The sequence below is a fragment of the Anolis carolinensis genome, chromosome 2 (genome assembly GCF_035594765.1).
Source record: "Anolis carolinensis isolate JA03-04 chromosome 2, rAnoCar3.1.pri, whole genome shotgun sequence".
Taxonomy (NCBI): domain Eukaryota; kingdom Metazoa; phylum Chordata; class Lepidosauria; order Squamata; family Dactyloidae; genus Anolis; species Anolis carolinensis.
This window is the reverse complement of record NC_085842.1, coordinates 300413139-300481077: the sequence shown is the minus strand read 5'-3', so window position 1 is coordinate 300481077 and position 67939 is coordinate 300413139. Positions and strand designations below refer to the sequence as shown.

The 67939-nt window shown below is 39.4% G+C and overlaps 1 protein-coding gene across 3 annotated transcripts; it reads left to right on the top strand.

Moving 5' to 3' along the window:
* The first annotated feature begins 7754 nt into the window (after positions 1–7754).
* On the top strand, positions 7755–65863 carry nnt (nicotinamide nucleotide transhydrogenase). 3 transcript variants are annotated; one of them, XM_008102818.3, is made up of 23 exons: positions 7757–7914; positions 13462–13592; positions 14574–14776; positions 24381–24610; positions 26318–26535; positions 27466–27553; positions 29126–29214; positions 29911–30098; positions 31707–31840; positions 32287–32478; positions 32765–32918; positions 35331–35492; positions 37114–37224; positions 38090–38235; positions 39680–39875; positions 42590–42823; positions 44018–44178; positions 45337–45516; positions 47531–47690; positions 50854–50935; positions 62537–62655; positions 63069–63184; positions 63841–65863. In XM_008102818.3, exons 3-23 carry the CDS (start codon positions 14626–14628, stop codon positions 63985–63987), a joined length of 3258 nt encoding a protein of 1085 aa, XP_008101025.1. In that variant the 5' UTR covers positions 7757–7914; positions 13462–13592; positions 14574–14625; the 3' UTR covers positions 63988–65863. The 3 variants fall into 3 exon arrangements, with proteins under 3 accessions (XP_003216272.1, XP_008101025.1, XP_062828498.1); XM_003216224.4 differs by lacking the exon at positions 13462–13592 and having other exon boundaries at positions 7755–7914; XM_062972428.1 differs by lacking the exon at positions 7757–7914 and having other exon boundaries at positions 13448–13592.
* The last annotated feature ends 2076 nt before the right edge of the window (positions 65864–67939 follow it).

Genomic DNA, 67939 nt, shown 5'->3' with positions numbered 1-67939 from the left:
GCTGAACGGTACTAACAGAAATAGGCATAGTTACTTTCTTTATCCATATATGGTACTCCTCTGGAGTGAGGCATTATGGCCCCATCTACACTGCCATATAATGCAGCTTGAAACTGCATTATATGGTCAGTGTAGACTCATATGATGCAGTTTAACTGCAATGAACTGCATTATATGCATTAATTGCATTAACTTCATTGAACTGCATTATGAGTCTACACTGACCATATAATTCCAAACTGCATTATGTGGCATTATATGGCAATGTACTATACTGCATTATATGGCAATGTAGATGGGGTTTATGATTTTGAGGTAGATGTGCATGTGATTCAGCTCTTTTTGAGGGTGTTCCATCTGTGAGTGATGGTATTTAACTGAAACCATATGTTTATTTAATTTGTGTATTCTTAAATTTTATATAAAGGTTTTTTAAAATGTTGGGGCTCAGAACATTTACCTCCTGGCACCAAATCCCTTTATATCACAATAATACCCTCAATCTGGATTGAATTGTCTGGGGAGTGTCTGAAAACACTCTTTCCTAGCAATGAAAGAGCTTTACTGGTGTGCATAATGTATGGTTCTTGGAACCAATAAATTGTTTACCCCCTGCTTTATAGAAACTGCATCTGATGTTGCTCTTTTATGCACCGCGACCTCTAGAAGATCATGTTTTATTAATAGCCTTTCTTGGGTCTTGTAGACTCGGGGCTGTTGCTTGCTTTATTGAGTCAAACCATCTGTATTGATTTTAGTGAGTCAATCCATCTGCACTTAATACTGAATTAGTTTACTATGAAACATGATGTGATCCCAATAATATGCAAGATAAAGTAAATAATTTTCAAAATCTAAGACAAATATAGATTTTGAGCACATTTGATGGTGTTGCCTATAGACTTCCTGGAGCAACAGATATGCCAGTTGCAGGTATTACATTTATCTTTTGGTCTTTTGATCATTCTGACACCTTACTTTATTTAAGCAATTTTGTCATACTGTTTGGCTGAAAGCACTTCCAGAAAGGCTCACAATAAGATCAGTACAGAAGCTGCAAGTTTGTATTCTAGATTGAAGGTACAGCTACACTATAGAATTCATGCAGTTTGACACCACTTCAACTGCCATGTCTCAGTGCTATGGAATCCTGGGACTTGTAGTTTGGTGAGGCACCAGCACTATCTGACAGAGAAGGCTAAAAGTTTTTGAAACTACCATTCCAAGGATTTCATAGCATCAAGCCATGGCAGTTCAAGTGTTGTCAAACTGCATGAATTCTACAGTATAGATGCACCCTGGATAGCTACTTGGTGTACTACAACTCCCATCAGCCTCAGCTCTCACCAATGTAAACAGCAGAGAATGCTAGACTTGGAGTCCAGCAACAGTTCCCAAATCCATGATCAAGATATTAAACTCTGAAAGATAGGAAGCAAAAAGGAATAAAAAATTAGAGAAGCAAACCTGGATACAAGTTGTTAAGGTTGCAGATTTCTTGGCATTTTCAGCCAGGATGGAAACAGCTGCAGATGAGAAGGACTTTTCTTTCCAGATCACGCGTTTTTAGAATGACATCCCACTGATATTGGCAAGATTCAATCTCCCTGTCGCTTTCTGTGATAACATAGCATTATTTGCTGATTTGAGGCAAACAGCAGGTCTAGTTAGAAAACTTTGGCTCACTCTTTTAGGACCAACCATTATTAGTCTCTGTAATAATAACCTATCTTGGATAAAATCAGAACAGCATAAAAGGATGCTCAGTTCCTTTCTGTATTTAGTTATTTGATAAATCCAAATACTGGCCGATGGTGTTTGTTTTGGAACACAGCTTTAACTGAGGAATATACACAAGATAAACTACAATGAGAGTACACAGACGTGATTTAGCTCAGTTTTGCAGAAGGTAGAGAGCAACCATAGCCTTTCTATAGCACAGGATGTACTTGGCTCTTAAAGTTTGTCATCTATTCTGTGTAATTAACACAGTCTGACACTGTGACATTCCATAGCCCAATACTGTGGAACAGATAGAATAATTTTATAGTCATTGTACATTGTACAACAAAATTAAATGCTTTCCCCAGCAGACACCACAAAACTACACACCCATCCTTCCATACTCACGCCGCCACCACCAGGCAGCCCCCAATGCCACATCAACATGGGAATTTGAGTTTAACAAGGTATTTAACTTTCTTTGCCAAAGAATACTAGTGCCTCACCAAACCACAAATTCCAGAATTTCATAGCATCAAATTGTTAACGAGAAATCAGACCCCCCCCCCAAGCAATATTAATTACGGTATATCAAATATATGAATTGTAAGATGTAACTCCATTGGAAAATATAGCCAGCCACATGCCATTTCATCACATTTATCAAATACTACTGAGCCACCTACTTAAAAAATGGCAACCTATTGTGTTCATCACATGACATAGGCTTCAAGTGTAGGGTAGAGATATCCTTGGGTTAAAAAAGTGTTGCAAAGGGTTATGTTTTCAGACGCTTTGTGAACTGGTTAAGTGACTTTTTTTTGCAAATTATCCAAACAGAGATGGGCAAAACGGTCAATTCTGTCATGTGATGGTATTCATCATTCTCAGATTTAAAATGATATGGCTTTGAAATTTGTGGGAGGCGCCGAAATGCCCCTTTGAGAAAAAGCTCATTACCTTTTGCTCACAGAGGGAAGATTGGCAGTATGTTGTGTTCCTTTCTGTCTCATGCACTTTCTGGGGGCCTTCCTTCCTTCTTTCTATGTGTTGTGTGTGCCATGTGTACCTCCTCCTCCTTTTTTCCCCTCCCTTCCTTCCGTCCTTCCTTCCTTCCTTCCTTCCTTCCTTCCTTCCTTCCTTCCTTCCTTCTTCCAACACGGGGAAGGAGAGAAACAGAGAGGAGAAGGATTGCTGGAATGGCGGCAAAGGGAGAGCCTCCAGATGCCTCCTTTCCTCCTCCACTTTCGGTTGACCTCAAGGGCCATCTAGTCCAACTCCCTTCTTTCTGCAATGTAGCAAAAGCACAACCAAAGCACCCCCGACAGATGGCCAACCTGCCTCTGAATAATAATAAGAATAAAGAAAATATGTTCCTAGTTTGCAAGGGTTATTTCCTGTTTAATTGTGTAGTCTTTACTTTGAAACTTGTTGTTAGGCTCCAGAAACTTCGTTTTTGTGCCCACAAACTATATTAAATTGGTCAAGACTCTACAAGATATTCAGTCATTGAGAAACTAGACCAAAATGTGCTATAGTAGGATGTCCCTCCTGCAAAGACAAAGTTTTTGCTGTTTAATCAACCTTTCCCATGTGTTTATGATAGAAGCAATTAGGAAATTACATTTATAATCCAGGAACAAAAATCATAGTCCAGGAGAGGAAGTGTTTCTTTTCACAAATAAAACAGGGGAGGGACAGTGGGTAGGAACAACTCTCTACAACAGTGGTTCCCAACTTTTTTTTTAAAACCAGGGACCACTTTAACCAGGGACCACTCTCCAACATTAGTACCAAAAGGGTTACAAATCAGTTTTTGATCAACTTTAGATTTGTTTTGGTTATTTGGGCAGGACCATAGCCAGAAAAAAAATGGGGGGGGGGGGGTGTTGAATTTTTTTTAGCGAATCATGAAGAGTAGTTCCATAACGCAAAATAATTTAGAAATCAGGCTCCATTGATAAACTTCAGTGGACACTCATGGGGATTTGGTTAATCAGTTAAAATTCACGAGTAAACCAATTAAAAAAAAACCTGAAAAATTTCGGGGGGGGGGGGGTTGAACCCTTAACCCCCACCCTTGGCTACAGCCTTGTATTTGGGGTGCTGATTCAGAAAATTGCATTGGATAGACCACATAAGCTCTAGTTTCTGATATGCTACCCAGTAGTTGCCATCTGCTTGCCCACAGAAAATCATATTTAATCATCTAGAGCTGATGTGGTCTATCCAATTCAGTTCTCTGAATCAGCACCCCAAATAACCTCAGGAACAAGCCTAAAATGAAGATGCCATGGCACCCCTGCTTCCACGTGCCACATGGAATGGCTTTACTCAGGGAGGGAGGAGGAGAAGCAGCAGTCAGGAGGCTTGTTGTTACACCTTTTGTGGGTAGTCAGCCTCCTGATATCCCTGTTGCCTTGGCACTATAAGAGGGTTTTGCAAGACCAATTGCTCTCGTTGCAATGGTGTAGCAACGGTAGGGCCGCGGACCATATTTTAGTTCTTGGGGACCACTGGTGTATAAGCCTGTATAAGCCAATCATTAATGAATTTCCCACCCTTCATGAACTTTTCATGTCCACTTCTCATATCCTTGCTTTCATTCACACATTCCAGAAATTCATTCATAAATTTATTTTAAATATTTTCCCTGCAGTCTCGCAATACCACAGACTGTCTTTCCATGTTTCACAATTCCAATAACGTCCTCCCAAGACCCTGGAATGTCTATTTATTTATCTATATCTATCTATCTATTTATAGTAATTATATTCCACCCTTCTCGTCTTGAAGGGGACTCAGGGCGCATTACAAAACATACATATACAGAAAAAATTGTGTCAGAAGAGACAAGAACATACTGCAAGCTGCTTCTGGTGTGAGAGAATTGGCCGTCTACAGAGATGTTGCCCAGGGGACGCCTGGATGTCTTACCATCCTGCTGGGAGGCTTCTCTCATGTCCCCCCAAGCTAGAGCTTGACAGATGGGAGCTTGCTCCATCTCGCAGATTCAAACTGGCAACCTTCAGGTCAGCAACCCAACGCTTAGGTCAGCAGTCCAGCTGGCACAAGCGCCACCACGGCTCCTCCCTATATGCTGTTTTTATACACAGACAAGACAGACGCTTGTACATAAGAGGTATATCTATATATATAAAAGAGTGATGGCATCACAGCAATTCACAAAACAACAAAAGTACAGGCCCCCCAACCTCAAAATTTGACAACACAACCCATCATCCACGCCTCAAGGTTGATACAACAAAAAGAAAAGAAAAATAAAGTCCTAATTAGAGGGAGAGCAATAATTTTTTTTATCCAATTGCTGCCAGTTTAGAGGGCTAATCTCTGCCCACTTGGTTGCCTAGCAACCAAGGGACAGCCAGGTTTCAGTTAGGGGACAGGCAGATTTAGGCCTCACTTAGACTTCTTCCACAGATTATCAGATTTGCACTGGATTATATGGCAGTGTAGACTCAAGGCCCTTCCACACAGCTATATAACCCATTTATAATCTTATATTATCTGCTTTGCACTGGATTATCTTGACTCCACACGGCCATATAATCCACTTCAGTGTGCATTTTATACAGCTGTGAAGAAGGGGCCTCAGATAATCCAGTTCTGAGCAGATAATATAAGATTAGAAATATACAGTAGAGTCTCACTTATCCAACGTAAACAGGCCGGCAGGATAAGTGAATATGTTGGATAATAAGAAGGGATTCAGGAAAAGCCAATTAAACATCAAATTAGGTAATCGTTATACAAATTAAGTACCAAAACATCATATTATACAACAAATTTGACAGAAAAAGTAGTTCCATGAGCAGTAATGCTATGTAGTATTTACAGTAGAGTCTCACTTATCCAACACTCGCTTATCCAACGTTCTGGATTATCCAACGCATTTTTGTAGTCAATGCTTTCAATATATCGTGATATTTTGGTGCTAAATTCATAAATACAGTAATTACTATATAGCATTACTGTGTACTGAACTACTTTTTCTGACAAATTTGTTGTCTAACATGATGTTTTGGTGCTTAATTTGTAAAATCATAACTTAATTTGATGTTTAATAGGGTTATCCTTAATTCCTCATTATCCAACATATTCGCTTATCCAACGTTCTGCCGGCCCGTTTATGTTGGATAAGTGAGACTCTGCTGTACTGTATTTACAAATTTACCACTAAAATATCACAATGAATTTAAAACACTGACTACAAAAGCATTGATTATGAAAAGGCAGACTGCGTTGGATAATCCAGAACATTGTATAAGCGAATGTTGGATAAGTGAGATTCTTCTTTAATATGAAATAATTACTGGGATAGAATAACGCAGAATATAATCTCTAAAACCAGGACAGTAAATAAACAGGGGAATTCCACACAGGAAACAATCAGGGCCAGCTAACACCTCCCAACAAAGTATTCCCATCATCAAAGTCTGGCAAATCCTGTTTTCTCAGGGCCACAGACAGTAGAAGCACATAAAATATCGCAAACAACACCACTCTGAAAACAAGGGAATTCCAGACAGGAAACAATCAGGGCCAGCTAACACCTCCCAACAAAAAATTCACTCAGGGAGGAAGCAGCCAGGCTTTAAAGCTGCAAGGCCATTACATCCTAATCATTTTTCCTAATTGCAGCATTCATACTTGCCTCCAACAAACAAAAAAAACCAATCAGAAATATTGTATATTCACAACCTTTAGGAAATAATATCCCCTGATGGCGCAGCGTGTTAAAGCGCTGAGCTGCTGAACTTCTGGACTGAAAGGCCACAGGTTTGAATTGGGGGAGCGGAGAGAGCCCCCACTGTTAGCTCCAGCTTCTGCCAACCCAGAAGTTCAAAAACATGCAAATGTGAGTGCATCAATAGGTACTGCTCCGGCGGGAAGGTAACGCCGCTCCATGTAGTCATCCCACATGACCTTGGAGGAGTCTACAGACAACGCCGGCTCTTCGGCTTAGAAATGGAGATGAGCACCAACCTCCAGAGTAAGACACTACTGGACTTAATGTCAGGGGAAAACCTTTACCCTTGACCTTAACTACCACCATTTCCTCAATACTTTATTTCCCATACCACCACAGCTAGTATACTATATATAGGCTTTTCCCCATCTTCGGCATATTGGAGGCTTGTGCTTGGTTCCGGCCATGGGGGTGCTGTCGCTCCATCTCCCTGCCGAAATGCTGTTCATAACCTTCCTCCTTTTTTGGTCCAATTGTCCGGCATTTTTATGGCATCTTTATGGCATTTTTCTTTATGGGTGCCTTTAAAATACCTCCCCTGCTTTTAAGCGGTACTTATTTATCTATTCACATATTTTGCTTTCGAACCGCTAGGTTAGTGGAAGCTGGACTAAAGACTAGGAGCTCACCCTGACTCTGGCTTCGAACTGTCAACCATGGACTGACAAGATTTACTGCAGCTGGTGGTTAATTTGCTATGTTAAAGCCCGGGCTGTCTAGACAGCCACACCTTGATGCGATCTCTTATCTGCATAATCTCTTCACAATAAACCAGCGAGGGGAGGAAGAGCTGCTTTATGTATGAGCTCAAAGTGCTCCCCATTCTCATAGATTGGACTACAACTCCCAGAAATCCCAGCCAGTTTACCTTACCTAGGATTTCTGGAAGTTGAAGGCCAAAACATCTGGTTGAGAACCACTGCCATAGATGAAATCCTTGACTGAAACGTTTCCATCTAGGCTTCTGAAGCTGTGAATATCAGGCCTGGGCCAACTTGGGTCCTCCAAGGGGGTTTTGGACTTCAACTCCCACAATTCCTCACAGCCTCAGGCCCCTGCCTTTGCCCCCTCAGCCGCTTAAGTGGGAGTTGAAGTCCAAAACCCCCTGGAGGGCCCAAGTTGGCCCAAGCCTGATCTGCCTCAACAGGCCCATGAAGCCGAGTGGCGCATGCGCACTCCAGGGACTGCAGCGCTATGGAGCCGCCAAAGGGGCCGTCACGTGGGCGGCTCGAGATTTGCCCTCCCTCCGTCTCTCTCTCTCTTGGTCTGCGTTGCCAGAGGGCTCAAGCCCCGCCCCTTTTGGCCGGGGCCTCGCGCTGGCTTTTTTTTTTTTTGCCCCCTTTTTCCCCTTCCGTCTCGCGCCGGCTTCGGCGAGCCGGGAACAAGGTCAAGCTGCAGCAGCATTGCAAAGGCGGCAAGAGGTAGGGCGCTTGCTATTTTCTCCCTAAGACTTTTTTTGCACCCATCAAGGCTTTCCATTCAGACGCCTTTGGGTTCTGCACCCAGCAATGTGCCTTTCTTTGGGTCTCTCTCTCTGCGTCCATCCCAGGAGGGTTGATTGGGGAATCCACGGCCTGGGAAAACAAAGCCCCCGCCTCCTCCTCCTCTTCCCTTTGAACTGGAACCGGATTCAATACCATCCCCATTTTTCAAGCCCCTGCAACATTTACTCCAAATGGATACAGATCCTATGCGTTTTCCAAGTTGGGTTGGAGAAAGGGCGGGCCCTGTGTCCTCTATTCGAATCTGAACGTGTGAACGCGCGCCGTGGCGCGTGTCAGCGAGCCTCTTCTCCCCGGAGAGTCAAGAACTCCATAGTGATTTGGCCTTCGCTGCTACAAAACGAGTGGGAAGTGTTGTCATGCTTTCCCTTAGAGAAAAGGGAAGTTTTTTTTTTAGTAAAGATGACATCCCGATGGCCTTTGAGCGTTTCCTATTGTGTGGCAAAAATAATTGGGATCAGAGACAATAATTAATAAATAGTAATGCTATTGTGTGCCAGTGGGAACTATTTTTCCTCTCTCATTTCTTTCCGTTGGAATAAGACAGGCAGCAGTTGCTAAAGTCAACATTGCTGCGTGGAGGTCAAAAGAACAGTATTCGGGAAAAGGAGGATGTGACCTTGTTTGAGCCCTTCGGGATTTAAAGAGGCCCTTTTGGCATGTTTGAAAGGGTGGGATTGAGTATGAGATAGAGGCATTTGCTTATTATGGTTTCACATAATCATTGGGTGCATCAACACTAGGATGGTGGCAAAGTGTGTTAAAGCGCTGAGCTGCTGAACTTGCAGACCGAAAGATCGCAGGTTCAAATCCTAGGAGCGGAGTAAACACCCATTGTTAGCTCCAGCTCCTGCCAACCTAGCAGTTCGAAAACATGCCAATGTGAGTAGATCAATAGGTACCGCTCCGGCGGGAAGGTAATGGCGCTCCATGCAGTCATGCCAGCCACATGTCCTTGGAGGTGTCTACGGACAACACCGGCTCTTCGGCTTAGAAATGGAGATGAGCACCAACCCCTAGAGTCAGACATGACTGGACTTAACGTCAGGGGAAACCTTTACCTTATCTTTTTACCCTAGGATGCATCTACACCATTGGTTCTCAACCTGTGGGTCCCTAGGTGTTTTGACCTACAACTCCCAGAAATCCCAGCCAGTTTACCAGCTGTTAGAATTTCTGGGAGTTGAAGGCCAAAACATCTGGGGGCCCACAGGTTGAAAACCACTGACCTACACTGCAAGTAGTGTCACACAATATGACACTACTTGAACTGCCTTGACTCAATGTTATGGAAGCCTGGGTGTTGTAGCTTTTTAAGGAATTTTGCCCGCAGGTGCCTCAGCGAACTACACATTCTGGGAGGCCATAGCATTGAGCCACAGCAGTTCAAGTGATGTCAGACTGTCTCAGTTCTATAAAAAGTAGGGGAACAAGCATGAAATAAACTTGCATTAAGGTTGTGTTGTCGGAATCCCTTGGTTGCTGTGAGTTTTCCAGGCTGTATGGCCATGTTTCAGAAGCATTCTCTTCTGACGTTTCACCCACATCTATGACAGGCATCCCCAGGTCTGTTGGAAACTAGGCAAGTGTGGTTTATATATCTGTGGATTGTCCAGGGTGGGAGAAAGAAGTATCTGTTTGAGGGAAGTGTGAATGTTGGTCTACTAGAGGTCTACTCTAGCTATTAGATCTCCACTAGCTGTATCAAGAAGTCTATTCTAACTGTGTCAATAGGTCTCTGTTTGTTAGATCGCTAACCAAGTCAATAGGTCTATCGATTAGATTAGCATTGAATAGCCCTTGCAGCTTCAGAGCGTGGCTGTTTTCTGCCTGGGGGAATTTTTTGTTATGAGGTGATTAGCTGGCCCTAAGGCATTAAGGTTGTTTGAATCCTAGGGTGCATCTACATTAGTGATTCCCAAACTGTGGTCTCCCAGGTGTTTTGGACTTCAACTCCCCAAAGCCTCTGCTGTTGTAGCCAATGGACAGGGATTCTGGGAGTCAAAATCTAGAAGAGCAAAGTTTGGGGAACACTGATTTAGTAGAATGGATGCAGTTTGAGCCCTGGCTCAATGTTATGGAATACTGGGAAGTGTAGTTTTAGAATAGTGGTTCTCAACTTGTGGGTCCCCAGATGTTTTGGTCTTCAACTCCCAAAAATCCAAACAGCTGGTAAGCTGGCTGGGATTTCTGGGAGTTGTAGGTCAAAACACCTGGGGATGCACAGGTTGAGAACCACTGGTTTAGAATGTATGTAGCCTTTTCTGCTTCATCAGTCTTCAACTCTCAGGATCCCATAGCATTGAGCTAGAGCAGTTTATAAGTCGTGTCAAACTGCACCACTTCTACAGTATAGATGCACCTATTGGGTTGGAAGGGGACCACAAAGGCCATACAGTCAAACGCCCTGCTGTGCAAGAACATACAGAAGGAGATTCTGCCTTTGAGGATAGGGGAGGACCTGGCAACGAGCGTGAGACAGAACTATTTCAGCATTCAGGTTGGTTATTAAGATCCCACAAGATGTCAAAAATTGCAAGTCTGTTCTCCCGAGCTGCACCCTTGTGAAGTTAATGTGAAGTTAATGGCCAGAGGGCAACATGTGTGGCTTTGAAAGTTATCATCATCATCAACATTAAGTCAAACTTTTCTCTAGGGCCTGCTTTAAAGGAGGATTTAAGACATCTTCTTTATAAAACCCGTGGGTACTTTCTCATGAACATCTACAAGCACTTTTCTGGCCCAGATATAGTCAGAACATAGAGACTGATATTATCTACAGTTTCACGTCTTTGTGGGGCAGAAGAGGTCCTGGAATTTATCCCCTGTGTATTATCCTGGAATTTATCCCTTATGTATACTGCAGGCATGGGCAAAGTTTGACCCTCCAGGTGTTTTGGACTTCAACTCCCACAATTCCTCACAGCCTCAGGTCCCTTCCTTTCCCTCCTCAGTCGCTTAACCCTGGTGTACAGGGTTCATACTGTGATTCTGTGATTGTGTGTGGTAGTATCTCAAGTCTAGGGATTTCTGGGTTCGCTCCATTTCAGTCTGTCTTTAGGTCCTGTTATGGGAGAGAGGTGGCTTTGGCCATCTTGGTGAATGATCCACAACAGGATAGATGGGGCAGTAGGACCTTTATGGTTCTCTGGGAAGTCAGCAACTCTCAGTATTATTATTGACTATTATAGATTTCTAAGCCACCTTGCTGCAGTGGGATTTGGAGGCACGCATTTCTATGAGCGCATCTTCTACACCAAAACATTATTACATTAATTAATAAATCTTGACAGCACTTAAAGTGCCATGGGTCAGTGCTATTGAATCCTGGGATTTGTAGTTGGGCACTCTTTGGCAGATAAGACTAAAGACTTTGTTAAGCTACAACTCCCACGATCCCATAGCATTGAGCCATTAGAGCAAGGAGTACTAATTCTACAGTGTATATGCACCTTGAGGCCCCTTCCAGACTTCCCTATATCCCAGGAACTGATCCCAGATTATCTGCTTATCTCAGATTATCTGGCAGTGTAGACACATATAATCTAGTTCAAGGCAGATAATCTGGGATCTGATCCTGGGCTATAGAGTAATGTAGAATAGGCCTAAGCCTATTCCTCCTGGCGCTGAAGGACTCCTGTTTATCCTCTGTGAAGTCCCCAAGACTTCTATGTTGCCCTATGTCATTTAGCATATACATTAAACTACTCAGACTATCAGGAGTTTGGGGCTTCAGTTACACCAGCCTGTTGATGATATCCAAATTCTCATTTTTGGCCAACTTCAAGGAAACTGTTTTGTTTCCACAGCTGGTAAATTGTTAGGAATTGTGCAAGTTCAAGTCCAAAATAAATACCCGGAGAGCCAAACTTTGTCCATACCTTCCCTAATCAGTATTGATTAGATGAGGGTAAACTAGCTGAATCTTCATTTAGACATAACAGACGGAAATGTCTCTTTTAAAGTGAAAACCTTTTAATAATACGTGCTACTGTTTTTTTATTGTTGCCTTTTTAAAAGATACATTTTAAATTGTTCTTAGTTTTGCAGATTATGGTAGACCCTCCAAAAGTGGAAAAACTGCAGATGAAAAAGCATCTTTTTTTGAAAACTGAGATAACACCTTCTTTGGCACTAGTATCTTTGGTTGAGCAGATGTTAGAATGAGAGATTTTGCTAATATGTGGAAGTAGGAAACAAATAAAAACTGGCATGCGTTGAGTATATTTGTATCCAATGAATGAAAAAGAATGAAAACTTATGATGTAGACAAGGAAAAAGCAAGTATAATCAGTGGACAGAGTACATGTAAAACAAGAGTTTTGCTTTCTAGTTTCACGTGCGGTGGTTGAGAAGAACAGTTGAAATTTTGTGCCTTGGTAAGTGATTGGATAGTAGCAAGAGGTTGCATAAATTAAACTTCATGACATTGAGACAGCTTTCACAAGGCCCTCCCTTAATGAATGAACTTGACTCTAGTCGGTGATTGATAAGCCGTTGTGTCCAATCGTGTGCGATGGGTGCAAAATTATGCATAACTCTGCCTTCTGCAAAGCAACCAATTGGCACTTACTAATGAATGGGGATTTCTGCTTCTTGTGTTTCCTGCAGACGTGGTCATGCTTGGAGACTCGGGACACTAACGTCAGTTATTCATTCAAGCAAATGCTTTTATTTGCCATCTGTTTGCCTTTGAGAACTGTAGAGGTGCTGCAAATGATACGAGTTCTCTTTTTGTTTGGGGGAAGTATATTATTGCATATTTTTCAGTATCCTTTGAGTACGTGGCACAAGTCGGTCTCAGTGCTCACAGTGTTTCTATTTATAGCAGTTTCCTTAGAAACTCTGCCTGCTGGAAACTTCTGTTATTCATACATCAAGTTGGGGGAAGGATAATCTTGAAATATTATAGCTTTCTTTTAGATAATAAAAAGGAACTAGTAGGAAAAATGTTGCCTAGAGTTCATTAGACTTATGTTGTAAATGTAGTCAGGGTGATTCTGTGTTGGTTTTTCTTTGAGGTCAAGTGAGTATTTCCAGCTGCTGATTATTAATTCATTGCAGGTGACAAATTAGCTTGCCTACTCTGTGTACTTCCTATTTTGCAAAGTGTGGAATTCAGTTATTAAAATAACGGATCTTTGATTTGAACGGTTTATGTTGCAGTGAGGATATGCATGTTTACTGCACACAGCTGCTATTTTGAATTTTTCAGATGTTACTATGGTTGCAGTAAATCTAGTTAGATTGTCAATGGAAATATATCTTAATTTATAGATTGTGCATTATTAGTTAGTACCAGCATTATCAATTACTTGTATGTGCCATTGTACAGCATGTGGTATTTCGTCAAAAATCTGTGTCAAATGTTATCAACACTCTTTTTTAAAAATTCCCCTTATCGACTGTCTTTGTTTTCAAGGATGAAGACTGCAATATAGTTAGCTTGAACTTATTTATTTTCAGAGGGAAAACATCATAAAGGCAGGCAGCTGGATTTACTGAGTCTGCTAATAATGACATCTAGATCCCATTGAAAACGCTGATTAAAACCCTCATTGAATTTCATTGCTGTTGGATTGTATCGCAAACCTGTTGTAAGTCACTGGAAGATAATGATGGCATTTTTGAAAATGTAAAGTTAAAGGCTATATGATATAGAATAGATTTATGAATGTAAGATGAAGCCTTACACAGAATCAGACATGTCCACTCTGGTCATTTTGTTTAACTTTCTACTAAATTGCTGTGGAAAAACTTTCACCATGTCTAGGATAGAATAGTAATTTTTTTTAAAATTTAAATACATATTGAGCATTCTCTATCTGAAATGCTTGGTAGCAGAAATATTTTTGATTTTGCAATATTTGTATTTGCATACACTGTAAATACATACGTAATGAGATATATTGGAGATGGGATCCTTGTATAAACACGAAATTCATTTGTTTAATACGCATATTATATACATATTCTGAAAATAATTGTATATAATTTTTAAAATATTTTTGTGCATGAAACAAGATTTGTGTATATTGAAAACCAAAGTGCTATACTTCCTTAATTCTAGGATGCCCCCAAGAGAACATCTCTAAAAATGGGGTGCATCTTAAAATGTATATATAAATGAAGCTTTTTTTCCTGTTGATAGTACTGAGATTAGTGTGTGTCTTACCATCAGTGGCGTCTTAGAATCAAAGAAATACAGTATCACTATCTCATGTGGAAAATTTTAGAGTTTGGAATTCCAGATAAGGGATACTCAAGTTGTATTGCAACTAAACTATGGCACAGTATCATGACCCATATTGTATTTTTTTGTTAAACATGTTTTCCATATACATTCTTAAGATACAGAAGGTCTGGAAATGTTGCTAAATATAATTTAATTACAAAGAAAGGTTTGTGGGTCTTTTTCATTTCTCACTGATATAGGGTTGTGGATTGTGATCTTAGGTTATCAGGCACATCATTTATTTTATTTTGTTTTATTTATATACCGCTCTTCTCCCCCAGAGTTCTTAGTCTTTGGTACCATTATTTGCTGAAAATCAAACATTTTAATATGTATCCAACAGGACAGGTGTGTGGCTCTAAAGGTGTAATCCCTCTTGCTGCATCTTGGGCAACATGGCAGGCCTCCTGCGTACCGTTGTAACTAGTTGCTCCAGTCCTCTTTTCAACAATGTGATGTGCCACAAGGTCAAGACTGTGAAGACGCCATGCCTACGGACATTACGCACACACCAAGTACTCTGGTGCCAAGCACCTGTCAAGCCAGGTATGTGACTTCAATGGAAGAGATTGATTTCAAGCTCATGAGTTTGATATTGACGCACAGAAGCCACTGACTTCCTGTTCCATTTCCCCAGCATTCTATAACTTTTAAGCCCTGTTTGGACATCTACTATATGTGAGCAAGTAAATCATGATAGTTTTTTTTTCTCTTGATGCATCTTTACTTTAGAAGTACAGTAGAGTCTCACTTATCCAAGCTAAACGAGCCGGCAGAAGCTTGGATAAGCGAATATCTTGGATAATAAGGAGGGATTAAGGAAAAGCCTATTAAACATCAAATTAGGTTATGATTTTACAAATTAAGCACCAAAACATCATGTTATACAACAAATTGGACAGAAAAAGTAGTTCAATACACAGTAATGTTATGTTGTAATTACTGTATTTACGAATTTAGCACTAAAATATCATGATATATTGCAAACATTGACTACAAAAATGGCTTGGATAATCCAGAGGCTTGGATAAGCGAGACTCTAGTGTAATGAAGTTTGATGTCCCTTTAACTGTCGTGGCTCAGTGCTACGTAATCATTGGAGTTGTCCTTTGGTAAGGCACTAGGACTATTCAACAGAGAAGGCCAATGACCTTGTAGAACTGCAGCTCTTATGATTTCATAGCATTGAGCCATGGCAATTAAGGTGGTGTCAAACTGTATTAATTCCACAGTGTAATTCCTCTGTGTTGTCACTCCTCTTCCCAGGAAGAACAAGGGCCTAAAAAGAAAAACTTTCAATAATGTGTACTCTCCGTGCCATCAAGAGTTCCCATTTGCATGAAGTATTTCCAAATGTAGAAAATATTTTCCTCTTTGTGCTGTCACTATCTGCATATAACAGCTGGGGAATAGGATTACCATAGTTTAAGCCTATGCTGTATTGGACTTAAATGTGACTGTAGAATTAACTGCCATGACTCAATGCTATGGAATCAAGGGAGATACAGTTTTATAAAAGTTTTAACCTTCTTTATCTGATAGTGTTAATGCCTTACAAAACTACAACTTCCAGGATTCTATAGCATTCAGCCATAGGAGTTAAAGTGGCGTCATACTGCATTAATTCTACAGTGCAGATGCATCATAGAAGAAAGAAAACAAGGTGGGGTCTGAGCCAAATATACTGTCAACTTGGCTAAAATATTAGAGTCAGTGTTGCTATGTGCAGACAGCTGGTTGAATATTCATTCTAAGAATGAGTTTAAACATATTTCTTCACATATAAATTAATAAATGCTGTGTTCTTTTTTTGGGGGGGGGATGTATTACACTTTTGGGATTAATTCCTATTACTACAGCGCTTTCATTTACACTTACGATGAAATGGTTCCTCACTGATCAAGATCATGCTGTGGATTGAAATGTATCCTCTGTGTCCTTGTAATGTAGCAATGCTCTGTTGGAATGCACCCTGCCTAGATTTGCTAATGGAAAAAAGTGTTAGTTACTGTATTGTACATCGGAAATGCATGTGTAACTGGCCTTTCAGTTAGTAAAATTCCCAGAAGAAATAATGTTTTTTTTAAACTGAGTGCTTTTTTTTTTACTATTGCTCGTCAGTCTGTGACAAATTAGATAACCCCAAGCAAGTACGCTGATAAAATATTTGCTAGCTACAGCAACATTTTTGACATATTTTGCTCTATATAGACCACATGGTCTACACTTTGTAGGGTATAACTTAGTTTGTAGTAGCAGAATTTCATGGAACATATTCTAGATACTTGCTGCACTTTTACCTACCTGAACATACTTCTTTATGTGGAACCTAGGAGTTTGATAGTCCATCTTAATCATTAACCCTAACCCAAACTCATCCTTGTTACTCTTTGTCAATCTCTGGACTTCTCCAACTGTCTCTATTTGGTTGCCTCATTTAGACTATGAGCCCACGAGTCAAGAAACTATAATTATTTTTGTAGTGAAGTACTGTTGATAATCTTAATAGTGTTAAATATATAGCATTAGCTCATTAAAAGATGTATGTAAATGTGCACTGCAGAAATGTTCTTGGATTTGTGTATGTGTTAGGCAGATTTTTAAAAAATAATTGAGGAAATTGGTGATATTGGGGGGTGGGGGATGTTCCCTCCTTACAGTTTAGTGAGGACCCTCAAAACCTGCTCCAGAAGGCTAGGAAACCTCCCAGTGTAGAGTTTGTGCAGGCTGAAGGGAAGAAAGTACTGTTTTCCTAGTGGTTATTATCTCTTTGTCACAATGCTGTAAATAAGTCACAATGACCTTCCTGCAATGCTTCTTGGAGATGCTAATTATTTTTATCATATCTTAAATTGGAATCAGTGGCAGGACCCTTGTGATGGTATTCCTGAATACATTATTTGTTTTGTTACATTAACATTACTTTGATAACATAAATGCGTAATTGAATAAAGAAGCAAAGGAGTAAGTACAGTATCTGTAAAAATTGTTGATAGACTTGTCCTGATTATGTCATTGCAGGTGCTGAGGTTTACTGTGGCTTTGAAAATTTTAATTTGCAACTATACATTCATTAACTGCTATTTTTGCTCATTTGAGATGTGTGTGAGATGTATAGTGTTTAACATTTTGAAAACACACTTAGTGGCCTTACAGCAGCTGTTCTCAGCCATATACCATCCAGATTTATTAAACTGCATCCCTTATAGTTTGTGTCAGATATGTAGAATAGCATTTCAGGATTTCAGCAAGTCGAAGAGACTTGTATATGTTTTCACAGTTTTGGGCAAATTATTTACTTTACTATCCATCTAATGTTTAAATAAAAATTATGTTTTTTAAAAAAAAAATCATGGACTATAACATTAAAAAGGTTTCCCCTTGACATTAAGTCTAGTCGAGTCCGACTCTGGGGTGTGGTGCTCATCTCCATTTTTGAGTCAAAGAGTCGGCATTTTCTGTAGACGCCTCCTAGGTCATGTGACCGGCATGACTGCATGGAGCGCCGTTACCTTCACGCCAAAGTGGTACCTATTGGTCTACTCACATTTGCATGTTTTCGAACTGCTAGGTTGGCAGAAGCTGGGGCTAACAACGGGAGCTCACCCTGCTCCTTGGATTTGAACTGCCGAATTTTCAGTGAGCAAGTTCTGTAGCTCAGTGGTTTAATCCGCTATACCACCGCAGCCCCTGACTATAGCATTAGAGTGCATTTCAGAGGAGGTTCAGGGCAAATTACTTCTGAGTAGTCCTTGCATAAGAAAAACTCAATGAAATGCCTCGCCATAAGTTAATAAGCTTCTTGTAGGCACATATACATGTATATATATTTTGTAATATTGAAATATTGAAGCTTTACACATGAAACTTTATGACATATTTTCTCACGCGGTAGAGCATTTGCACGAGTCCATGTCACAAGATTTTTTATTCATATATCCGTTGGATAGGAAAATCCTAGTATTCCTGGTAATGAAATTAGTTTAGATGAAGTTGCCATGGGAGATCAGGAAGTGACTATGGAATACTGAGGAGGCACAAAATCTGCTTGAGTTGCTCTCTGCAAAATTCTTTAGGTTGAATAATAGTTAAGATTTCTCTGTAAAAGGAAATCCAGTTTTCCTTGAAAAGCACTTTTGTGTGGTCTGTGTGGAATGAAAGAGATTTTCATCTGATTAAGTCACTGAAAGCTATGTTTCTCCTTCTGTTCAGTTTGTTTACAGACAACTTTCCATTTAGTTTGGCAATAGGCAGGAGGAAGCAGAACAGTGACATTGCATGACTAAGAACAGTTCCCTGGAATGTCTGTGAAGGGAAAGAAATCAAAGCTAGAAGGTTAATTGATCCTGTTGCTTTCTTGTAACATCCCATATTTTAAGGGAGATATGTTGGAAGTAATATCACATAGTTCAGTAGTCCAACAATTATGGCAACCCATCTTTAACAAAAGGCTATTCTGAGCCGCTCATGGTAAGAGAAAATGGGTATAGGTTGAGTATCCATTATCTGAAATTTTTGGGACAAGCAGTGTTTTTGGTTTAGGATTTTGGCATAGCTGTACTCCACATTTTCAGTTTTGATATTTGCAGATTTGATTATTCATGAATTTTGTTAAAATGTTCTCTCTGGGAATCTCTAGATTCTCTAGTATGACTGTGGTTAACTTCCTCCAGTCATGCTGTAGGACTTAGAGATTTTTAAGAGAATACCTGTCTAGGATAATTTCTAGTTCTTCAGAGAGATTATATAGCAATTTTCCTGCATCAGTTGACCATAGAGTTTTACTAGAAGACCTAGAAATTCCTTGAGAGGTTTTCTCTCAGATTCTTTTGAATTTTGGAATTCTGGATATAGGATGCTCAACTTGTATCAACTAATATAGACTACTTTGTACTTTGTGAATCATTCACAGAACACCTTGACTTGGCTGATTCCTCCTCAGCTATTATATAGTCTACCTCATTTGCTCTTCCCAACTCAAGTCATCCAGAATAATTTAAGTTATCCATTCCCCAGCCTGAAAACCTCCAGATGCATTGGAGTACCATTGTCATAATCAGTAAGTACTGGGTTGGAGAAAGTTGTTATGGTGGTTTGTGGGATTTATAGGCTGTTAGCTGGAGGAAAGCATCTTAGAACCCATTCCATCTGAATTGTTCCCTCTGCTCCACAGTGTCCTTTTCAGGGATGGATTCTAGAAGGGTCAGACAATTAGGGAGGCAAGAAGCAGTGTTGGCCCCAATAAAGGCTGCACTTTTCTCTACACAAGGCCATATGGTTGACATTTACCAGTGAGCATGAATGGTGACTTATGGTCAGTTCTGGGACTTCCTTATATTTAGCAATAGGAGAAAATGTGATGAATTTCTATCCTTTAATAGGCTCAATGTGCCAAGTTGAATTGCATAACAAACTCGTGTAAATGCCATTTTTGTGCTCTCATACTTCCCATATGTATCCCAGTATATTCTTGCACTATATGTTTTATTTCATTAGCCAGCCTGTTCACTGAATAATAATGTGGCTCTCTAACTCAGTTATATTTAGAGACCCAGCATGAATGTTGGATTAGGACTCCGGGAAACCAGGATCTGAATCTGTGCTTGGCCATGAAAACTCACTGCGTGATCTTTGGCAAGTGACATTCTTTCAGCCTTAGAGGAAGGCAATGCGAAATCCCCTCTGAACAAAACTTCCCAAGAAACCCCTGTGACATGTTCACTATAAGATCACCACAAATCAGAAATAACTTGAAGGCATAAAGCAAAAAAAAAACCCCTCAATTATTAGCGCAGTAGACAAAGTTCGTAACTGCCAAGGCAGAAACCAAAAAGCATTTTGCTTAACACGTTATCAGAATAATGATCCCTGGTTTTGTATAGGAAATTATATTTAGACTATGTTTAAACTCACTGCTTTTGACCTTTTTAGATATCATTGTAGTGATATGTGTGTCTATGTGTTCCATAACACAAGATTTGTGTCTTACTCTTTTTCTGTGCTTCTCATTGTACTCTTTTGTCTTCATTTCACCTCCCTTCATCAGGCTCTTTCCTGTCTCCCTGCAGAACTCTGAGAAAAGGTGACCAGCTTCTTCTGAAGCTGTTGGTAGAGTAAGTTGGCTAATAGGTATATATATTTTCCTGATTTATTTTGCACTTTAGCAATAGTGTAGTTTTTGTATTAGCCTCTTTCCTAAACCTTTCAGACTGCAATCCCAACTTACTGCCTAGTAATCAATGAAATTTACTTTTGAGTAAGCATGCTTCATTTGAACTGTTGGTTACTATCATGAATAGCCCATCTTCATTTTTGGAGGACCATTAAAATGTGCATGAAGATGAAGCCAAAAATTGCTCCATTCTTTCAGTTGTTTCTAGTACCCAGTTTTCTATGCTGTACTGTTTAACATTTCTGGAAAACTGCTCAAGATTTAAAGAGGTTGACTGCTGAAACTAGAAAACCCTCCACAATCTCTTAATTCTGTCTGTTGACATTAAAAGAGCTTTTTATTCGTCAGTTTTTTTTGGGGCTGCTATTTAGATGAGGAAAGACCTTTGCTCTGCAGGCTGATGGAGGGAGAAAGGACTAAGCAAGAATAAATTTTCAACAACTCAGTTTAGCTGCTAATTGTGTTCCTAAAAGTATCCAAAGTAGCTTTTTCCATAGCACTAAAGTGGTCTTAGTTTTTGATGCCATGCACAAACTGAAATTGAATATTGTGGCAGAGAAATGATTGCTTCAACTTTGTATTAGGTACATTTGTAAATAAATGTTTCTTGGCAGCATATTCAGGAGTCCAGACAGTCTCTCTGAGACACTGCTATAGAACAAGAGCTGGGAGGCTAGTGTCATGAATGTTGCTGAGTAAAGTGAACAAGACCCAGCTAACTAAATCATACTGTACAATTTGAGGCTAAGCATGCTTCTTGAGAAGTAAATTTCATTGAGGTCATTGAGTTTTACTCCTAGGTACATGGGTGTATGCATGCAGTCTTTTTTTTTAAGTCAGTGTGTGCATATAGTCATTTGCTTATATTTGTGCATTGAGCAATGTTAAACTAGAATAGATTTTTCTGTTTATTAGAATATGATAAGAAATAAATACCCAATGTACCAAGCTCCCTGGAGCTTACTCAGGATGAACTTTAAGCCTGTCTTGGGCCTGCTAACCAGTGGTAGTACATTTCTCCACATGTATGAATAGATTATGATTTTTGGGTAATACAGGTTGAGCATCCCTAACCCAGAAGTACAGAATGCTCCAAATTTTGAAACTTTTTGTTGACAGCCACCCAGTACCATCAGTCTCTCCACTCTTATGTCTCATACACAAGTAGCGAATGGAGACACAAGGCTGAGAGAGACGTGAAGATATGTGAAATGGCAGGAGACATTGATTCATACCAAGAAGCATACTTGGATCCTTGTCATTTCAGAGATATTTAAAATAAATAAATACATCCAAAGCACTCCTGGTCCTATATTTTCATTAAGGAATACTCAACGTGTATTAGCTTGGTTTCCTTGGAAGGAGTGAGCAAGGGATCACTGAGGAAGAGTTTTAAGTTCAGGTTGAGGTTTGTGGTGGTGGGATGTTGGGCATTGGAGTTTGGAGAAGGGGTATATATGAAAGGGGTTTAAAATCTGGATGAGGCTTCAGTAGGAAGTTGGGGAGTGGAGCAATGGAGGAAAGAGTTTAAAATCTGGATGAGGCTTCGATGGAAACATGGGGAAGGGAGCGAGTGGACTTCCACTGTCAGAAGGATGATGGTGGAACGGGTGAAAAGCAGCATGATTGGGGCGAAAAAGTGGAGCTAATAAAGCAGTAGCTACAATTATGCAAATAATAAATTTTACCTTCGTGAAATCTGTACCTTAGTGCAGTTGTCTTCTAAACGGATAGTTTTCTGTGATGTTAATCATATAAAACCCTTGCTGTTGCAAGAGAGGTTTCTTTTTTGTTTATTTATTTATGGGATTATTTCTACCTATTCCATGTTGTAAGGTCTCTAGGGAAGTTTAAAAAAAATAGATGTGCTTGATCACCATGGTCCAGAACTATGCATATCTTTATAGTGACCTTCATTATTCTGTGATTGAGTATTTGTAGAAGATGGGGAGGGGAAGACAATTGTTAAGTCCATTATGGGTTTTGTTCCAAATTGCCGTTTTTCTTTACATGAGAGAATAAATGCATGGAAGAAATGATCATGGTATTCCGGGATTAGTAGCACGTGGATGTATGTGTGTGAGAGAAAGAGAAAAATAAAGAGAGAAATTGTTTTGCAACATCCATGACTTATACAGTAGAAACTGTTCTGCTGTAAAACATCCTTGTGGCAGTAAAATATGACCTTGTGAGAGCCGCACCAATGTTCATTTAAAACGAAAGACACTGTAATTGGCCTCCCAACAAGTTCCTGGACTTTTTGTAAGACCTCTCTTCAGTAAAAGGGGAAAAAGACTTGTCCAAAGAGTTGTAAAATGACTGTAAAAATATTTGTACTTAAAATACTATGCAAATGAAAGTTAAAAAAGTAAATAAAAAGAATAATCCACAATGTACTGTTCAATAATAATAATAATAATAATAATAATAATAATAATAATAATAATAGGTAATCTTTATTTATATCCCGCTTTTTCCCAAGAAGGGACCCAAACCAGCTTCCAACGTACAAAATACAGTACAAGATCAACAGCAATCAAACACTTATATAACACATTAAACCATAAATAAATAAATAAATAAGCATTTTAAACTGTGTACATTATTATGGTGTCTCGTCAGGTCATATTGCACTTCGCTCTTCTCAATAATGGTTAACCTTCCTGTCACTTCAGTCTAGGTTTCTTCACTGAAGGCTTGCCTAAACAGAAAAGGTTTCAGTTGTTTTTTTAAAGATGGCAGAGAGGGAGCTGTTTTAATCTCCTTGGAGAGGGTATTCCAAAGGCTTGGGGTGGCCACTAAGAAGGCCCTCTCTCTTGTCACCGCCAATCATGTTTGAGATGGTGGCAGAGGCGAGAGTAGGGCCGCTCCTGATGATCTTAGTGATTGGGCAGGTTGGTATGAAGGGATGTGGTCGGATAGGTAAGTTGGACTTGAACCGTTTAGGGCTTTAAAGGTCAAAACTAGCACCTTAAATCGGGCTTGGAAACAAATTGGCAGCCAGTGCAGGTGCTGAAGCAATGCAGTGGTGCACTTCCTGGGTCCAGCATCTGTAAGTAATCTGGCTGCAGCTCTCTGGAGTAGTTGAAGTTTACGGGCAGCTCCACGTAGAGCCCTTTACAGTAGTCTAGATGGTATGTAACCAATACATGGACCACCATGGCCAAATCTGGCTGGGATTTGCCTTGTTCAAGATAGGAATATATACAGATGCTTTAAAAATAAACCACTAGTACAGATAGTCTCCCGAGTTCCAAACATCCATATTGCAAATAATTCATAGTTAAGAATGGGAGCAAGACAACAGAAAGAGAGAAACCTACATCTTGGAAGGGAAATTTACTCCTGAAAGAGTTATCATGAGGAAAAAGTGCCTCAACTGAAGTTTTCTCACCAATCCCTGCTTTCACAACAAGCCAACTTTTTCAAAATCCAGTTATCACAGGGACAGAAAGTGAGGCGAAATCTTCTGGACAGGGAAACAGACAGCATCACAGAGGTGTTAACCCTTCCCTATGCTATCAAAAATCCAATGTATATTTTTGGCTGTAGTCACACTTCAAAAATGTACCTGTACATACTTACATACAAATTCAATTCATGAACAAACCTTCAGAAACTATCTTGTTCATAACTTGGGGACTGCCTGTACTTGGTTCAAACCACCTCTTTCTGTGTAAAGAGCCTTTTGCATTGTACAGTCAGCCCTACATAACCGTGGATTCTGTATCCATAGATGCAGTCATCACAGGTTTGATAATATTTTTAAAAAATTCCAAAAAGCATAACCTCTACTTTGCTATTTTACACAAGGGGCATTGTTTTATTACACCGTTGTATATAATGGGACTTGAGCAACCTTGGATTTTGGTATCCACAGGGATTCTGGAACCAAACCTCAGGGGATAATGAGCTTATCATTTCTTAAAGATTTTACAGCTGATAGAGTAACCACATTTTGTTTCTCTGTGTTCACAGGTATTCCTTATAAGCAGGTGACTGTGGGCGTTCCTAAGGAGATATTTCAGAATGAGAAAAGGGTTGCCCTGTCACCAGCTGGAGTCCAAGCTTTGGTTAAGCAAGGTTTTAATGTCATCGTGGAATCAAATGCAGGAGAAGCTTCCAAATTCTCTGATGACCATTATAAAGAGGCAGGGGCACAGATCCAAGGAACGGAGGAAGTTTTGGCTTCTGATTTAGTTGTCAAAGTAATGATTATTCTTCTGTTATTGTTCTATCACATGACCGCACTGTTTCCCTAGATGTTTTTAAGATGGGAAAATAACAGTGTAGTACATGGAAAGCAATCCACAGTACTTAAGGTACTGAATATGACCTTGCTGTTTGTGGATCAAATGTAAGGTATCTATATTGAGTTTTCATTAGAGACTGAAAGGGCATTTTAAAACATTTGAATCAGCAATGAATCACTTGTAGAATCCTAGATGCGACAAGATTCTTTGCTATGGGGCTTTTCTGAACAAAATTCATCATGTGGAAATGGGGGCAATAATGGGATTTGCTATGCAGGACACTTATTGTTGCACATAAAATTGGTTTCTCTGGGCCGCAAATGAAATTTTTGTGCAGTAATATGTTTTCTTGCATAGAAAATCTTGTTTTATGGATTTTTCCTTCTTTGGAATAAGTTCTAATTAGTAAATATACTTCTTGCACTGCTGAGAAAATTCTATGAATACTTGCTAGTGGAAAAGAATAGTTGCAACGATTACATCAATAGTTTGTATTGTGTGGACAGGAATGACCCTAACTTTAAATATTTTATTCACATTTATGTTTTAATATTTAACTGAATAAATACAAATATGTACCGTTGTCTTTAATTACACATTTCAGTTGCTTTTACTGGCCCTTTTTATTAACTATTAGCATTTGTGCTAAACATGAACAGTATCCATAAATATTAACAGTAGGGTTTCCTTGGATATTTCATGCCAGAAAGTGAGCTAGCAAATTCTTATCTACAATGGGGGTCAAAATTTTACCCACCCCCAATTTGCCCACCTGGGTCTTGTTCCAAACAGGGCACTTTCTAGTTTACTGTTATGTTTAAAAATCATTCATATATATCCTAATTTCAGCTTGTCTGATATATATCTGGGCAGTAGTCTCCAGTATTTAAGTAGAACTAACCTGCTTTACACGATGATGGTTACAATTGCTTGAATATTCAAAGAAGTACCATATATACTCATGTATAAATCAACTTCATGTACAAGTTAATCTCATGTTTAAATTGAGGGCAAGTTTTCAATCAAAATTATGCATTTTGATATCTTCTGTAAGTAGAGGGTCACTCCTTAGAGAAGAGAAAACACCAGCCCCATTTCAGGACTAGTTGTTCCTTCCCTAGTCAAAAGACCTTTTCCTACTCTACTCTGAGGATGGGATGGTTTCCCTTTTAAATTAAAATATTAACTCTTATTATAAAACAGAATCATCACCTTTTCTGAGTAGTGTGGAAGGCAAGAGCTTAGTTTGTATCATGAAAACTGAAAAACATTAAAAAGAAGTGTCAAAAGGCCATTGCTATTGTGAATTCAAAAAGCAATACTGTAGCAGAGAGAATAGAAGGAGTCAGTGTTTGTCTTTAGGTTCTCCTGAGATGGACTAAGCATTGCCTTTTGTCATTCTACTCAGAGAAGGTCATTTTTGGATTCAAATTTCCACACGTATACATGCGTATATAAGTATTTCATTTATGTGTATTTTATTTACAGAAGTTATCTGTTTTTTGTGTACAGCTCACACAAATGTAGTATAAAACTGGTTAAAATTACTTAAAAAATTAAAACTTGTGTTTTATTTACATTTAATATGTGCACTTAACTGGTGCCTATTTTTTAACCAACTGTGTTCCAAAATTGTTTGACATGCTTATTGTTCCCATCCAGGTGAGGGCTCCTATGCTTAATCCTGCCCTTGGTGTGCATGAAGCAGATCTGTTTAAATCACCCAGTACCCTAATTAGCTTTATCTACCCAGCTCAAAACCCAGATCTTCTGAATAAGCTATCAGAAAGAAAAACTACTGTCTTGGCTATGGATCAAGTTCCACGTGTGACCATTGCTCAGGGATATGATGCTCTCAGCTCCATGGCCAACATTGCTGGGTATGGAACTACAGTGTTTTTTAACCATCTGTAACGTAGTACCAGGAAAATATAGAGTGGGATGCAAAATCCAAACAAGGGTGTGTTTGATTTGAGAGAATAGCATAAGGAAATCATTGTGGTCAGCTCTTGCACATGGGTTATAGTAGCAAGGGAGTGTGGTCAAGTCAAATAGTCAAGATGAAAGCTATATACCTGGAAAATTATTTAAGAAGTATTTAAGTGTTTGATTTCAGGAATCTAAAGTCTGATAGGTTTTTTAAATTTAAAATTCATGCTCCTCTTTAAAACAACAAGGACAACTGAGTTGTGGACAAAATGGAGATATTAGCTGGAGCTGTGAGGTGATTTATGGTTTTCTGGTTGCTTTCCTAATCAGAGTCATTTCCAAAGTTTCATTTGCGCTAATTGACTACGTTCAGTTCAGCCAGCCACAGCACTGTTGTGTTAAGGCTTTGGGCTCATTTTTGTGATAAAGGAGAAGAGATGAAGTGTAAAAAGTTAGTAAGGGGTCAATTTGGTGTAATGATTATTGTGCTGGGCTGGGATTTGGAAGACCCAGGTTGCAGTCCTCCTGAAACATTAAACTTGTTGTGAATATTTCTTTGTTAGCATAATTGGTTTTACAGGGTTGTTGTGTTTTTTGTTATGTGCTTTCAACATCTGACAACCCTGAGGTAATCCTATCATAGGCTTTTACTGACAAGATTTATTCAGAGGGGGTTGCCTTTATCTGAGAATGAGAAAGAGTGATTTGCCCAAGGTTATTCAGTGGGTGCCTATGGCTAACCCTAGTCTCTAGAGTCAAAGTCCAATAGCCAAACCACAGCAGGCTGGTTCTCACAGCTGACTGTCCTGCCTGTCATTCAGGAAATGTAGGGTTAAGAAACTGTAGCAATGACTTATGTTCTCTCTTGCTTTTTCTGACAGTTACAAGGCTGTTGTGCTAGCAGCCAATCACTTTGGTCGTTTTTTCACGGGTCAGATCACAGCAGCTGGGAAAGTCCCTCCAGCTAAGGTACGTGAGAGAAGAATGATTTGCTAGCCATAGGTTAGTAGGTACAGCCATCAGGTGAAAAAGCCCATTCTTATATTTTAATTATGGCAATTCAACCTACAGAATTCCCATTAATTTCACAAGAATTTCTTAGGCAAGGAATATTCAGAGGTGGTTTTGTTAGTTCCTTCCTCTGAAATATATTTGGTGGTTTAAAGAAAGCCTTTGAGGACAGCCCTGTGCATTCATAGTTATACTTAACAATATGCTCTACATTTTACCTAGACCATGCAAAGTTTGGTATGCTAGTGGCTAACAACCATGGCAACAATAGCAACGGAAAGACAAATCTGTTATTGGGTTGCTGTGAGTTTTCTGGGCTATATGGCCATGTTCCAGAAGCCCAGAAAACTCAGTAACCCAGTGATTCTAGCAATGAAAGTCTTCGACACAAATCTGTTATTATATGTGCCTTTAGTCATTTACGACGTGTGGCAATTTTGTCACAGGGTTTTCTTGTCAAGATTTGTTCAAGGTTTGCCATTGCCTTCCTCTGAGGCTGAGAGACTGACTTGCCCAAGGCAAATCTACCAATTCTGAAAAGCCTCTTTGGTGCCTTATTTTTTCCCAGCCCTTGTACGTTGTTATTGTCAGTGCCTACACTCTTATGATTATCCCAGTGTAATACATTAACAAAATTCTAGCCTTAGTTATTTGTTTGGTAGGTTTCTTAGTTTGCTGGGGCTTGGCATGTGTGTAACCAACACAAATATTTGTATTGGGAAGGATGCTTTTGTAGCAATACTTTTTATTTGAGCATACATAACGGAGTGCAAGATACTCATGTGTAACAGAGCAGGAAATGTATTTGATTTTCCACTTCCAACTTAAAAGTGAGGAAAGATTGATCATGGTGTACTTTAAAAGAAATTCAATCTGTTCGGGAATGCAGTGTGTGCAATGGGGCAAGGGGAGAAGATACAGAGGGGGCATTTGAAAATTTCCATGAAGTATGGAAATTGGTACTAAATGCTGATCTGGGAGGGAGAGTTAAGTTCATATCTGGGAGCAACATGGTAACCATTTCGAAGTTTACCACCTATAGAGTGTATATTTTGTGTCAACGTAACTCTGGATCATTTCCTCAAAGGCTGAATTTGTTGACCTAAAACAGATATTTCAGACATTAGTTCTCAGAATTTCTGACCACTGATCAAGCTACTCGAAGTTGAAGTTCAAAACAGCTGAAGGACCAAAGTTTGGGAGTTACTGGCCTAAAACCATCTGAACCTGTTATCCAGCTTCCTGTACTTTCACAGATGACCAGACACTCTGATTTGGAGAAACTTAAAAATATTTCTGTAGATCCCTCCTTTGGTTCATTAATGAAGAACATTGCATTTTTTCTGAACTGTAACTGAACTATGCTGACATTGATTGCATGATATTTTCCTTGGTAAGAGGTAACCCAGTTCGACTTGCCAGCCTGCTGGAAATACGTTGATTCAGCAAACTTTCAAGTGCTCTGTGTTAATTGACCAGACTGTCGTTTGTTGGTGGGTGACTTCATTGCAGTGCCTTTTTTGGACACAGGTTCTGATCATTGGAGGTGGAGTTGCTGGTTTAGCAGCGGCAGGAGCAGCGAAGTCAATGGGTGCTGTTGTCCGTGGGTTTGATACCAGGTACGTTCTTGTGTGTATTATTACTCATATTCATCATTGAGCATCCAACTTCTTGCACTGTAAGTGGACATTGGATATGATTCAGAGGAATGCTGCTTTGAATATCTCTGGATCAAATGTCTCTGTGTTCTTTGTCACACTGTATGAATGCATATTTATGTTAGGGTCAATAATAAGTGTTTGCCCTGTACCTGGTAATTTGCTGAACTATATTTTACCTGGCACCATTTGCCAGCTTCCTGGTTTTGTATTTGTTTTGTGGTTATCTGTGGGGCTTTCACTTCGGAGTTTCTTTGAATTGTTTGCAGATGAGGTTTTAGATACCTCAGCTTTTAATTCCAGAGTTATGTGCACATCTCATTAATATTGTCACCACTTTGCTGTCTTGTTTCTTAATTGACAGTCCAAAAGTAGTTTCAGCTGATTTTTCATATTAAAATGTACATTGGTTACAAAGTGGAGAGCTGGGAATCTCTCATTGGTTTTTCTATTAATGATAATATGGAAAATATGTAATACTCTGCTGGAATGAAGTTTAAAATCTGTAAAGCTGATGTTTATGTGATATTGTTTTCTGAAGGTGCGTATTAGATTCAGTGGTGCACTAGATTTGAGTAAATATGGTATTTTATAGGTTAAAAATTCACAGTGTTGTCCTTTCTACTTTCACCTTTCTGTTTGTTTGCTTATTTCTAGGGCTGAAGCACTGGAACAATTCAAATCCTTAGGAGCCGAGCCTTTGGAAGTTGACCTCAAAGAGTCCGGGGAAGGTCAGGGAGGTTATGCAAAAGAGATGTCCAAAGAGTTCATTGAAGCTGAAATGAAACTCTTTGCCAAACAGTGCCAAGACGTTGACATCATTATCACAACAGCACTCATTCCTGGTAGGTCTCCTGTGAAATAGACATGGCTTTTCTTTTAAACTGAGTATGGATTAGCAATACGTTTTGGGCCAGCTCAGCAGGTAGAAGGCCAAGAATGTACTATTCTGGCACTGAGATATTGTTGAAGAACATAAGGAACTTTCCTGGATAAGAGCAACATTTATTCTACCAATTATTTGCACAGCAGGGCTGTAGCCAGGGCGAGGTTCAAACCCCCCCTCCCCCTGCAAAATATATCAGGCCAAAAGAAACCTGGTTTACTTATGAATTTTAACTGGTTAACCAATTTATGAGTAAACCAGTTTTTTTTTAACCTGACACATTTCAAGGGGGTCGGGGATTGAACTTTTACCCCCCCCCCCCCCAGGCTACTGCCCTGTCCATATGCCGGTGAAAAGAAAACAAATCCAGTATGACAGGAGTAGTCTTCTCCCACTGCTGCTCTTGAACAAGCCAAACTCAGTGACAGTCTTGCTCAATAAGGTGCCATATATTTCAGCCATTGACTGATATCCTCCATGAATTTGCTTAATACGTTTGGGAGATTAAGTTTGTGGACGGATATTAAAAGTTTACGTTTTGCAGTTCATTAGATATAATCTCACAAATGTGTGTAATGACAAAGTGCTTGGCATATCTCCTTTTGGCCCACCTAGATGTTTCATTTGTGTTTGAGACGAGAGAAAGCTAACCTCTGCAACTGTGCCTCATCTTATCCATTGTTAATGTTTGTGGCACTCCCTTTACAGAAGCTTTCTTGAGGTCATAGTTGGAGTGGATGCTGATGCTTCAAGAGTTTAAGACAGGCTCCCCAGCTTGGTGCCTTCCAGCTGTGCAGGCTGTAGGGTTGTGGCAGATTTGGAAGGCACCTGATTGACGAATTTTACCTGAAGGTATTTCCCATTCAGGACTCCTGTTTTTAGTGTAAATTTTAATTTTCTGCACAGCACCTAGTTTGGAAATGACAGGCTGCCAGTCAGCTTATGTAAATTAATAGCATTATTGGATGAAGAGCTCCTTTTGTGAAACTCTTTGATGATATTTCCTTCATTATGTAACACTCAGAATCAAAGGTGATAATTTGGTCATTTAAGTTGATAAAGTAATATTAAATCATTATGCTGAAAGAAATATGTACATCTCAGCAGTAGTAACTTCAGCTAGACTTCTTGATAGCACCTCACATTGTTGTAGCACTACTAATAAAATGGGACACTTATTCTATCTTAAAGGATTTTTTTAATGATATTAGTATGGAAGACATAAGAATCAATGTTTTCATCTAGATTCCCCAGATGTTTATTTTCAATTGAATGGACAGCTTTTCTTCTTCCCATGCTGGTTTGTTGTGGTCCCATTGGAGGATATGAAAGGCAGAAAAGGAGTCATCCTGCTTCCTGTTGAACCTGTGATCAGACTTCATAGCTACTGAAAAGAGTAAAAATTTTGGGTAGGAAAATATATAAGAATGTGTACAGTTCTGTCTAGAAATTCAAAAGCAACAATTCGATTTTGTCTTTGCAACATTCTCACTTAAGAGAAGATAAACACCAATTAGCTTTTGAGTTGCAATTTATTCACATGACCTTGTATTGTGTTTCTCTGTAGGCAAAAAAGCTCCAATCCTGTTTCGAAAAGATATGATTGAATTGATGAAGGAAGGCTCAGTTGTAGTGGATCTAGCTGCTGAAGCTGGAGGGAACATTGAAACTACAAAACCAGGGGAACTCTACATTCACAAGGTAGTACCTTCTTCATAGCTTCACTTAATTAAAAAAAAACTAGCTGCATAATTGTGCTTTATAGAAATAGACTCATTCCATTAGACAACACGAAGTTACAAAAGTGCAGATACTTCAAACTAGACATTTAAAATTCAGTGGATAACATCTCCAAGAATATAAGCAAGCTGATTAATGTTTCTTTTAGAAATATTTGAAAGCTTTTCTGTATCGTTTATTGAAGATAGCAACTACTTAGAACTATTTATAACCGTGGAATAATTTAGATATAAAGGTCTACGCAGATTTTTAATATAAAAGAGTTTCCAGATGTCCTACATAATTAATCAGATAATGTTCTTAGTATTGCATATAGTGGTTTCTAATAATGGGATTTTTTCACAGCCTGTTTCCATAAATGGTGTCTCATCTTGTTTATTCATAAACCCCTATTTTGGTGCCTGCAGGGAATTACACACATTGGTTACACAGATCTTCCTAGCCGAATGGCTACCCAAGCCAGCTCCCTGTATTCCAATAACATTACCAAGCTCCTAAAAGCCATCAGCCCAGACAAAGACAACTTTTACTTTAACCTAAAGGATGATTTTGACTATGGTACTATGGACCATGTTGTTAGAGGAACAGTGGTAATGAAGGTGAGTGAAGTGTTTTTTTAAAGTAAGCTTGTTTTATGTCATTGAAATAATGACCTGTCCTTTGTTTTGAGATTCCCCCAAATAACTGTTTAAGAAAGAGAGGGTTAGTTGCATTTGTTATGTTATTGTTAAGATTGGTTTGAGAAGGTGCAGAATTGCTACAAATACCAGTCTCATCTTCATGTTTTCCATTTGATTTTGTGTTGGCAAATGAAAGCAAGATTGTTGCAGAATAGTAGTCTAGCTCCTCTGATCTCTTGGATAAACTATAGCTGCTTTTTCTCAGGATGGAAAGGTGATTTTTCCAGCACCTCTTCCAAAAAAGATTCCCCAAGCAGCACCTGTGAAGCAGAAGACAGTAGCAGAGATAGAAGCTGAGAAAGCTGCCACTATTACACCCTTCAGGAAGACAATGACCACTGCCTCTGCGTACACAGCAGGTGAGAAACAAGTGTAGCACTTCGACCATTCTGCAAAATCTCCTGGAAAAATGGCTTAATCTGGTTTCAGGCCTGGCTATGGAGCAAATACAGCTTCGGTCACTTTGGTGGATGACTTATGAAGAGAGGTAGAGTGTTTCACTGTTGGTTCTCCTGGAACTATCAGCGGCTTTTGATACCATTGACCATGGTATCCTCTTGGGTTATCTCACTGGGATGGGACTGGGAGGCACTGTCCTTCCTGGAGGGACGTACCCAGAAGGTGGTGCTGGGAGATTCCTGTTCGAACCCCTGATGATTGACCTGTGGGATTCCTCAGGTTTCCATTTTGTCCTCAATGCTGTTTAAAATGTGCATGAAACCGCTGTGAGAGGTCACCTAGAGTTTTGGAGTTTGGTGCCACTTATATGCAGATGACACCCAACTCTACTACTCCTTTCCACCTAATGCCAAGGAAGTTGTCCTGACCCTAAACCAGTGCCTGTCATCAGTAATGGACTGGATGAGGACAAACAAATTGAAACTCAATACAGACAAGACAGGTGCTTCTGGTCAATGAGAAGGTAGATCAAGGAATTGGGTCCCAGCCCGTGCTGGATGTGGTTACATTCCTCCCTGAAGACACAGGGCTGCAGTTTGAGGATCTTTCTGGACTAGGCACTGAACCTGGAGGCCCAGGTATCTGTGGTGGCCAGGTGGACCTTTGCATAATTAAAACTTGTGTGGCCTCTGTGCCTGTTCCTTGAGAAGCCAGATCTGGCCATGGTGGTACATGCCTTTGTTACATTCCATCTGGATTACTGTAACACGCTCTACATGGGGCTGCCTCTGATGAGTGCTTGGAAACTTCAGCTGGTCCAAAGAACTGCAGCCAGGTTGCTCACTGGGACTGGATACAGGGAGTGGAAAAACCCCTGTTACAGCAGCTCCACTGGTTACCAATCTGTTTCCGGGCACAATTCTAAGTGCTGGTTATGACCTTTAAAGCACTAGACGGTCCAGGTCCAGGCTATTTGGCCAGCTGCATCTGCTTGCACAAACCTGCCTGGGCCCTGAGATCTTCAGGAGAGGCCCTTCTTTCGGTCCCACCTCCATCCCAAACTCAGTTTGTGGGAATGAGAGAGCGGGTCTTCCTTCTCAGTGCTTGGCTCTCGACTCGGAAACTCCCGGCCCAGAGAAGCCAAAGTGGCCCCCTCCCTGCTGTTATTCCAGCAGCAGGCTAAAACCTTTTTTACTCAGACAGGCTTTCAAAAAAGGAGGTTTTTATGATCATGTCAGAGGCCGCTGTGGTTTTATATGTTTTTATAGAATTAATCTGAATTGTGGTTTTTTAACTAATGATGTTTAATACAGTTTTAATATTTATATATTTGTATATTTTAAATTGGAGCCCCCACTGGCGCAATGGGTTAAACTCTTGTGCCGGCAGGACTGTTGACTGATAGGTCAGAGGTTCGAATCCGGGGAGAGCGGGTGAGTTCCCTCTGTCAGCTCCTGCTCTCCATTCAGGGACAAGTGAAATGTCTCCCACAAGAATGGTAAAACATCAGACATCCGGGCGTCCTTGCAGACAGCCAATTCTCTCTCACCAGAAGCGACTTACAGTTTCTCAAGTTACTCCTGACATGAACTTTTTTAAATTGTATTGTAATGCTTTTAATGTTAGCCGCTTTGAGTCTTCTTATGAAGCAAAAAAGTGGGATATAAATATAAAAATAATAATCATCATCATTAATGCTATCCAAAACTTAATGGCTGAACTTGACATAAAATCATATACATTATCTGTTACGAGTTGGATTGTACATTTTGAGTGTGAACCAAACTCGTCTCTCTTTTCCAAGGAAGACAGGTAATGTGTAAAGTAGGCATGGGCAAACTTCAACCTACCAGATGTTTTGGACTTCCAACTCCCACAATTCCTAACTAGCCTGCTATCTGTTAAGAACTGTGAGAGTTGAAATCCAAAACACCTGGAAGGCCGAAGTTTGCCCATGCTTGGTGTAAAGTGAAAGTCATTCAATATTTCATGTTTATGTGAATACCTGCCACAAGCTAAAACCTTAACCTTGTTTATGTAGCTGGGAAAACAAAGACATGAAAATGAAATCCAGTGAAATGTCTGAAGCCTTTCCATGTCATCTTAATTGGATTTCTATTGTTTGTGTGCTATTTAGACTATTTAAAAAGGCTACTTGGCCAAGATACCCTTTAAGAAACAAATATTTGTGCTTGTCTAACTTATAATTAAGTTGGATAATGGCAAAATGAAATAGTTTGACTTTTTGTGGATGTGCAGGATCTCCAGAGTGTATCTATGCTTAAAGCTCATTGTAGAGCATACAACATTTAGCTTTCGTTGATTTAACTGTTGCTGCCTTTTCCATGACAGTATTTTCTGTTTTCTTGCAGGGCTTGCTAGCATGCTTGGGCTCGGTTTGGCAGCTCCAAATTCAGCTTTCACTCAGATGGTGACCACATTTGGCTTGGCTGGGATCGTTGGGTACCACACAGTGTGGGGCGTGACTCCTGCGCTCCACTCACCACTCATGTCTGTGACTAATGCCATCTCAGGTACTGTAATGACTGCTTTAGAGCTCAGTAATGAAAATATATCTGGTAACATTTGTACAATACAGGGAATCTCAATAAAGCTAGAATTGATTTTAGTTCTTTGTTTGAGGATCCACATGCTGAAAAACATAGGTTTACTGATATATAATGTGCTGACAGATCCCAGTTTGCGTTCTTAACTATTTTTTGCAAAAATAATAGAGCCCTTGTGGCATCTTGGAAATTAATAAAGTTTTTGTGCCAGAAACAACTATAGTCTACTAACAACTATAGACTAAGCAACCTCAGCCAACCTATTACTTTCTAGATGTTCTGGCATGCAGCTCCCATTATCTCCAGAGTGGGTTTGAAAACGTAGCTGAAGAAGCTTCCCAGATCAGGTATAAATGAGGGGATTATTCTTTCTCACTTACTAGGGAGGATGTGAAAAGGAGCATCATCTAATTTCCTTGCTTTTAGCCAAAAGGTGGATACAGAGCAGAGTGGAGTCTGAACCCTGTAACCATAATGTTTAGGAGGGAAGGAGGAAACTAATTAAGAAAATACATACATCACCTGGAGTGTCTTTGCAAGTTACGTCAGAAATCAATGAAGTTTTGCGAACTATAGCAGGCTCCTCTCTTAGTTGAACTGGTGATTTGTACACAGCCCTTTTTTCTTGCCTGGAAATCAACCACCCCCCCCTCCGAAACTGTAGAATTTGTACCCATCTCCCACTTGAACAAAAAGCCAGGAAAGATTCATGGCTAGGCAACGGTTAAAAGCAAAAATCTATGTGCACTGAAAAATAACACTTAACTTTCCTGTATTCAGTGTCACATTGGATTTACTGAAATCTTTGTAATGAATCAGTAGAATGAATAAGGTAAGATCAAAGTTAGTGTTCTTTGGTCCTTAGCAGCTAAAAAAAGTCTTGCCATTTGACTCATAAAACCCCTGTCCCTCAACCCCAATTCCAGTTTAATAAGGAGGGAGTGACACAAATAATGTTAGCATGGTATATTGGTTTTAAAGCTGGTCTAGGACTCTGAGAGACCCCTTAGCTAGAGAACTTCACTGGATGACTTTGAGGAAGTCGCACACTCTCAGCCTCAGTGAAAGGCAAGTTCTTCCCTCTGAACAAATTCCACCAAGAATTTGCCTTAGGGTTCCCGAAAGGCAGAAATGACTTGAAGTCACCCAGAAACAAACAGCACAAGGATGAGAGATAGAGAAGACAATGAGGCAAATGGGAAGGGTGTCATCCAGATGCTTAGATGCAATTTGTATAGATTTAGTGCAAAAATTATTTATATCAAATGTACTGTATAAGAATTAGGACAGCACTGTGCATTCCTGCCCATCTTTCTATGATTGTTAGAGGATTCAATTATAAGTATCACTCTTATGTACTGTGGTGCCCTGGTTTTATGTTTTGGAGGTTATGTACGTAAATTTCACGTTATATGCTACCTAGTTTCAAAGCAACATAAATGTTTTTAAAAATAATTGTTGGTTCAAATGTGGTGATATTCATTATTCAAACAACATTGATTTGGAAGTTTATATAAGAGTCAGAAACAATTTTCTCTCTCTGTTACGCAAGAACATAAATAGGTGTTTGTTTCTTTGTTTTAAACAGGGCTAACTGCTGTTGGTGGACTGGCACTGATGGGGGGAAAATACCTTCCTGACTCGATTCCTCAAAGCCTTGCGGTTCTTGCTGCTTTTGTATCTTCTGTGAACATTGCAGGTAACAAATCATTTCCAGGTTTCTTGTTTAATATCTTCAAGAGCAGTGAGCCAAAACAGTGACATAAGGGACTAAGATAAGAGGTTTAATGTTGTTCCTTATTTGGATAGAGGGAGGGAGGAAGAGAGAGAGAGATTAAGAGAGAGTCACCAGTAAAATACAAGTTTTAGGCAGGTTAATTTGTTCATGTTCAACAAAAAAACAGCCTTCTGGTTTCATCAATGAGTGCAATGTCCCACAGTGTTTTACATTCATAATGTCAGTCATGGTTGTAGTAGATAGAAATGATTCAACTCATACTGCATGTTACTCAGCTTTCTCTCAGGGGTCATATTTAAAGATGTTCTGACTTTTTTCATGTTAAATTCCAATAATCTGGTTCAGGTGCTGTCCATTGCTTTTGTACAGGCCTGGCTTGTCCCAGAATTTTTGCCAGTGCCTAAGATCTAAAGCACTTCTTTCTTATTCACCTATTGAGTTTTCTGAACTGTGTTTGGCTATTTTCCTTTGCCTGTTGGACAGGCAACATTTTTGAGGAAACTTGCTTGATAACCCTGGCTTTGCATATGCTTCCTAAAAGTTATGCTTTCCCATGCACAAATCACACACCCACAGTGTCTGCCCAGCATGCAGCCAATGTGTGCAATAAACCAGACAGCTTCTGCATCCAATAACACATGCACCAGTACCTTTGGCCCTCCAGATCTTTTGAACTACATTTCCCACAATCTGCTGCTGTAGGCCATGCTGCCTCAAACGTTTGGGAGTTGATATCAAAAACATCTAGATTGTTTCTTTACTCCTGTGATAATACTCTTTCCAATCTAATATTGAAATCTAATTTTTGTCTTCTTTTATGGGAAAGGTGGCTTCCTGGTCACACAGAGGATGTTGGATATGTTCAAGCGGCCTACGGATCCTCCTGAGTACAATTACTTATACCTGTTACCAACTGGTGTATTTGTGGGTGGATATGGAGCAGCCCTCCAAAGCGGTTATAACATTGAACAGGTATAAAGAGACTTTGGGGATTCAAAGTACAATCTTTTAGCCTTCATCATATTTTAGAACATGCGAGTGCCATAATGTGAAGTTCAGGCTGAATTATTAACAATGTGGCAGATATTATGTGGTAATGTCATCTGCTTTGAGATGCACAGTTGGACATATCTTTTAACCTTGTTTTTCATATTATGTAACTTGTCATTATTGTTTTTATGTGATTTGTTTTATGTTGAATGTTCTTGTACTGTCTGTTTGAATTATTTAATCTGTTGTATTTCATAGCAGTGAATATTTGCCTTTTATGTTGTGAGTCACCCTGAGTCCCCACAGGGAGATAGGGCAGGATAGAAATAAAGTTTTACTTACTTACTTACACAGTTTCTCCTTGAATAAGTTCAGAATATCAATTTAGTATATTCCAGCCTTGTTCTTTCAACTGTATTTATTGCAGCAACTCTCTTGTGTTGAGCATGAGTGTTGTGCATATTTTGGATTTGCTTTCTAGCTAGCTATTTCAAGAGGTCTTCAGGGGTCTCCTAAATTTTCACAGTAAGAAATGACAAGGACAGTGCTAAAGCCCAGTGAGAGGCAGAAGGAACAAAAGAAAATGAACCCCTTTTCTGTTTTTGCTAAAGCTCAGTGCAAAATATGAAACTGACCTTGAATGTACCAGAGAACTTGCAGAGAAATGTGATTAGTTTTCTTGTTTTGTTTATCTGCACCTGGTTCCTTGAAATTCGTGAAGGATTTAGACATGGGTGTCTTTGTTTATGAAATCCATATCAACACCAGGCAGTCACCTGAGAGTGAAAAAGCAACATTGCTGATAAATTTGCTTCTTTGCTATCCATCTGGAAATAAGGGAATTTTATTTACAGCTAAACATATTTTTAGGAGAAAAGGGTCATCATCCAAATGATTTCTTCAAGGTTGAGCCAGTTTGGCTTTGTGTCAAATGCAAACTGTGGTCTGCCCTAGATGCCATTCCAGAAAGGAGGAGGGGCAAGTACAATTTGTTACATTCCAAATTTGTCAGATGTTTTTCAGAAGTTCCTATAATCTCAGCCAGTATAATCTTGAAACACTAGTCCAAAAATTCTTATCCAACATGGATAACAACATCTGTGGATACTCAAGTTCCATTGTATACAATGACGAGTAAAATGGCAAAATTAAGGTTTGCTGTTGGGATTTTAAAAAAATGCTTTCAAGCTTTGGATGGTTGAATCCATGAATACAGAATCCATTGATATGGAAGGCCAACTGTATGTAACTAGAAAGATGGGTTCTTCCTATCTTTGCCCTGTCTCCCCCCCCCCCCCCTCCAGTCTAATATAGCTTACATGTGCCTTTATATCTGATATCTGTAGCCAGTACTTGCCTTTTTCCTTACTCTTTATATTTTTATAACCTTGAGGTTTTAAACGCCTGTTCTGTTTCTGTTTCAAAGATGATGTACCTGGGATCAGGCCTTTGCTGTGTTGGTGCTCTGGCTGGCCTCTCCACCCAAGGAACAGCTCGGCTTGGCAATGCTTTGGGAATGATAGGTGTTGCTGGGGGCTTGGCAGCTACACTTGGAGGCCTGAAGCCATCACCTGAGCTGCTGGGACAAATGTCAGGGGCAATGGCCCTTGGTGGCACTATCGGTGAGTAGAGAGCTGAAACATCATAATCTGGTCTAGAAAAACCTGGACACACCAGATATAGCCACATTCTCGGCATATTCTTACTTCCCAATGATAGCACTTGTCATGACTTTTAAGAGTCATGACAACATCATATGGATTCCTGGGATTTGTAGTTTGGTAAGGCACTAGAAATCTCTGAGTGCAAGTTCTAAAATATCTTGGGATGCAGCCATGGAAATTAAAGTAGAATCATAGTGCTATAAGTGTGAAACAGCACTGGCTCACGACATGCCACTCTTGAGGGCCTTTGTACTTGGTAAGCTGTGCTCCTTCCCATTTACTTTCACCCTTAGCCAGGCCTGAAGGGGATAATGGGAACTATAGTCAAGAAATTAATGAAGGAACCACAGATGATGTAGGGATCCAGAACATAAAAATATCATGTTAATTTGGTGTTTCTGATTTATTGTTGTTAATGTAATTTAAAGTCAATGCTGATGTATGGTGATGTCAATTTAGGACTTTCTTGGTACATTTTATTCAGAGGAGGTTTGCCATTTCTTTCCTCTTAGGCCAAGAGGGTATGATGTGCTCAAGGTTTTATCCAATTAATGTCCACAGATTTGAATCCTAGTCCAACACATACCATATATACCATGGCAATTCAGTGTAAAAAATGTGCAGCTCTGTTCATATGTTGTGGCTCAAAATTAGAAATCTGTTCAGGATGGTGATCCAGTTTTGGAATGTCAGGCTGAGAAAGGTATTAGTGTGAAATTTTGGAGAACTGAAATTCAAGCACCACATTCAACATCTAGCTTCCTACATGAATTAATGACCTGTGCCTTACACAAGAAGCTTTGGCCTCTTGCTGGAGAAACATGTCTTTCCACTTCCCTCTCCTGCAGCATGCCTGGGGAGCCCCCAGCACATGACAAAGAACCCTTCAGTTCAATTTGACTGTTCTTTCCTTGTGATTTTGCTGTAATTAATGACATGGGACAGTGGCACAGGACTGAAGTGCATACTTTGGAATCTAGCAGGCAAAAGGCACAATGTACTAACTGTAATTAGATCTGAAGGAACTGAGTTCTATCCAAAGTCATAGAACTTTGGAAGATATAAATATTTAGTATAAAACAGCATCTGAATTTCTTGCAGCATAGATATTGATTGTTTTTAGGTGGCTTTGTGCTGGAGTTGTATTTACTGTGTAAGGCAGCTATGTTTTATTTGATTCTTGATTTATGAAGTCTCTAGAAATTCCATGTCATTGTTAATCTTATTGAAATTTTAGTCATACAGTAGAGTCTTGCTTACCCAACATAAATGGGCCGGCAGAACGCTGGATAAGTGAAAATGTTGGATAATAAGGAGGGATTAAGGAAAAGCCTATTAAACGTCAAATTACATTATGATTTTACAAATTATGCAACAAATCGACAGAAAAAGCGGATCAATAGAGTAACGTTATGTAGTAATTACTGTATTTACTAATTTAGCACCAAAACATTGCAATGTATTGAAAACATTGACTATAAAAACACTGCCTACTAAAAGGTAGACTGTGTTGGATAATAGAGAACATTGGATAAGTTAAGGTTGGATAAGCGAGACTCTACTGTAATAATAAGAAAACTAATGAGAACATGAGGGAGATATGACCTAAATATTACTGCAGCTCCTATTAGTCCTAGCCAGCATAGTTAGTGGTGAGGGGATGATGAGAAATGGAGCCTTACAACCTTCCCCATCTTTGATCTGTAGCTGTGACGCCCCTAGCTGCGAGAGCACTGGAATCCAATACACCGAGGCCAATAAACAGTCTAATATCTTTATTAAGGAATTAAGAAATTAAAACGAAAACAAGCAGAAAGTATAGTTCATCAATAGACCTTCCAGGAAAGGTCAAATATAGTCCAGTAGTATATTGTCCAATATATAATATTAGAGTTTAAAGTTTGTAATCCAAAAACCGAAATGCACTCAAACTTCCAAGCAGTTTGAGTGGGGAAAACGTCCAAGTCTTTCACTAGAGTTCAAAGCAAGTCCAAAGGCAAGGAATTGAAGACAAGGCTGGATACACGGCACGACAAGGCAAGGCTGGATTCACGGCAAGACAAGACAACACGGCTAGGCAAGGCACGGCAAGGCTGGAAGGTAGCGGACTTAAACGCAGTCCACACTTGGCTGGAAGCGAAGTTAATCCTCCAAACTGACACGTTGACTCCGCGCTGGCTAGCCAGCGCACAGAACTTTTAAAGAACTTCAAATCTCTTCACAGAGCAGGTGTCCAAATGCTCTTTTCCCAAGGGAAAAGAGCTAAAACAACATCTTCACCAGATGCGATCCTCCCTGAGAGTTCTCAGGGGAAAATAGGTTAATCAGCAGATTCCCTTGCTGCTAATTGCGCGCTTCGTCTTTGTCCAGCTTTCTCCTGTCTGTTCGTTTGCACAAACATTTTCCTATCAAAGGGAGGAGAGCTGGGAAGAGAAGACTCCGTTTCAAGGCCCTTTTTAATGAGCACTGAACTAGAATTGTCAATAGGGAACATCTGGAATGGGGCAGAGTCTTGCTGAATTGGCACTAAACCTGTTTCCTCATCACTGTTGTCCACAATGGAGTCAGGTTCACGGCCCAGGGGTCCATGGGACATCACAGTAGCTTAAATGATCACCATCATCATCATACAGAATAACAATAGCCTAATATCCTTCTTTTTGTTTTTATAGGCCTGACAATTGCTAAACGCATCCAGATTTCAGATCTACCTCAACTGGTAGCTGCATTTCACAGCTTGGTTGGCCTGGCTGCTGTTCTCACCTGTGTTGCTGAGTACATGATTGAGTATCCTCACTTTGCTACAAATGAAGCTGCAAATCTTACCAAGATTGTGGCATATCTTGGCACATACATTGGAGGTGTAACCTTCAGTGGCTCTCTGGTTGCATATGGAAAGCTCCAGGGTAATTCCATATTTCTCTTTTTAGATGGACTGTATGTGTTCATTCTCAAACATATACCTGTGTACTCAAAGGCATATAGAGCTATTGTCTCCATTCTTTTTTTGGCTTCATTCCCACTGAGATCCTAACTATGGATATGGATTGTATCACATCATGCCAACTATATAGAATTCTGATCATGATGCAAAATAGTACTTTTCAAAATGCTGTATATCTGAAGAAGATATTTTCGGGCATCACGGGATGGGGATATTTCCTCAGAATGTGTAAGGACCAATCAGTTGCTAAAGTAACTTGCTAATATATTCCGTTTATGTTTATTCAGTTCCAAGGATATGAAAAATCAGGGTTTTTTTTTCTGTGAATCTCACATGTATTTTCACCATCAGGTCACAATCATTTTTTTCTTCTTCCAAGGGAGTTAATGCATTACCACCACATTAACAAAAGGCATTTTTGTTTGAATGTTCCTCACTGAATAAAGCGTACCTATGTATATTTTTCATTTTTGTGCATTAATAGCTAATAACACTAACACTTTCAAAATGTATTTCCAACAATTTGTCTCTAGTCTTGGGAAGTAAATAATAGATGCAGTATGCTCCCCATTTCCATGGGGTTGTGTTTCTGAACTTAATTTGGAAACAGGAAACCATGGATAATAGAGAATTCAATTGAAATTAATGAATTCCTCCTCCTTAATGTCTTCATGGCAACTTCCTGCAGAAGTATACCTTAGAATCACCTGGAGGACCTAGAAAATTCCTGGAGATGACTTATTTTGTCTGATATGAATAGGTGAAACCATGAGTACAGGCCTCATGGTTATGGGAGTCATAAGATACTTTCATTGAGAATTTTGATTTTTGAATTCTTTTTTCCATCAGTCCAAACAGCCAATAGGTATGATATTAATCCAACCATTCTTGTTTGACCCATTGTTTGCATGGGGTCCTCATACTGGTTATTCCAAGTGAGATCATGAGGAAGTGATATTGTTTGTATCTTTGCTGCCGAGGAAGGTATTAAATGAACGACGCATAAGACAGACATGTTGAGATGTGTTGACAGGGGGTTAATACAAAAGGAGCTTGAAGGAGTTTGTGGTTTCCTAAACCCCTGACATTTTTGGCTTCCAATTTCTTTTCAACAGGTGGGGTCTACAATATGAGTGACACTATTTTATTCTTCCAGGTATCTTAAATTCTGCCCCACTTCTCTTACCCGGACGGCACTTACTGAACGCTGGTTTGCTAACTGCCAGTGCAGGTGGAATGATTCCTTACATGATTGATCCTAGTTACACAACTGGCCTCACCTGTTTAGGGTCTGTATCCGCTCTGTCTGCTGTTATGGTAAGTGGAAAGTCTCAGGTGTGAATGCAGCAAAATTTGAGGTATGATCTCAAGTGTTAATCAGGCAGTTCTATCCTTTAGGACAGTGATTCCTGACCTTTGGTGCTCCAGGTGTTTTGGACTTCTAAATCCCAGAAATCCCAACCAGCTTAGCAGCTGTGTTGCTGTGAGTTTTTCGGGGTGTTTGGCCATGTTCCAGAAGCATTCTTCCCTGATGTTTTGCCCATATCTATGGCAAGCTTCCTCAGAGATGGTGAGGTCTGTTGGAAACTATGCAAGTGAGGTTTATATATCTGTGGAAAGTCCAGGGTGGAAGAAAGAACTCTTGTCTGTTTGAGGAAAGTGTAAATGTTGCTATTGGCCACCTTGACTAGCATTGAAAAGTCTTGCAGCTTCAAAGCTTGGCTGTTTCCTGCCTGGGGGAATTCTTAGCAGCTGTTAGGAATTGTGAGAGCTAAAGTCCAAAGCAACTGGAAGACCAAAGGTTGGGAACCACTGATATAGGGAGTGGAGAATTGCAGAGTGATATGAGATATTGACAGAAAAATTCAAAGGAATTGCAGAAGCATTTTCACTGGAACCATTTTTGTTGGCTTTGGACTTTGATGGTAGCGAGGGCAAACTTGGAGGACTGGGGAAACAGGACTGGCACATTTACACTGCACCGGTTTTACACCAGTTTAACTGCAATGGCTCAATGCAATGGAATAATGGAAGTTATCATTTTGCAAGCTCTTTAGCCTTCTTTTGTCAAAGAGAGCCGATGCCCCGCCGAATTACAACCCCTAGCATCCCATAGCATTGAGCACTGGCAGTTAGAGACTGCATTAATTCTGCAGTGTAGATGCACCCTGTCTCTTATCTCATTTAAAGAATTTGGAGACACTTCTGTAAAAGAACAGAACTTAGGCCCTGCAAAAGACTGGAACAGTGGTTCTCAACCTGTAAGTCCCCAAATGTTTTGGCCTTCAACTCCCAGAAATCCTAACAGGTGGTAAACTGGCTGGGATTTCTGGGAGTTGTAGGCCAAAACACTTGGGGACCCACAGGTTGAGAATCACTGGATTAGAAGTTATTCAGAAATGCTTTTAGCAAATGGACATACCTTCCCAGGAGCTTGCGTTTACAGCATTATTTTCCTTCCTTTCTGTTCTGCAGGGTGTGACACTCACAGCAGCCATTGGAGGGGCTGATATGCCAGTTGTTATTACTGTACTCAACAGTTACTCAGGCTGGGCACTGTGTGCTGAAGGGTTCCTCCTCAACAACAACTTGCTAACAATTGTGGGCGCTTTAATTGGTTCCTCTGGTGCCATCCTGTCATATATCATGTGTGTGGTAAGGATGTTGTGGAAACATGTCTTCCTGCTCAACTTGTTCAGCAGAGCAAATAATTCTTCATAAACTTACAAAAAAACTTCAGCTTGGTTTTCATATTAAGCTTTACCATTTTTTATTTTTAAATATACTGTGTCATAATTGAATTTTTATAAAAGCTAGAAGCCAATTGTAAGCTAAATTTTTAAGAAGTGGGTGGGGATACCAATTGAACTGTTTTGGTGGACTACTAAAAGCTTTTTTTGGATACCAACCATATGTGTGCCTATTGACTACAAACTTTATTTTCTGGAAATATGTCTTAGATGGGCTGCCAATGGCGCACTCAACTTTCCTGTTTAAGGAGCTCCATTGGCTGCCGTTTATTTTCCGAGCCCAATTCAAGGTGCAGGTTATCACCTACAAAGCCCTAAACGGTTTGGGACCCACCTACCTTCGTGACCACGTTTCCCCCTATGAACCTGCACGATCTCGTCTCTCGTTGGGGGAGGCCCTCCTCTCGCTCCCTCTCGCTCGCAGTCGTGCTTGGTGGGGACGAGAGAGAGGGCCTTCTCCGTCGTGGCCCCCCGGCTCTGGAACTCTCTACCCAGGGAGATCAGACAGGCCCCTACCCTCCTTACTTTTCGGAAGAGCCTGAAAATTTGGCTCTTCCAACAGTCCTTTGGCGACTGATCTCCATAGTAAGGATCGACCTGTTGCCTATTTTATCTTTATTGCATTCTAATTTTTAGCCGGCAATAGTCCCTTGTGCACGCCTTCCTCAGCACTTTAATGGGAACGATAGCTCTGGTATCTACCTCTCCCTGATGGTACTGACACAACTTGCAGTTTTGGCCCAGTCTCTTTTGGAGCCAACCCAAGATTTTATCATTATATTTATTGTATGTGACCTTATTTGTTTTATGATTTGTTTTATTGTCGATTGACTTGTTTTATTGCTATGTTTTTATATTGTCTGATGACTGGGCTTGGCCCCATGTAAGCCGCCCCGAGTCCCTTCGGGGAGATGGGGAAGGGTATAAAAATAAAATAATAATAATAATAATAATAATAATAATAATAATAATAATAATAATAATAATTTGCATACTATCGCTGGTCCATCGGCCACCACCTCTAGTTGAACTCTTTAAGGGAATACTAAATACTTTTTCTAGAAATGAACTTTTGTGGACTTATTTCCAGTATTTTTATCCCAGCTTTTTGACAAAGTAGGGAGCTCTAAAGCAGCCATACGAAACAATGAAATGAGAAATAAAATACATTGATATAAAATCTAGCCTGCAGCATAGTAGCATGCATTTAAAAAAATTTTGGGGTTTTTTTATTACACATTTCACAAGGGCAGTTCAAACAGCACGTTTTAATCGTTGTGGCAATTGTGGTTTTGAAATATACATTGATATGCCAAGAATACTACTGCAAAAAGCCAAAATATAGGTAACCTGTGTGTTTTCAAGCCTCCTGTCTCCCCCACAAATTTTATTAGGGTTACATTTTGATGGTCACTAGGTGGCAGCAAATTCACATGAATGAGTCTCTTAAAAAGATTATTGAGATAAAATCATTCTCATCTTTTGTTTTCTTCATTGTTGTTTTTTTTGTTAGTCTACACTAAATTCATCTTCCATATTTATAAACTATTATTAATTATTCCTTAGCATTTGATGTTCTTTCCATTCCCTCTTCGCTCAATATTTTCACATTTTGTATTCTCTTCTGTACTTTTCCCCTTGTATTTTGAAAATACGACATCTTTGATATCTTCCACTGCATTCAGGAAGAAGCATGTTCAGAATTGCTTGTTTTTATTAACTTCAGTATGAAACATTATGAGAAAGCAAAACCTGGAGTGGGATAAAGACAGACTACTTTGCTTTATGGAACAAGTATTGTAAACAGAGGAAAACATCTTGTGTCACCTAACTTTTGTTGGCTTTGCTGTTGGACTAACGCAAGTAATTTCATTTTTAAATGTCAATTTTGTTTTGTTTTCTTTCTTTCTCTCCCTCAGGCCATGAACCGTTCTCTTGCTAACGTGATCCTTGGTGGATATGGGACGACTTCAACAGCTGGTGGAAAACCCATGGAAATTACTGGCACTCATACAGAAGTGAATGTGGACAGTGCAGTGGAAATGATAAAGGAAGCCAATAATATTATCATCACGCCAGGTAAAATTGGACTGTTCACTTCAATGAATAATGGCCAGCGTTAGAGATCTAATTGCTCCTTATTCATTGCTCTGCATTGCTGCAAGACAACATAAATGCCCCCCTGCTCATCTTAACAGCCAGCAGCGACATCTGGTAAGGTAGATCTGAACTAAAACTTAGAGTCATTCCGATAACTAGATACCATACTGGAGATCCCAGTATTTATTTGTTGTTATTTATTTATGTATTTATTTCCGGCGGGAATGTAACGGCGCTCCATGCAGTCATGCTGGCCACGTGACCCTGGAGATGTCTATGGACAACGCCGGCTCTTCGGCTTAGAAATGGAGATGAGCACCAACTCCCAGAGTCAGTCACGACTGGACTTAACGTCAGGGGAAACCTTTACCTTTACCTTATGCATTCAGTTAATTTCTGACATATGGCGAATCTAAGGCAAACTCATCACAAGAGTTTCTTGGCAAGATTTGTTGATGCTTTTGCCTTCCACTGGAGCTTCAAAGAGTATGACTTGTCCAAAGTCACTCAATAGTTTTCCATGGCTGAGTGAGATCTGGACCATGGTGCCACATTGGCTCCTGTTCCTGGTATTACAGATATCAAGAATGAACCACTTGTACACTATTTCCTCATAATGTTTTTGATGTTTGCAAAGATAGTAACTCTGGTTCTTGTAACGGAAGATATTTCCGAGAATAGCAGCATGTCCTGTAACAACTAGTCAGCATAGTATAGCAGCTTGCATTCTTTTGGCATTATGCTACATCTTAGTTTTACATATTTTTTCTTGAGGAAGGTTATATTTTTAAAACTGCTCCTGTTTATTTTTGGCTCATCTTGTGTTAGTACAAAAAAAGTAGAAAATGGGTATAAAATCACATCTTGATTTTTGGTACTGCATCCAAAGAAGTGGCTTTATATCCATGAAAGCACATGCAAAAATAAAAACCTGTTATGTTTCAGGGTGCTTCCACATACATCCACTCTCTTCCTTCTTTTTTTATGGTTTTCTGTAATCTCTCATTTTTCACCTTGAAACCATGTACAAGCAGAAAAGGAAAAGAAATTGTAGCAGAATCTGTCTGTTTTTCATAAAAGAAGATAGGAAGATTTTGATGTATTGAGTCAAGACCTCTATATCCCAACAGCAAAGAGAAATAAAGCAGGCAAAGTGAAATTTTAAGAGTCATATATGATGAGCAGATTCAATGAAAGAGCAAAGTCAAGAATTGAAAGTGGGAGGAAGGCTGAACAGATTAACAACAAATGTTTGAACTCCTTGCCACTGGAAGGATTGCATTTCTGACACTTGTGTGCTCTGTGTGTTTGTTCTCTGTTGCCAGAATCATTGCTCATATGTTTACAAAACCCCTCATTGGAAAGTATGAAGGTTACACATTTCTTCCTACAAACTGGAAAAGGATGATTCCTTTGTCTCAGTTGCTTTGGTGCAACATAGAACTCCTAAAGACCTAGCCACATGTAAAGATTTGCATAGTATTTTAATATAAAAGAAAGTCATGGCATATGTTGGTACTTGGCTGCAAAGTGCATAATTAACATTGCATACAGAGCTGTGAAAAACTGTCTTGTTTTTTGGGCTTCAGCTTCCAGAATTCTATAGCCAGCTACCTAGGATGGGTTGGGGATTCTGTGAGATGGAGATCTCCGAAATTTCCATGTTTTCCTTTATATGCCTGATATACCTTTCTTATCCATCACATTTAGCGTCAGGATAATGAAGGAACCAGGCCAGTTCTGTTTTTCGGCAGAATGAGATTGCTTTTTCAAGCAGCAGATCATGGCTTTTCTGAAGGAGAAATGCATGTTTAGTTCCTTAGCTTATTGCTATTCTAATACTGCTTGCAATGGAGAATATTGGTTGCGGGATTTTTACCCCCATGGATCAAAATAATTGAAGTCCATATGTGTACGTAGGGTGCCATTTACTATTTTTGGGCTTCCCTTCAAGAAAGAGCATATCTCTATTCCTATCTTTCAAGCCTAGAGTATAGATTTTATGCCTAAATACAAGATCCTAGTTTGCAAGTAGTCCTTTGGACTCTGGAACTGAATAGAAAATTTTCAAACATAAACATTTCTATTCTCCTAACTCAGTTAACGTCTGGTTGAGCATGTTTGCTTAACTTATCTTTAGTAAAACTTAACAACTACGCTCTCATACTTTTACATTCTGCTTAAATATCTCAGGTATGAGCATCCCTTATCCATCAGGCTGAAATGCTTCAAAATCCAAAATTCTCTACATAAGTGCCTGGAATTGTGCCACCTTTTTTTCCTGATGGTTTAGTGTGCACAAATTTTGTTTCATGCACAAAATTATTAAAAATGTTTATACAATTATCTTCAGGCTACGTGCACTAAATGTATATGAAACATAAAGGATTTTGTGCTTAGACTTGGATCCCATCTCAAAGCCTAATATGCAAATACAGGTATAGTTTCACAAACAAAATCCAAAATGCTTTTGGTTCTAAGCATTTTAGATAAGGGTGTGTGTGTGTGCGCATATATGTCTGTATGTGTATTCATGCACATACACAGATATACATAAAGGTTGAGTATCCCTTATTTGAAGTATGCATAGCACATCCAGATGCAGTTTCCTTTATCTGAAAACTTGGGACTAGAAGGATTTTGGAATCTATGGTGATTAAGACCAGTGTTAATATGGTGTCTGTATTGTATTGTGGTCAGCAGTCTTAAGTACTGCATTTTGTTGCAATTGTATTTTCTGAGTGATCGTCAAGGCAGCACTAGTATGCAGAGCTGTAATCTGCTTGGGAGGTTGCCGATGCACGAATCTCTGAGCAATCTCCATCCAGGGCAATGGTTCTCAACCTGTGGGTCCTTAGGTGTTTTGGCCTACAACTCTCAGAAATCCCAGCCAGTTTACCAGCTGTTAGGATTTCTGGGAGTTGAAGGCCAAAACATCTGGGGGGCCACAGATTGAGAACCACTGATCTAGGGGAAGTTGTAGCTGGTGGACTCGTCAACTCTCATCCCAAACACTCCAAATAGAGATTCCACATGGACCTCCACCTCTAATGAGGAAGATGGATCCAAGAGTATTCCAAGCTAAAATTAAAAGCACTGCTGAAGCACTTTTACATCTGGCACTTTCCCCCTCTCTCCATAGGTTATGGGCTGTGTGCAGCAAAGGCTCAGTATCCAATTGCTGATTTAGTCAAAATGCTGTGTGAACAAGGCAAGAATGTTAGGTAAGTGAGTAACAGAAGAGGGAAACAATGCATGTTTTCCATCATACGGTCATCATTTGCTATGTGACTTATTATATTGGGAGGAAAATCACTCCTCTCCTTCATTATCTATAGTCAAGATACAGCAGCAGGGGTTGAAATCACATTGGCCCTGCCGATACTGTTAGATTTTGTAGCATTTTAACCTTAGCAAATTGCCTATACCTGTACCATATTCAAACAAAGGATGAAGTATGTGTTACTAACAAATATATTATTTTCCTGCTTGAGTTAAAATTTGCTGACTATTCTATGTGTAGATTGTAAACCATCTGGAGCAGGGTTCTGAGTGTATATCCTTTTGAGAAATGTCACAAACAGTGATAACAGTCAAGTCAGTGAAGCGTAGGAAGATAATCTTGGTAGAGATGAAAATTGACTCTGGAGAACTAATAGTCTACATAAGGTTTATTTTATGCTGACCTAGTTTCTCTTTGTTCTATTGCTGATTATTTTTTCAGATGAAGTGTGATCTTTAGTTCTATTTTATAATGATCTTCTCAGAGAACCAGAAAGTAGGGTGTCAACTTAAAAAAATGCTCTAAAACGGCAACTGTTGTTTCCAGCTTTATGCATTTCATTGCGTCTGCTGTGGTTTTCCCTTCGTTCCCTAGACTTGGACAGAAGTCTCCCAATTTTTTATGGAAAATGTCAAAAGTTAAAACTTCGCACAAACCCCCCCTCTGCTTTAGGCTAGTGATGTCATTTCTCCAAAAATGAATAGTAAATAAAAATGAAAGGCATATTTTCAAGGTTCTTTGTTAACCCTTTGGTTTGCACCATTGGTGGTTAAAGCATTTTTAGAAAAAAGGTACAAAGATTGTTTGACACTGAGGAAAAATGGGAAGAAGGATATGGAGAAGTAGGATGAATGCAGTAATTGTTTTACTTTTTAAAAAAAAAAATACCGTATTTGTCCTATTTCTCCATTTTATCTTCAGAATCCATTTTAGGATCATATGTGACTCACAGGTGAAAAAGAGGCTTGCTTTTGAGGTCATTTCATCACACATGATGTTGAAATAAATGGGAGGAGAACATAGAATTGGGGAAAGCTAGCTTCACACTGAATCATGAAGTTGAATCATGATTTATCATCACATTGAATCATCATACTCTAATTAGATTCATAAGATGGGATGTGTGATGGACAGGTTGCAGATATTTACTTTAGGCTTCTTCAGAACTAAACAATGGTTAATTCTCAAAATGTTGAGAGCCAGCCATTCATATTTTCCACCCCTAGGATTGTTAGAGGCAGTGACAGTGGCATACTGGCTTATGAGGAAATCCGGAGACCTCATGAGCTTGCTTATGTTTCTGCTTGTTCAATTTGCCTAATAAATATTAATATGCATTTTGATGTTTTCTTCTTGTTACTTAGCTTTTTGATATTAAAGCATATTTCATGCTGTCAATTGGGGTCCTCATTCTGCTGTACAAGACCTTTAAAGAACTCCGCTATAATTCAAGTCCATTCAAGTCTCAGTTTCTTGGGCTTAAGATAGGGTTGCTCAGTTTCAAGATCAGTTTCATGGGTTAGAATATTTTCTCTAGATTGCACATAGTTCAGTAGTGTTACCATGCAAGACTATTTATTCTGATGAGAAAAAGGTGCTGCAATGTGTGCCTAACGTCCCACTACCAGCTTCTACAATCAAAATGTAGTAAGAGAGATGGTGTGTGGTACTTATCTTTCCAATTACCATTGTTCTGTTTCTTCAAGTTGTTTTTGACTTATGGCACGTCTTAGACAAATCTATGACACAATTTTCCTTGCAAGATTTATTCAAAGGGACTTTGCTTTTGCCTTCTTCTGGGGGAGTGTGACAATTTTCTGATAATATTGTTTATCCTGCACAACTGCATCTTCTTTTACATGCCTATTCCTTCGTAATCTTCAGGCTCAGGGTTGTATGTTTTGGGCTCATTGTGCATGCGGGATATAGAAAGGCATAATTGCTCACCTCCCTTTTTAAATGAATACAAAAAGTTATTTCAAGTGCCAGAAATGCTTCAGTTTCCCATCTACCTTTCTAGATGTTGTAATTACTGTTCCATCTTCCAGTAATTAATTCAGTTTAACTGAATATGAATGCTGTTGTGGCAATACACACATAATTTTGGCAGGTAACTTGCAATGGGAGCATAGTTTTAATTAGAATTCAAGAGTGATCACTTTGCTATATTGGGACTGTAACCTTATAAACATTTACTTGATGGTTGGCAACATTAGGACTTTGTGTCTTGACTTTATACAGGAGAAATAGGAATGGAGCTTTTTGATGTAACTACATTAGATTTGAAAGCCCGTTTTGGCTACAGCAGTTACCTAGGAGGCTTTAATGAAAGAAATCTGTGTTTTCTGTTTGTGGGAAGTTGGGCCTTTCATCATGTTGTGGCGCGCCCATGGTGTTCATTGAGTGCAGCTGCTCGCCCTCTGCTTCCTGTAGGCTGATGGAGCCTCAGGACACCAGCACGCGCGCTCTCCAGATGTGGTGACACACTTGCACATCTGTGGCCGATAAATGCCAACACAGACATGTGATTGTCATCAGTGTATAATACCTGTGCTCTGCCAAGAAAAGCTGCATCTTATAGGCTGCTGTCCTGACAGCACACTTGATGCCTGCGATTTCAAGGCATTGTCATTCCGGTAACCCTTGCCCAGAGCCATAACATCCTCTGAGATTGAGCAAGATTTCATGCTGATGCTTCTACCAGAGACCTCTGATTCAGATGTAAAGGGCAGACTTTGTGGGTGGGAGACCTGAGTGTCTGAATTATTAAGATGGCTTTTTTATCACCAGTGTGAGGCAGCAGTTTAAAAGCCAATGCAATTCTAGGATGCATCAATAGGAGTATAGTGTCTAGACCAGACATGGGCAAACTTTGGCCCTCCATGTGTTTTGGACTTCAACTCCCTGAATTCCTAACAGCCATAGGAATTCTGGAAGTAGAAATCCAAAACACCTGGAGGGCCAAAGTTTGCCCATGTCTGGTCTAGATGGAGGGGAATAATAGTCCTACTTTACTCTGTTTTGAATATTTCATCCAGAGAAGAGAAAGTTGAGAGGGGAGAACGACATAACAATATTTGAATATTTGAAAGGATATCATCTTGAGGCAAGGGAAGCTTGTTTTCTGCTGCTCTAGAGGGTAGGACAAGGAGCAATAGATTCAAATTACAGGAAAAAAGATTCCACCTAAACATTATGAAGAAATTCCAGATGGTAGGAGCTGTTCGGTAGTGGAAGATGCTGCCTTGGAGCGTTGTGGAGTCTCCTTCTCTGGAGGTTTTTGAGCGAAGGCCGGATTGCCAGGAGTGCTTTGATTGTGTCTTCCTGTATGGCTGGTGCTTCGACTGAAGTGCTCTTGTGGTCTCTTCCAACTCTATGATTCTAGCAACTTGCATCTGTAATGCAGTAATAAAATTAGGCCAGAAAGTATACCTGCTAAGATTTCAATTATCTCCCACCGTCTTACTCTATATCTTGAAGATGGGCAAGGGACGATACTTGAAGGAGAAACCATAACAGCTGGTAAACTGACTGGGTTTTCTGGGGACTCACAGGTTGAGAACCATTGATCTACATAAATGGGGGATGGGCCCTTCGTCTGAAATCTAATTTTTCTGTGTGTTTGGGGGAGACATTTTTTGGGTGGAGAATGAAGTAGGAGGTGAAGTAGATCCTAAATCACTCACTCTCCCTATATGGTGAGTAGGCTTATTGAAAATCTGTTCATAATGTAAACCTTTTGTGTCCCCGTGTGGTTGGATGGTAGAACAGAAAAAGAGATCTAAATTTGCTCAAGACTGGTAGTTTCTCACTTCTTATGCTAAACCTAAATACTTTCAATAAGAAATTTAACTTTCATATGAGTGGGTTTCATTCCTTCTCCAAGCCTAAGCAATATTAATAGAAACTGCTCAACTATCCCGCAGTGACCTTTAGCTATCTTTTTATATAAAACTACCAAACCATTTGGCAAGCAGAAAATTAGTACATTAACTCAGCCATACAGCTAGAAGTAGAATAAAAAAGAGGTTGGAAAAGCTGTGATAATTTTTTTTTACAACTCTCAGACTCTCCTAGCAAACATGGCTGGGGTGTCAGGTTAGAAAGAGCAATCTGCCTATTAATAGCAGCATTTTCTATTCTCATTTCTGTGGATAAGTATTTCTGGAGAGCAGTAGCATCATTTCTCCATCACGCTGATTACATGGCAACTGAGGTTTGAACTAAGGCCTCCCAAGACCCATGTTGGCTTGGCTGCATTGGCTCTATTAGGTTACCGATGGCTCTTAATTTATGGTTCACTTTTGATGTGTAAAACCCAGCCTTAATCTAAACTGTCTACACTGATTTTAATGTCCTTCACATAGTGTTATATGTTTTGTTTGAAACGCTGAGATGTTTCAGTAACACAGCCTACTAAATGCCACTTTAGATTTAGAATTTATGTAACAGTTTGAGAATATGTGAAACCAGTAATATCACAAACATAGTTTTCCCCTAGTGCTTAACTGCAGAATGTAAATATGCCCTATTCGACAAAGGCAAAAGATAAACACCACAAACCCTGTAAGTCAAAGGTTTAGTGCCTTACAGCCTGAGAGCCCAATATAATTAACAACTGTTTGTATCACTCCTGCTTTTGCCAAGCCCTCCAACATGCATTTCTATTTGGGTGTATCTATTTCAGGACTATGCCTGACTCTAGAAGGAACTGTGAATTTTCCCCAGTTTTCTTCCTTTCAAGTTTGGGTGCTGCACACAAAAAGTGGCAAATTCTTGGTGGTTATATTATTTATACAAAGTCTCCCATTTTTCTGCTGCGTGACACCCAAGTTGGCTTGGCAGCTCAGCCAATACTGTGTGTTTCTTCATGTTTCTTTTCATTCTTCTGGCCATGACTCCCTGATGTACTTTCCTGCTGCTCTACACCAGAATCAGTGATCCCTACTTCCTCCTGCAACTGCCCATATAAAGGTCTGGGAGACCTTCTGGAGCAGTTTTTTGGCAACAGTCTATGGGAGAGGAAGAAAGTCCAGCGATAGAAAAGTCGGTGAAAGAACCACCATTGAAAAGGCAAAAAATGCTAGTTACATTAATGTTGAAAGGAAAGGGGTATTTATTACACTGACATTGATTTCAACTTGATGTTCAAATTTATGTTACAGCTTGAGAATGAAGGAAACAAATGCATTAATTTAGGCAGGTTACGTTTTACCAACTGAAAGATAAAATAATATTGAAAACTATTATTAGTTGGAAAAAAACAAAGCTATATATTTGTGAATATAATCAATAAGCCAGAGCATGTCTCCCCTCAAAAAACAATTCTCAAAATGTGTTCTCTTAAATAGGAAGTCCAAGGGAGCCTTTTATTGAAAGCTACATTTTTTTTATTCCATCAGGGCCTAGTTCTACCTTAGAAGAACCAGGTTATCAAGCATGCTACTGAATAATCTGTATCGCTTGTAAATTATGATACCTGATATGTGCCTAAAAATGCATGAGGAATGAGCAAAATTAATGTTTTGAGATTACTCATCAACAGTGTCCTTGTTCTTCCAGGACTCTTATATTATTGATTTGGGGATGCGGGGGGGGGGGGGGACTCTCTATGGTAGCTTTTCTATTTGTGAACACCCCTTTTTGCAGTTATCCTCAGTGTTGCTGTTCCTTTCAGATCCATTCTTTAAGAAGGTTTCTACATAGACCTAGGAGAGAAAAAGAAATGTATGTTAGAAAAGGAAAAAGTATCACTAGGTCATTTGGAATGCATTATATCCTCCTCTTAGCAAGGAGCTGCTGACCTAAAGGCTTTTAGAGAGAAAAAGAATTAGATAACACTGGTCAAGACACATTTTGGTGCCTCAAATGTTAGCCCTGTTCCTAGGTACTGTATATTTGATCTGCTAATTCCAAATATGTCACCACTTTTCTCCTGTTGGCTGTATTTTTTGAGATACAGAACATTTGCTCATCTTTAGAAAATCATGATAACCATATCTAAGAAATTAGAGCTGATGCAGTCTGTCCAATACAATTTTCTGAATCAGTGCCCCCAAAAAACCAAAAAAAGGCATAAAAACCAAGACACTAATAAATTGTTGTTGGGCTGTGTAATTATTTGTAATTGTATCTGGATGGGGGTCCTGGATGGTTTTACAAATCAGTTTTAGTTTGGATTATAACAGAGGTGTGTGGTGGTAAAGGAGACAAACTGGGAGTAGTAGTGGAGTAGAGATACTGCCCATGTGTATTTTCATCCTATAACGATCTTGTATCAAGGAATCTATCTTTATTCTTCCTCTCTAGGTTCGGAAGGGCTTGTGCGGATCCTCCCCAAAGTGTCAGACTAACATTTGTTTATTTATTTATTAGAGCATTTCTACCTCGCCCTTCTCACTCACAAAGGGAACTCAGGGTGGCTTACAATATAAACACATATATAAAACAATTCAAAATACATTTCAATTCAATTTAAATTAATTACATTAAAATAGTCATAAAAATACATATGAATATACATTCTTCCCAACTTCCCTCTCCTCTTGTGGGGTATGTGGGCAAGAGGTTGGAAGCATTCACTTCCTTGTTTAACCTTATAGTTTATATGTTGAAACCATGAACTGTGGTTAACTTGCCTTTTTTCAATAAACCAGTCTTTAAAATAACCAGAGTTCGTGATTTAGGGAAATTGGAAAGAAGTTAATCAGAGAGTGAATGATTCTACTCTTCTTGGGCATGTGTTTTTTGGGGGGGGGGGGGGGGAGAGGAGAATGTTAAGCTTGAGACTCATCCTGAGCATGGAAAGAAGCTAAGAATCCAGGCAGAATTGGTGATCCAAACAGGCAATAGGTAATATTCCTGGAATCGAAGTAAAACCTGACCAAACTAGCAGCATGCAAACCCACCTTTCTTCCCATGAGTACCTCATTCCTTTCAAATATATCTTCAAAAGGATAATGGGTCAGAACTAACTGAAAGAGTGTCACTGGCCCAAGATGTTTCAGTGAGTTTCATGGCTGATGGGGTGGGGGCTTGAAACAAGCTCTTCAAGATATGTGATATGTATATGAGTTCACGTTTTGCCTGGAAGGGCAATATAAAATATTTTAAATGACTAAATCAATGTAAATCATATGCAGGTTTTCTTTAAACTCACATATTACTAAAATTCAAGTCCTGAACATGGATGCAGCGACTTCAACATAGCTACAGATTAAGCAAAGCCAGGTTTCTTTTCTATCTAACAGCCTGACGTTGAGAAGTTTCACTTGTGTGTCCCACGCTGCCCAACTGGAGTGCAGCCAACATTTTCATTGTATAAAGCTGGAAAGAATATGCTTTTACTGCCCTGGCTCGATAGATGTTCATGCACCCAGCCTGCCTCGGAATCTGTTGGCTATAATTTAATTAATAATCTATGTGTGCATGGCGCTTCTTGCAGCCTTTGCCAAAAGTACGGAGAGACATGTGAGCCTAGGAAGCTACATCTGCTTGATGTCTATCTCTGCTTACTCAACAGCATCTCAGAGAACATAGAAACTCACTATATAACATGCTTCACTAGCTCCTCTGCCTTTTATCCGAGTGCATGCAATCACTTTCCATTTTCAGTGTGCTCACTGCTTCCCTAAAACACACTTTTCCTACTGTGTCTTGAATATGATTTGAATTAAAGAACGTACATTAGAGTGCTGTTTTATTTGGAGAACATGAAAATCACAGCTAGGGATAGAGATAAGAAATGATATAAGTGTTTTGGGTTTTGTAGCTGGCAATGGCTCAAACCAGTTCTCTTTTCATTTGCGGGAAGTAGAATTAAGGTTAACAGAGTAAGTTCACACTAGTGTGCAAATCAGACATGGGAGCTGGTCCACAATCCATGTTGGTCTACTTACAATTAAGGAATGTATTTGCAATGACCGTATTTCTCCTAGAATAGGTTTACAATCCAGAATTTGTTGCACCTGTACTGGTGTCAGTGGGTCAACCAGAAAAATAGTTTGGATGAGCACACACCATAAATGCAGCTACACTGTAGAAGTAATGCAGTTTGACACCACTTTAACTGCTGTGGAATCCTGGGAGTTGTAATTTTACAAGATTGTTAGCCTTCTGTGTTAAAGAATGCAGAACCAGGGCTATTAAAGTGGTGTCAAATTGCAGTATTTCTACACTGTAGATGCACCCCAGGGCAGCTTTGGTGCTGTGCTTCAACCATATATGTGTTTTAGTTGTTTGAGTTAGTGGAAAGTTAGTGCAAGATTTTTTTAAAATCCTCTGTGTTTCCCAGATTTTGGAAAAGTGACATGTTACTATAACTCCCGGAATCTTGGGAATTATTGATGTTTTAATCCAAAAATTAAGAGAGAGTGTGGTATAGTAGTTTGAGTACTGGGCTATGACTCTAGAGACTTGATTTTGAATCCTAGTTCAACCATGGAGTCTAGGGCAAATTACACTTTATTTTATATACATATGCATACATATACTTTTTGTGTTGGGTGCTACAGTCCACAGTGGTGGTATGAAACATGAACTCCTTCAGATGCTATTGAATTGCACTTGTGTTTGCTCATCCAATCTAATTTACCATAAATCAGAAATGACTTGAAAGCACACAACAACAATCATCCAAAGGTACATTTTCCAAGCTTTTTTGCCCTCTGCCCTTTCTCTCTCATTTAGGCTGTTATGAAGAGCAATGCAATTAACTCAGAAGTCTGGCAACATTTCTCTTAAGGTCCAGCATTGACAATCAGTGCATATATGTGTGTGTGTGTGCCAGAGAATGTGAGCATCTGATCATTTGTGCTTCTAGAGAAATGAGTAACATCCAAATCTGAACTGTAATAAACATTGCTTAAGTATAACTTCATCTCTTGTCTGGGTTCTCACACAGACTTCAGTGTACAAGGTCTCCTAAAAGCTATTGTGTTTCAATGTGGTTTCTGGAAAGCATAGGTAATGTTTCACATGGCTTGAATTACACAGTGGCTGGCTGGTTGAAACATTAAGCTTCTTAATATTTTGTCCTATTTGTTTTGCTGTTGTATATCTGATTCTACATCTGGTCTCTGCTAGAAGGATTGCAAATATTTCCCTCTATGAAATATACTCGGGGCTGTGTGCAGTTTTGCAGATGTGCTTCACAAGTTTTTTTTAAAAAAATTCTGTTTTTCTCAGCCTTTTCTTTATCCTTCTTGCATCTTTATAGGTTTCTAGATCTTGTATTTGTATTTGTTTTTAACGTAATCATAAGTTAGTTGTTACTTTCAATCAAAAACCAGAGAAATGCCTGCTCAACTCATTTGGCTCATGAGAAGTATATACACATAATTATAAGGCAATCTGTTCATTAAATGTGATGTCTATGCTTATACTCCTTTGACATTTGCATAGCATAACTACTGATAGATGAATTAAAACAAATTTAATTGCCTAAATTCCAACTGTTAGTCCAAAGTGGAGTCAGTCCATTGAATCAATAAGATTTATGTGTTGGCTCAATAGGATTTAACACAATGGCATTTAGCAATTGTTTCACTGTTCCTACTCTAGTTGGGAGCACCATTAGATTTAAACAACTGTTTATGGCTAGCAAATATTGCATAAGGTCATATGGGTTATATAAGGAACTCATTTTGTGTGTGTGTTGTGTCTGCCTTCAAGTCGCTTTGAATTAGATGACCCCCATTGCATGGTTTTCTTGGCAGGATTTGTTCAGAAAGGGCTTGCAATGGCTCTCCTGTGAGGTTGAGAGAGAGTGACTTGCCCATTGGGTTCTTGTGGCTGAGAAGGGTTTGAACCTAGTTCAATATTAAAACCAAAACACCATGTTGGCTCAAGGATCAGAGTAGCTTCTTTATTATATCACTTCATTTAATGTTTCTCGAATGTAGGCCAGGGATTTCCAGGAACAGAAGGTAAAGCTTTTGAAAAACATGTTTTTAATGGCCCAGAACAGTTAATTAAGTAAATGTGCTATGGTCTTTCTCCTTGTCCCTGCTTTTCCTGTCACAGGTTTAATCTCTTCAGCGGTTTTATGGCAAGAATCACCCCCATTAGCGTGATAACATCAGGAGTTCATTCTCTGTGTATTTGAGGTCTGATCCAGGAATCCTTGCTCTTTGGACCAGAGCTCGGTTCTGAAGAAAATCTGTGTCATGTTGAATTCTTGTTGGGATTGCTTTTTTCTTTTACAGCAAATGTTTAGCCTGAAGGTGTTTGAGAAAAGCTCTTTGTGGTCAGTTGCTTTTCAAATCCAGCTGTGAATTATATTCCTTTTGTCCTAGTTACTGTGATGTGTGTGTTTTGTGGCCCTGACTCTGATCTATTACAGCAGTGGTTCTCAACCTGTGGGTTCCCAGATATTTTGGCCTTCAAACCCCCCCCCCCCTCCCCCAAAATCCCAACAGATGGTAAACTGGGATTTCTGGGAGTTGGCCAAAACACCTGGGGACCCACAGGTTGAGAACCACTGTATTACTGCCTTACCTGATATTTTAATAGGTTTCACACATTGCAAATTGTGATGGTACTTGTAACATAGAAGTTCAGTGGTAGCTGTGGTGGTCATTTATTAAATACATTGCACTCCATTTTCTGCATACTGTTTAAACATGCAACTACTTACATCTCAGTCAGCCATGTAATTGTGTGAGAGGACGCAGGAAAAGATGAAAGGCCTAACTTAAGCAGACTGGTTTTCCTGAATAATCAACTTGTGGTTGACTGTAGGAACTCCATAAGCACAACTCAAGTTCAATAGTCCTCTCTTGTAACTGTTCTCCAGAAACTTGTATTTGGAAGCATTATTGCTCTGATTTTGGATGAAGAATGGAGTTATCCACTCATGGCCATCAGTTCAGTAATCATATTCTGCATGGTTGTGTCTAATCTTTTAAAGTCATCAACGCTCATGGTAGGATTGCCTGGTAAACAATCAGGGCTCCTGTACATTTAATAGTTATGTAGAAGACAGATTCTCAGCAGATGTTGCTTATCTGGCATGCTTCACTTAATAATAACAACAACTTTATTTTTGTATCCCGCCACCATCTCCCCGCGAGGACTCGGGCGGCTTACATCCTGAATTTCTCTCTTTCATGCAACAATTAAAAGACATCTTCACTTGGCAACCCTAACCTAGCGGCCTTCATTTTTTGTGATGACAAATTTTGTAGTAAGCATCTCACTGTGTGATGTATTTTTGTTTGTTCTGAACCGTTCACCATTACTTGTCATATAGTAGGGAATAATGTTAGTTCTTTGAGTTATATGTTCTTGGAGATACTTTTGGAGAGAAGAAAGCAGAATTCAATGGATGAAGGGTTAAATTGGGACTTTGAAAACCTTCATTCTCATCCTTACTTTTATGACGTGTTAGGCAAAATCTTCTCCCAGCTTATATCTCTCATATTTGAAATTATAGTGTGATGTATTTTTGGTTGATTAATTCAAAGAATTTAAAATAGTTCTGATGCTTTGTATGTATTTTATCATAAATGTTTCCACCACTTCTTAATCGCACTGTCCTTAGGTTTGGTATTCATCCTGTGGCTGGCCGTATGCCTGGACAACTAAATGTACTTCTTGCAGAAGCTGGTGTACCATATGATATTGTTCTAGAAATGGATGAGATTAACCATGACTTTCCAGGTAAGAAATATATGAGGCTCTGTTTTTACTTTAGTCTGATTGCTTCTCCCTAAAAACGAATTAACATTGCCCTCAGTGTGATTATAGTGTTGGATCTGGTAACTTATATTCCAACTGTTCTTATTGAAAGGCATTCTTATCAGTTTTTTTCCCCAAGTACATCTTTTGATACTCATATTTTCATCCTGTTCTCCATCAGTTTTTAAGCTTTGAGGGGAAGAAAACCTGTCTTAACTGCTTCCAAGAATTGGTTTGGGGCGGGCTGGCTCTGACAGTTTATAGCTTTTAGTGGAAATTGTAGGCAATGTTTAAGGTATCCGCATATTGTAAGCTGCTAACAATTGAAACCTGAGTTTTCCTCATAATTCAGCGTTTGCTTGTGTGGTCTCTTTCCCCTTGCATTTTTACTGCAGCAACGGATCTGGTCCTTGTTATCGGAGCAAACGACACAGTTAATTCAGCTGCTCAGGAAGATCCAAACTCGATCATTGCAGGAATGCCAGTTCTTGAAGTCTGGAAGGCCAAGCAGGTGTGTGAAGAAACGTGGTAGAAATATTAGCCTGTTGAATGTGGTCAGCATTTGCTCCAGTCACTGGGGTTAGGGGCACAGGACCGTCATGAATGTGAAAAAACACAAATAAAAAAATTACTATTTTTTTTAACTTGAGTGTACATCTCTTTAGGAATTTCCAGGTTTTCCAGCCCAGCTCTAAAGTCACCTTCTTCTGGAAAGTGACCACAGAATGCATTGGAGACCTAGAGATTACTGGAGAGATATTCTCTCTAAAAATCTCTAGGTCCTCCAGCATGATTGGAAGAAGTTGGCCATAGAGTCACATTGGAGGACCTAGAAGGTCCTAGGGAGAACATTTTATACCAATGGTTCCCAACCTTTGGGCCTCCAGGTGTTTTGGACTTCAGCTCCCACAGTTCCTAACAGCTGGTAATCTGGCTGGGATTTTTGGGAGTTGAAGTCCAAAATACCTGGAGACCCAAATTGGGAACAACTGTTTTATATCAAATCCATGAATAATTGAACCTTCAAAAGTCAAACCACAAATGTAGAGGGACGATTGTTCTTATAAGCTATTGCATTATTTTCTTAACAAGTCATTGTTTGTTTTTGATCAGTTGTTTTTGTTTGTTTGTTTATTTGCTCTACCTAAAATGGCCTTTTCATTTCAGGTGATTGTCATGAAGAGGTCTCTGGGTGTTGGCTATGCCGCGGTGGACAATCCCATCTTTTACAAGCCCAACACTGCCATGCTCTTGGGAGATGCAAAGAAGACCTGCGATGCCCTGCAGGCCAAAGTGAGGGAGTCCTCCCAGTAATACATTCCTCTTGTTGAAAGCTGTCCTTTGGCCAGTGTGAACAAAGATTCTACAAGCGTTGCATACAGCAGAATTAAGAGTCAAGGGTTAGAGCATATTCATGAATTGACGGTTTAGAAAAAAACAACAACATTAGGGTCCAGATATACAGTGAACATTTATGTAGGAATGTAACAAAACAAACCTTGAATTGACCTCTCATGGTGGGCGGTGGAAGCAGGCGGAACCTGGAATAAGTATCTCTGAAAGAGAACATTTTAGAGGATTTTTCTCCCCTTTGTAGCCACGCGTGTATTACAATGACACTCAGGAATTTTGGGGATCTGTCCATTTAGTGTGAAATGAAACATAAGGGAAACATGCATACGAGCAGGGCAGCTGCTGCCATTTACAAAAAACACATTCATTGGCTTCAATTCTTGCAGTGGTTCCAAGTATATACAGAATTCAGCTGATCTCTCATTTACTAGATCTTGGACTCCTTACCGGATATTTAAAATTTTGACTGGGTTTTTACTTGCGACCTTTTAAACAGATTCCCCCTCCCAGCTTTCGAAATGTGTTTTTGATACGTCCGTAAATCAACCTGTTTGAGATGCTGGAAATGGGCATGTCTTTTGTCCAATGTACTTCAAATGCTGGAAAACGAGAAGAAATTCCAGAATATTTGGAATACTTTTTAACATTAATGAAGTATGCTAGTAAAGATTAGGAATCCAATAAGCTTCAGGAAAAAAGAGATTTTGGTTACTGGTCTTCCTTTTAATTGAATGAAGAGAACTATTGAAACTATAGTTTAATGGTAAATATAAGGGTGTTTTTAAAACTGGCTTCCAGTGCAGCTTTGACTATGTTTAGTTTACTTGAGTGGAACTCAATGTTTGACTAATAAAATGCATTTGTCATGTTTGCATAATGATGTAGCAACCGTCCGTCGTGACAGAGGCAAAATAAATAGCTGTACTTGTGTTAGAAAGCCTTAACATCTGGGCAAGACAGACTACTACGAAGCGAGTTAAACTTAGCCCATCTTGACTGTTTATAAATCCTGATTTTTATCATCATGCTTATCATGACCTTCTAATTTAATAGCAGATGGAAATTGTGTCCATATAGCTACCTCCTGTTTTTGTATGTTGTGGGGCTCCATACAGTGAACATCAAGAGATGGCGGTGGGATGAATCTTAACTATGAGCTTTCTCATCGTTTGTTGATATCCCATTTGTTTTCGTGGGATTTCCATAGGTGAAAGTCCATGAATGATTATCCTCTGTGTTTATTTTTTTAAAGAAAGCTATCATTTTAAAGTAATTTACAGAAAAGGGTCTTTTAAACATTGAGAGGTTGTTTTGCTGCATAAGAGTACTTGAGCAACATTTAATATTTTGGGGCAGCTATGCTTTGGTAGGACCCAACAAGAGCATTAGTTTCATAGCATTGGTACCATATACAGGCTGCATAGTATGTGTATGTATGTATGTATGTATGTGTATATATATATATATATATATATATATATGTATATATGTATGTGTATGTGTGTGTGTATATATATATATATACACACACACACACACACACACTCACACACACACACACACTATATGTATATATGCAGGTCGTATAGTATGAACACTATACAGCCTACATATCAACCAAGCCAGTAGGAGGCACGTCAACAGTTAGCTTTGGATTGTGTAATGCTGCCTTAAAGCCGTAAGGCCCAGCTTGTTTAGAATACTTTCTCCTTTTTAATTTGGATACATATGCAGTTTGTAAGTGGACCAGAAGTACCATTGTTAATGCTAGAAATGTGTTTATATTACAGGACATGAGAGAATTATTTAAAAAATGCAAATAAAAAAGTGAACCAAATACCAAGTCTTTTTTGCTGAATTCTCCAAATACTTGTTTTTCTTAGTTCTAAAACACGGATTTAAGATTTATGGGAACGATGTGCTAATTTGCATATTTTGTATCCAGCTTCTTTACATATTACTTTTATTATTGATAACTTGCACCAATCTTCAAAATACGCACGTATACTCTTAGCAATAATCACAGTTACTGATAAACAACAGATTTGGGACTTTTCAAAACTCACCCCATTGTTCAGAGGTTTTGCCATCATATTATTTTATTATCAAATAAGTAATTTATAGTAATTCTGCATTTCAAAATAATGCAAAAGTATGCTTGATATCTATGTTTTCTAAGGTTTGATTGCATCTCTACAGAGATAAAAAATCCAACTCACTAATTATAGGGGCTAATAAAAGAAGCCAATTTTTTTTGACACTTAGTAGCAGTGGTCTGCTTTTTCTGAAATAAGGCATTTAACTTAACTGTACAGAAACTTGCCATATATTCCATAAGCATTTATTTTATTTTTTCTACTCACATTCCATTTGCCTTGTATGGCACCAAAACCGTGTGTGTGGGGTGTTGGTGGGAGAGGAGATATCCTCCCATCCAAACACTGTTTCATCACATTTGTTCTGAGATCTCTCCAATGAATAGGATAATTTTATGTGGGCCTTTAAAATCTATCAAACTACACCAAGGAAAGTTTGGATTATACAATCTGCATAAATTATATACTGTGGGTTATATGGCCATTCTTCCTTACACTCCTCACTTCCAGATGGATCTATGGAAAATGATTGTGTGTGTGTATTAGGTCATTTATTGATTTATTTAAAATAATTTTAGGTTTGCATTATGGTAGCCTCCCAGGTACTTGCACACCGTTTAAAAAAACTATGCATTTCTGTGGAAACAGTGATTACAAATATAACTATCACCTCCTGAAGACCTACAAAGGAAGGGACCAGAGGAGCTGCCAATGGAAGTTCATTCCTATAGCAAAAAAGCTGCTACCAAAAAGGCCAGGTTATTTCTGATGGAACTGAGCTAAAGTGAAATCCCTAGGGGTTTTCTCAGAGAGCAGAAGTTATAACTACTAAACTCATATAAAAAAAAATTGCCCAGATGGTCTTTGTGTCAGAATTACCAACTTCTGGTCATGGCCTCCCAAGGAAACCCATTATTTAGAATTTCCAATAACATGATGGAGTCATACTATGCTGGAAGTTGCAAAGTTTTTGTGGAAAGTTTTAAATGGTAGGCAACTTATAGATGTTCAATGTAAGGGGTCTTAGGCCATCGGTGCTTACGGGCCTCCTAGGTCACAGGGGCCTAATATGTCCAGTTACTTGAAATGGAAGTCAAGTTTACAGAACCCGAAAACATTAGTCTTTTGGGACAATTCCTATAATTTCTTAGATAGATCCCCCCTTCCCAAATTTGTGTTTTCATTCTAGTTATTTTCCTTATGACAATGAAATGAGAACACTAAACCCTCTTTCTGCTGTGCCTCCATGAAGATAATCTGTGCAGAAGAATCAATGGGAGCTAAAACTTTCTTGGCCCCACAGATTCAGCTGAATGCAAGGAGTTAATTGAAACCTTTGCTGCTGCTACTGCTTGTATGTATGTGTGCAGAATGAATAAACTTTCCAAGCCCTGAGGAAAATGTTTGCAGTGGAGAATTTGGATGAATGATGTGAACGTTGGGGGCTGCCCCTTGTTTAGACATCCAGCTCCCTAGGAGCTGCTTGTTTTTTGCTTGCTGCCGTTCCAGCATCTGTAGAGTAGTAACCAGAATTCCTCTTCTCCTCTCATGGCAGTGACTTGAATAAACCAGCTGGTCTGAAGTCCCTTGGAAGAAACAAATAATTCTATTAATTAGAGCTTCAATCCACAAACATGTGGTACTTTCTAAATGAGAAGGTCAGACTGCAGCCGTCCCAGGCGGGTATGGGGCTAATCAACCGTCCAAGTTCTTTTACCATTCCATATACCCACAAATAAACTGTAAAAATATGCTTGTAACTGGAACAGGTTTTCCTGCAAATTTAGAGAATAGCCTTTTTTTCTCCTGCCAGTGAT

Excerpts from the sequence above, each read along its gene's own strand:
- nnt (XM_003216224.4), top strand. The coding sequence starts at position 14,626 with ATGGCAGGCCTCCTGCGTACCGTTGTAACTAGTTGCTCCAGTCCTCTT. Across the intron at positions 42,824-44,017 it reads TGCATATGGAAAGCTCCAGG|GTATCTTAAATTCTGCCCCA; the intron begins GTAATTCCATAT and ends TTATTCTTCCAG. Across the intron at positions 62,656-63,068 it reads GATTAACCATGACTTTCCAG|CAACGGATCTGGTCCTTGTT; the intron begins GTAAGAAATATA and ends TTTTTACTGCAG.